At 40.0% G+C, this 72,089-nt stretch overlaps 1 protein-coding gene across 1 annotated transcript; it reads right to left on the bottom strand.

The window, feature by feature from the left end:
* Positions 1-19,674: 19,674 nt before the first annotated feature.
* On the bottom strand, positions 19,675-57,724 carry LOC149168911 (uncharacterized). Its single transcript, XM_089425015.1, has 3 exons — positions 57,175-57,724; positions 56,787-57,088; positions 19,675-19,931 (listed from the first exon to the last, which is right to left on the bottom strand). Exons 1-3 carry the CDS (start codon positions 57,603-57,605, stop codon positions 19,675-19,677), a joined length of 990 nt encoding a protein of 329 aa, XP_089281141.1. The 5' UTR covers positions 57,606-57,724.
* Between the last annotated feature and the right edge of the window lie 14,365 nt (positions 57,725-72,089).

The following is a 72,089-nucleotide window of genomic DNA, read 5'->3' as shown; positions in this document are numbered from 1 at the left end:
ATATTAAGAGACAGATTTATGAGTAAATAGTTACTTAGAAATCAGAATTCAGCTCATAAGAGCAGAGATAAATAACAACATAAAATAGAAGCAAATTACCCATACCGATAGAAGTGCACAAATATGTAAGTAAATTGACACCATTCCTGTTATCATAAGATAAAACCAGCGTTTAAAATAATAGTATTTGAAATACCAATTTATTAAATCCATTTCTCCAGCTCCAGTCTCTAATAGTCCTTTACAATGCCCAAGCTTCTGCTTTCAAAAGCAAAGCTACAATAGTGCAAACTCGGTTCATTATACATAACTCAGGATGTAAAAGAAAAACATCAATAATCTCCAGATCTGAGATTCCACTCCTCACACCTACAACTCTAAATCCCCATTACAAAAGTGCTTTTAGAATTCCAGAATTGCAGAGAAGAGTAGCCCCTATTATATTCTGCAATCTGCTATTTATAATATTTGCATAGGAATTCTTGAGAGGAAAGTTTGTTGAAGAAAAATCTGTCCAATCCAATTTTATTTGCTCAAAACTCCCATCTTTAATTGCTGGAGCATTTTCATTGATTGAGTTCTTTTTCTCCATATATCTTCTATTGTTTTCCTGCAAAAAGAAATCAAAATGAATTAAAATGTAACAATAAAATCAAAATACCATTTTTGGCATTAAAACAAATCCAATCAAATTTAATTTAAATAAATTATTCAAAATAAAATCTAAGCTCCCTATTGATGCCTGAGATAGTTTAACTGGCCAAATATATCATTGATGAGTGAATCTGCAATTAGAAGAGGCTTAGGACAAATGAAAATGTAAAAAATAACTCGGAGAATTGATTTTCTTTTAGAAATTTGGAGCTTGATCTTCTGCATAATTTTTGATTCAATCAATGACCAAATCTATTCGTGAAACCTCCTTAGAAATATTCTCCTTGATTTTATCTTTCCAATGAGCCATCCTGGGCCTCATTTGGCCAAGTATAACTCAATCTATGAGCTTCCAAAGTTGATGAGTCAAATCTGGCATAATTCTGGAAATTCTGTTGCTGGGCTAAAAATCATAATTTTTGATCAGAAATTTAATCCTAAATTAGATCCTAATTATTTAATAATTAATTCTAAATTAATTATTAACTAACTAATATATACAATTAATTCTAATTAGTTATCATCTAATTTAAAAATTAATTAAGTTACAAAATTAAATTAATATACAAATGATTTGAAAAAGTTAATTTAAATATAATTAATATTATATTAAAATTATAACAAACATTATAATTATAATATAATTATTATAATATCAATTAATATAAAACTTAATTTACAAACCATTGGAATCAATCCAAACATAAAACCCGTAAAACAAACAATTGAAATCAATCTAGACCCATTAATACATCCACGTGAGATTATGGAGGCATATGGTGGGTGGAGTGTGAGGTGAGGGTGACGTGAGGGTGAGTGAGGTGGAGATACGAGAGGCATAAGGGGTGAAAAACTTTGTATTAAAATCTTTTAACGCATCGCATTTGGCCTTAACGCATATCGCATTTTGGGTTGTCAAATGTTAAGGCTTTTTAAGAATTTACGAGAAGGAAATTTGCGAGAAATGTTTTAAAGTGTTTTCATGTTCTCGGTCTCGGCAGCTATGAAATTAGAATTTTTTTATTAAAAATCTAATCCTAAATTAGAATTCTAATTAATCCTAATTTAATTGTTAATTATAAACTAAACTAATTATTTAATAACTATTATTAATTAATGTTAATGTAACTAATTAACATAATTAACTATTTATAAACTATTTAATATTAATCTAAATAATATTTAAGTTTTAATTAAATTTAATTAGTTAAATTTTATATTTAAATTAATTAATATAAAATTAATTATATAAATTAATTAATATTAAAAGTAATAAAAAATAAAATAAACTAACCTACTACTATCTATTTTCACTCATACATATGAGTGAGTTCTTTGAAAATCAAAATGAAAGTCAAAGTTTATAAAAACCTTGGTTAATGTCTTAAGCCTTTCAGCCATCGCATATCGCAAGAACGTTGGGTCGGGGTTTTTTTAGATATGCATGTTATAAAAATTGCGATGTATCTGATATTGCGATTATGCGATGTAAATTTTTTTATTTTATTTTTTATATATTTTAATATTAAGTTTTAATTTTAATTAAATTAATAATATTTATTATAATAATTAATTTAATTAATCTTAAAATTTAATGTTAAATATCAGTTTTTTATTTTGGTTTTATTTTAATGATGTTTAGTTTAGTTGTAAAATTTTCTAAACTACAGCCACTCCGAAAATAAATAAAAATAATAAAAATAACATTTTTAATCGGACTAGATAAATGATGGGATTTCAAAGGAGTACCATTTTCAAACGAGTTGACCAAATAAGGCAAAACAATCGTCAATGGGAAGCTTATAAAAAATTGATCCTAACAAAGCAATCAAAAAAAGAATCCAAAGAAAATGGAAGATTAACAAAAGCGTAGTATAATCGATTAAATAAAAATCCTAAAAAGGTGATTAGCCAAAATTTTTAGAGAAAGGGTCCCCATTATTTGAAGTGAACAAGTCAAACATGGGGGGATTGTGTTTTACCACAACAACACCACACTAGAATGTTTAGGTTTAAATATTAGGGAGTGCTTTAGGAAAAAATAAATGCACCAAGAAGTTAATTTTATTAGATACACTGCTATAAAAATTATAATTTTTAAAGTGGTGTATTATAGAATTTAGCGGCCCAGTGCATTTCCATTTACCCAACACAATGAACCACTAATGGTGTGTTAATAGTATACATCGATTTGTGGTGCACCCTTGAAATTTATAGGGTGCACAATGAATAGTGCGAGCTAAATGTTTCGAACGCACCGTGAAGGAAACAAATGAATTTTTAACCTAATTTTCAATTCTACTCCGCTAAAAAATTAAGTTAGGGAGAAACATAGGAATTACCTGGACATTTTCTCATTGGGGAGGCATGGTTGTGAAGTAAATGAAAAAAACAAATCAAGTTTCCCATTTAGGTTTAAATATTGGGCGATGCGTTGGGAAAAAATAAACACACTGAGAAGTTAATTTTACCCGACACACTGTCATAAAAGTTATCATTTTTAAAATGGTGCTCATGGAATTTAACTTCCAGATGCATTTCAATTTACCCAATGCATTGAACCAAAAATGATGCATTAACGTTACACACCGATTTGTGGTGGATCTTGTAAATTTAATGGGTGCATCATGAATGATGTGAGCCGACTGTTTCGAACACACCGTCAAAAAAAAAAAAAAAAAAACCATTTTTAACTTAATTTTCAATTCTACTCTTCTAAAAATTAAGTTAGGGAGAAAAATAGACATTTGCTCGTCAGGGAGGCATCATTTTGAGGTAAATGAAAAAAACAAAATTCACCTCCGTTTCACAAAATTTGGAAGGCATGCAGTGAGGAACGAAAGGAAGGATGCCAAGCAAAGGAAGCACCGATGGAAGGGGGCTTCATAGAGGAAATGGTTGCACTAGTGCTTGAGAGATCTACACGATTTCAAATGGTAAAAATGAATTTTACAACCAATATTGTTTTTATTTAAACCTATTCTAGTGCGCCCGAGTAACCACACCCAGTTAGATTAGTTACCAAGCATACCACAATTTTTTAAATTAAAAACCCTACTGCGGTGCACCATGTTATTTACACACCATGGCATTTCAGAACATAAATAACATCGATGCTTCATGGGAGTATAACACCAAAATGGTGAAAATGAATTTTACAATCAACATTTTTTAAATTAAGCCTTTGTCTTGTGTAATCGAGTAGCATATGCATTGGTTCTCCTGTTTCACCTAGCGCATTGCTATTTTAAAATTAAAAACCCTGCAGTGGTGCAACATGTTGTATATGCACTGATGCATTCCTAAAATGTCTAAGCACCAGGGCTTCATGGGAGTATCACTAGAATGGTGAACATGAATTTTACGACTGACATATTTTTAAATTTATGCTAGGCTGGTGCTATTAAGTAGTATATGCACTGGTGCTTCAGAGTTACTAAGCGCACTTTTATTTAAAAAAAAATAACTGTCGAATGGTGCACCATTTTCTATAAAGCACAGGGATATACAATTCCCTTTAGCACACCGATGCTTATTATATGAGTAATGCCCTAGGATTGTTTTTTAAATTAAAAACCTTGCTTGGTGCACCATGTGTTTACACATGAGGGCTTTTGTAAAATGGGAAAGAACCTCTGCTTTATGTGAGTTTAACACTGAAATGGTGAAAATAAATTTTATGGCCCATTTTGTTTTAAATTTCACCCTTTTCCATTTCTATCAAATAATATATTGAATATTATCTTGAATTGTATATTTTCCCAATTTAGATATTTGATTTTTATTTTGAAAATATAATTTACAATAAAAATATTCCTTTTAGTATAAGTTTAATATATAAAATATTTAGCACCTTTGAAAACACACAAACTATACCCAATTACAATTTAGACAATTTCCTCACAAAAAAAAACATAAAAACAAATGTTCAAATCATCAGAGTATGTGATTCAACATATTTTCAAATTTGGAGGATGTTTTCACTGGCCTCACAATAAGATTCCATTCCAAGTAGAATACGATCATGGTAGAATTCAACAACTTTTTCAAATTTCGAGGACACCGTTGCCAATCTCACAATAATATTCTAGGATTCCAAATTGATTAACCATTTGTACATCAGACCACAAAATATAAAGTGTTCTGAAAATTTAGAAAAGAGTGCAATCAAACTTTTTGAACTTTTGAGTGCCTTATATAAATGTTATTCAATCAATATTTAGTGCAATGCTGACAAGAATATATCATACAAAAGTTTGGTAATAATAAGTGTAAGGCTACATGTGAAGGAATTATTTTAACACTGAATAGATATGGCATCCACGAGGTATAAACTATGAAATTTTGAACCCATATAAATTTTAAATTAAGAATAACCCTGCAACAATGTGCTATTGTTTGATATCAGACATGCAATTCTATTAACTACACTAGTGCTTATTTTATACGAAGTGCACCAAAATTTGTAAATTAAAAATTCTTCCATGTCAACTGTGTTGTTTATGCACTTGGGTTTTGTAAATAGGGATAGCACCAATGCTTCATGACAGTGCAATTTACACGTTGGTGTGCACTATAAGGATATTGCACCATTTTTTTTATTTTTATAAAAAATAACCCTGCAATGGTGCACCATTTTCTATTAAGCACCGGGGACTTCAAGTCAATTAACCGCACTGGTGCGTATAATATAATATGTGCACCTCTATTTTCAAATTAAAAACACCACAATGGTGCACGATATTTTTTATGTACTGAGAAATTCATATACCAGTCTAGCATTGGGGCATCATGAGAGTATAGCACCAGACCGGGCGAAATGAATTTTATGAATGATATTTTTTTAAATTTAATGCTTTTTCGGTGCTATCAAGTAGTATACACACTAGTGCACCACTATTTTTTGTTTCCATAAAACATAAATATGCTACGGTGCACCATATACTATTATGCAGTAGTGAGTCTATTTATAGTAATTCTTTGGTGTGTTAGTATATTATGGATGCACCTTTAAATAGCATCCGCTAAAACATATGCCCACGCAACTTCACCAATGACCTCTTCTACAAAGATAATTTTGGGCTATTTTTATAGGGGCTTCCACAGAAACCTTCACTAGAGGGTATTTTACTTATAGTGCACCCATATAGAGCCTATTACAATGGAAGATAAGGATGTAGGTATAGATCGTAAATGCATGGAAAAAATAAAAATATGAAAAATGGAAAGGAATGATGATATTTTTATGAAGAAGGAGTGATTCCCATAAAGGAGCACTGATAGTTTGTCAAAATACTTAGGGAGAAGTGGGAACAACAATTAGAATCCCACAGAGCCAAATGGGATCATTGAAGGAAGGAAAAGAAGGAAAAAACTAAGAAAACCATCAAAATCCAAAGGAAGGTTGACAAGCTAGAAATTGAAAATATTCATATTGGGTTGTTGGTAGAATATGCACTTATGTTAATTTTTAGGAAAAAATGGTATGTTCTATGCTTTAGAGAAATTTTACATCAATTTATTTATTAGCCTAGTATGAATATTCAGATTAGCAATCATATCAACATGATAGTAAAATGCAGATAAAACATAAACATAAATGGTAGAAGACAAGATAAGACAAGAGGACACAAGATGTGGCACCATCCAGGGACAAAACCCAATGTGGGGAAACCCTCAATCAAATCTTGTTTTAGTCTTCAGTATTTCCACAGAGAGAGGTAATAGAATTTACAAATATGATAATTTATAATAGTAGCAAAAGAGCCCTAACCAGAAAAGTCAACATTGGTCAACACGGCAGATTTGACCCTCAGCACATAAGTCAACTTTAGTCAACTTCAGCCTCCAAACAACAAGATAAAACAACCCTCAAAACAGTCAAAGTCAGCCCAGTCAAAGTATGGTCAAACAACCCACCTGTGGTCCACCCTAACTGCAGTCAAATATAGTCAACAGTCAATGTTTAGCCTTGGTTTATATGTCCAGAAACGTGGCCTACCCAAATAGAGATAGATCTTAGAAAAATGTTGTTAGAGGAGGCCAACACATGATCAAGCTTTCCAGAAATCCGGTCTCCTTAAATTTTGGCCTCCTAAAATTTCGTTCTCTTAAAATTTCGGTCTCCTGAAATTTCACTCTCATGAAATTTCGGCCTCCTGAAATTTCGCTCTCCTAAAATTTTGGCTTCTCAAAATTTCGCTCTCCTGAAATTTCGGAGGTGGAGAGAGAGAGGCCCAAAAACCGTACCCAATCAATGAGGAGGGAGAGAGAGAAGTGTGAAGATGAGTCTGTCCAAATGAGGCTAAGTCACCTTCTATTTATATGAAATGTTGAGGATGAATAGACGTGATTGTTGGGCTTCTGAGCCTACATGAGTTTTCTAGCCGACCTTGACAATTTGACCATAGTGAAAATAAATTCATAACTCCATTTTTACATGTCAGAATCAGATGATTTTTTGATCAATCCTACACCTCTCAGAGAGAGTAATGCAAGAAAAATATCAGTTGTCATAAATAATATGACGCATGTGGAAATTGTCCCTAGTTGCAATTTTAACACTCCCTCTCAACTAAGGAGAACTCCATCTGCTAATCCATCTGCGAATTTGTACTATCTCTGCCATGAATGTACTGATCTGAACTGCTCTTCTCTGCTGAAATATGAAGAAGAAGAAGTGACCGAGAATGTATCATGCCATTCTCTACTAACCTGAAGTCAATCCCAATCAAAGTTGAGTGTGTCATACCACTCTTACTAACCTGAAGTCAGTTCCAATCAAAAGAGAGTATCTCATGCCACTCTTACTAACCCGAAGTAAGTTCCAATTGATCCCAGATCAATATTGGTTATCCTAGCATAGGGAGTATGGTGGTACATGATGCATTCATCAGTAGTACTATGGTCCCTATCCTCATTTCCCTACATATTAACTAGATGAGAGGTACTTCCCATGAGTCCCATACTGTATGGGTAAGATGTCTCAGTAGGAGAAGGATGAACCACTCATCCTGCCTACATGTCGCTAAGGGGTATCATAGGGGAAGGTTGAACCACTCACCTTGTGCATAACAAACCACTAGGGGAAGGTTTAACCACTCACCCTATGGTTTCTCATTGCTCCAAGAAGTATCCCAAGCCCCCCGGAGCTCCCAGAGCTCAATGTCCATCTCATATAGGACCCTCGTAAGAGGGCCTCTCCACGAATCCAAGTCATTCTCGAAAGGCCAAGAACTTGACCTTCCCCAAGGGATTTATCAGAATATTGGCGACCTACTCATTAGTCCCAATGTGATGGATTCTTATTGCTACTCATTGTACCATATCCCAGATAAAGTGGTACCTGATGTCTATATGATTGGAACGATCATGAAACACAAGATTCTTTGATAATCGGATCCCACTCTAGTTGTCACAGAGGATCACGGTGGTATGCAACACATGTCCAAACAACTCAATGAAGAGATTCTTCAACCAGACAGCTTCACAGGACGCCATACTAGCAGTTATGTATTCGGCCTCGATGGTGCTCAAGGGGATCGATTTTTACTTCCTTCTCATCTAGGATATCGAAGTAGAACCCAAAGAAAAACAACATCCAGAAGTGCTCTTGCGATCCAGCACACTGCTAGCCCAATCAACATCAGAATAACCATGCAGCCTCACATCTCCAATAGTGTATCTCAGTCCATGAGTGATTGTGCCCCAAAGATATCCCAGAACATTCTTGGTACCAATCCAATGTATATGATGAGGCTCAACCATTTATTGGCTCAATGTGTTAACTGAAAACATATGTCCAAATGGGAGTTCACTAAGAACATCAGTGCTTGATACTTAGAAGAATTTCCCAATTTAGGCCCAACAACACTACCACATAACTTAAAGTTAAGTTCCATCGAAGTAGTCACAGGCTTGCAGTCCACCATCCTAAATATTTCCAATATCTTCACAACACATTTTCCTTCAGAGAGGAAACTTTCACTCGGATTTTTCCAGACCTCCAACCCTAGGAAACAGTGCATCGGTCCTAGGTCCTTCATCTTAGATTCAGAATCCATCTCCCGCTTACATTTGTGAATGAGAGGGTCTGCACTTCCATCAGCTCCATGCTTGATTTTGTAGAGCCACTTAGAGGTGATAACCCATTTGTCGTGGGGTCTAGGGACCACATCCAAGATATCATTATTCATAATTAACTTGTATTATTCAATCATATCATCCTTCCACAGTTGATGATTCATGTCTTCCTCGAATGATGAAGGCTCATTTTGAATGATAGTGCTCATGGCGGTCAAATGTCCTTGATACATGCTTGGCTTCTTGCTTTCCCGGAAAGTTCCCCTTAGTGTGATGTGTCCCTTATCATCTTCAAGAGTCTCCCTAAGCCATGAGGGTCTCCTCTTGGAGGAGGAAGGATCATGAGGAGGAGGATCTATAGGATCTATAACTTTGTTCGGCGCGGGATCCCCAAGGGTAGTTTTGGGGCTTAAAGCCCATATTTTGGTCCAATTTTGTAATCCAAGTGTAAAGACTGCACATTTTGTGGTCACGAAGCACGTAGTTGTTAAAAAGTCATAGGGTTGTCTACCCTTATTTTAAAAATGTAATGTTGGCTATAGAAGATATACTCATGTTCTGCGGACGATGGATTGTATAAATAGAGCTAAGCTCTAAGTAGTTCAAGGAAATTAGAATGGAATCAATGATCGAACATGTATGAGAGATAGCTCTGAAGTAGAAGTCTAAGTTTTGGGTCGTAGCGTAGGTAGAGGCTCTGCAACTGAGTGCGCAGAGGCTTAGAAGTCCACAGATGAGTGTGTGGAGCCTTGCAACTGAGTGCGCAGGGTGGGTTGAGTCTATAACAATCCAAAATTATTAATAAACAGAAGTATTCTACAATTTGTGTCTTTATTTTCTATTTATGTATCTATTATATTGGGTATAAATTTCACTTATAATTCTTATATGATGCACGAATGTATGTAAATGTATTGGTTAAGTGAACACAAGTAAGAGCATCCATTTACGTGAAGCTAACTAAGATCTGTTAATAAATCAAGTAAGATACTTAGCGTAGTTTGGGAAATATCACAGTTTGCTTCCCTAGCAGTACAGAAGCATATCAGCCCTAGGTTAGGGTTGCGCGAAAGCCAATTGTACTGTTTCGCGGAGGTGCTGAAGGATGAGAAGAGGTTTAAGCAACCTGTGCGTAGGCAAGTATAGCTGGGATAAACTGACATCACATCGATATCAAGGGTGCAAAAACTTGGTTCTAGCATCTCCCCATACTACTTTGGGTGAGACTTTAGTCCATGCTCTATGGGCTGATGCCGAAAGGGCTAGTAGTGTAGGTATTTGTTTGGCTAACTAACGCTGAACCTGGGTCAGGCCCCCATAAGCCAACAAATGGTTCCATTGCCAGGACCAAAATCTACATGATGGATGTGTGATGTTGTATCATTGGAATCCAACTAAGAAAGATATCGAAGGTTAGTTCAACAAAAGGATTCACGAGTTTGCGGCATAGGAGAACAAAAAACTGTGACTATCAAAAGAAGAGTGGTTAGACCAATACCTGTATACGGAGATCGAAGAAATATTTTTCGCCTCTTTCCCTACTGAACTATACAAGTGGATCGCGAAGCTAGCAGACAACCAAGGAAGGTGGAAACTTTACAGTCCTATTGTGTGGACCCTAAAGCTAGTGCGAAGGTTGGAAGCATCCGAGGATAAGATCGCACGCGCTGTCGATCATTGGCTTGATCGCATTATAGGAGGATTTGTTACTGAGTTTGAGTTCAACACCTCAGTCAGCTATAGTGAGGCAGAGCGACTCTTTTTCAAAGGACCGCGAGGTAAGTACGAAAAATCTTTGAATACTTGGGTTAAAATGCTATTGTGAAAAAAATGGGTTATGAAATTACCTTGATGTTTGGGACTATGCAAAGCAGAAAAAGTTACAGAAATGAAGGAAATAATGGTCCAGAGTATAGCCCCTTGATTTCACCATCACGAAGGGATGAAGAAAGGATAGCAAAGGCCTCTCTATGAAGTGCTATTCAGTTGATAAGATAAGAATTTCCATGAATACCACCTCCACCCACACCACCTCCATCTTCACTGCGATCACCTCCAACTTCACCTATACCACCTCCACCACCACTGCGATTTAGTATGGCAAACACAGTCAAGTTGCCTATGTTCAAAGGCTTGGGAAATGAGGACCCAGACCAATTCTGGTTCATTGTGAGGGTTGAATGGGAAGCTCAAGGTGTTACAGATGATAACATGAAGAAGGCAACACTGGTTAGTTCTCTACAAGATCACGCGCTAACTTGGTATATTAAGTACTCCAACGATAACCTGAATGCTAGAGTAGCAGACATCCAAGCAACACTGAATAGGGAATTTAGCAGGCCTAAATCTAAAGTGCAGTCGATTGTGGGATTGAAAGAGATCACGATGCTGCTAGGTGAGATGCCTTGGGAACTAGATCAGAGGCTAAAATGTACAATCCGTGAAGCCAACATGAATTTGACAGATGGAAAACATCGCAAGTGGTTTGTGGCTTTGCTACTACCACATTTAAGGAGTTCATTGTCGCAGTAGAAGATAACAACTCAGGCAGAGGCCTTGGAGATTGCCATGAGGCTACATGACACCCCGATCCAAGATCCTAATCTAGGATTTTAGCAGATCGATGTGCAATGGAAGAATCTGTGCCTTGAGATGAAAAGCTTGAAGCAAGATAGGATGGTTTGGCCAGAGGTACACGAAGAGGTATGGTCCATGAAATGCAAGAGTCAATGTCATGACAAAGAACACTGCCCGGTCTTTAAAAATTACCTTGTAAGGGGAGGACCAATGCCTTTAAGGCCGAAAGCTCAAGTAGGACCTGGTGCAACACCTACTTTGTGGTGTGTTATTTGTCAAATAGCCAAAAAACATGCCACGGATAAGTGCCACTTGTTACAGAAGTATACATAAACTCCACAACAGTTGTTCTGCAACTTCTGTAGATTAGTAGGACATGATGATCGTACTTTCAGGAGCTATGGATTGATGATGGATAGAACTCATTCCTACAGGGCTCAGGCCAAAACACGGCCCCTTGACCAAAATGCAGGGATGGCGCAGATAGGATTTCACCGGTGCGGATGTGGCTGAGGTGGAGGAGGACCTGGTAGAGGTCGTGGACAATTGATTTGCTACAATTGTGGATGGCTGGGACACTATGCTCACGATTGCACTAATCCAACGCACCCACCATGCAAGTATTGCACACTGGTTGATCATGAGATAGAAGATTGTCCTATGTTGATAGCTAGGATATGTAACAAAGGAGCGCTACTACCTCCCCCGATTGAGAACCTGTAGATGATGAGGTCTAAGCCGCGTGAGGATGATCCCAACGTAAATATAGTGCTTTGAAGTGGAATCACGACAGGATATGAGAAGGAGAAACAACCGGAAGAAAGTACATTGGTTCACAAAGCCTTGGCGAAAGAGGCCGAGTTCAATTTGGAGTGCACCTGTGAAACATTCATGGAAGCTAATAAGAGCTTTACTAAGGCCTCCACTTCAGGAAACAAGGATAAAATAGAGTCGTAGATGGACCCCTCTATGCTGACAACTTTCCTCGAAACCTGTATGAAGTTACTACGTGACAGTAAGGCTATGAAAGGGTTACAAGAACTTATCAATAGATGTGCTGGGATTGCGCCAGGTGAACCATGCGTAGTACGCAATATTGGAAAGCATAAGACAAGGATGGGACATGAAATGAGACTCACCACGCAAATCAGAGAATACGAAATGGATCAATTCATTCTAGATTTGGGATTAGATGCGAATGTTCTACTGAAACAGACATGGGAGTGAATGGGGAGACCTGCACTACAATGGTCACCGATTTAGCTAAGGATGGCGAACCAGCAGAAAATCATACCCGTGGGGTGACTGTAGGGAGTGACCATGGATATTGAGGGAGCGAGTGTGCTGGTAGATTCTAAAGTAATAGAGATTGTTGGTGAAAACAATCCCTACCATGTGCTCTTGGGAATTGATGGGATACTAATATTAATAGGGTAATGAATCTAAAGAAGCGAAAGATGATCTTTAAGAAGAAATCACTACATGTAATAATACCCCTGGATCCTGCTGAAGGATCATGCTATATGGAACCAGTCAGTGACTATGAAAGTGATGATGATCTGGATTGCATCTATAAGATAACAACACGAGACCAAGACTGGTTGAATCCCACCGTGGATGGGCGGATTACATGGGAGCATGAGAGTTCCTACACGTCGGATTCCAACAAAGAAATAGAACACTGGCAAAATCGGTTACATGAAGTAACTATGTTGAATTGTAATATGATGACCCAGTCACTACACTGCATGTCAACAAAAGTAAGAAATTTGCCTACTTATGATGGTCTACATGAGGTAAATACCTTATTGGATGCATTTGAAAGGGAGGTGCTGAAAAGAAATGCTTCCAAGCCTTAGACTAGGTACTACGCACTATGCCCGCAAGATGGTGGGGTACGCACAAGGTATGATGATTGGTGCAAATGTAGGAGAATGATGCAAGCATGATTTGGGATGCCTAAGATGCAATTGACAAACAAGTACGATGAGAAGAATGATCCGCGTGCGCAATTGGCCAAAGTGGAGAAGAACTATTCTACCACTAAGCGCGAGGGGCTAGCTATGGTATATGCATTCCAAAAGTATCGACACTACTTGGAAGGAGGCCACTTTAAGATGTATACAGATCACTCTATGCTAAAGTACCTGGTTAATAAGCCTGTGTTGGGGGGGTGAGTTTGCAGGTGGCTCTTATTGTTCTAGGAGTATGATTTTGAAGTTGATGTGAAGCCTAGATGATTAAACGCAGGACTAGATCACCTGTCACGCATCGAGACAGGGGAGGAACCTACTAGTTTGGAGGAAGGATTACCTGACACACAACTCTTTGCTGTGCATGTCACGGATGGACATTTCGAGGATATAATACACTTTCTAACAACTGGAACTGCGTGGGAAGGATACTGTGTCCAACAAAAGAAGGAATTAGTGGTGCGCGCGGCAAACTTCTTTGTCATTGTTAGGCATTTGTACAATATGGGGAATGATGAAATACTGTGAAGGTATGTACTTGAGTTTGAACGAAGTAGCGTCCACTTGGATGCTCATGAGGGTGTGACGGGAGCACATTATGCAGGAAGAGCAGCCATGTAGAAGATTCTATGTGCCTGGTTATGGTGGCCAACCCTTCATTAAGATTCAAAAGCATATTGCAAGGCGTGTGATGTATGTCAAAGGACAGGAAAGCCATCGAGGAGGGATGAAATGCCTTTGAATCCAAAATTAATGTTGCAACCCTTTGAGAAGTGGGCAATAGATTATGTAGGAGCTATTTAGCCCCAAGAAAAGATAGGCTTGAGGTAGATTATCACTGTGACAGAGTATTTGACTTGTTGGGCAGAAATGCAGCGGGTGAAGGATTACACAGGCGCAACTACGGTGAAGTTTCTATTTGAACATGTACTAACATGATTTGGATGTCCAAAGATCTTGATGAGCGATCATGGTATGCACTTCCTGAATGAGACAATCAGCACACTAACAGAGGAATTTTAGGCGTATCACCAGAAGAGCACACCTTATCACCCACAGGCTAACAGGACAATGGAGGCATTCACCAAAGTGCTTGAGACCATGTTGATCAAGGTTGCAATGCTCAACAAAGTGATTGGGACCTATGCATACCTGTAATATTGTGGGCTTACTGGACAACGTGCAAGAAGTTAAGGGGAGAGACACGCTTTAGGATGGTATATAGGGTTGAAACTGTGATGCCTATGGAATACATCGTGCATAGTCTGCACATAGCAGCGCTCACAGGTATGACGGATCGCGGAGCCCTGGAATTGACACTCACGTAGTTGGATGAGCTGGAAGAAGAGAGATTTTTGGCTGGATTACACTAGCAGGTCCAAAAGCAGCATGAAAAGGTGTGGCACGATCAACATATTAAGCTACACACCTTTAAGGTTAATGACTTGGTGTTGTTTTATGATAGTAAGTTTGATAAATTTCTAGGGAAACTCAAAATGCATTAGCCGGGGCAGTATGTTATTAAGGAGATTACTGATGGTGGTGCGGTCCAATTGGTTAAGTTCAATGGAGATCCCTTCCCAGGAAAAGTGAATGGCAATCATTTGAAGCCACACACGGGTGGCCCGACCACCTGACTATCCGATAGAAGCACAGTCTTAGTGCTCCAGGTAGCTGAAAGGAGAAGCGAGACTATAAAATACACTGTCCGGGAACTGTTCGATGTCGAGACTGCATAAAGTAGTGAAGTGTCACAGGGTTTGTGACAACATGAATATAACCGTGCTAGTGCACAGGTGTGCCGGAAAGTGACCATTAAAGTCACTATTCATGATTTGATGGTTGGTTTGAGGCCAAATGGAGCGAGCAGAAGGTATTTAAGGTGAAATTTATGGGTTAGATTCTTGAAAATTTGCTGCCAATCTAGCATTAATGGGCCAAGTGTGGGGGATCAACCGAATTTGAATTCGGAAAGCCCTATAAAATACATGTGGCTATCCAGTGAAAAACACTTGGCATTTTGAAAATTTAGTTCTTGCACTATCAAGTGTGTATGGACCTTACAAAATTTGAGGCTTTGAGAGAGAGTTCAGTGTTTGAAACATTTCCGAAGGAGACGCAGGACCATCTAACTAGACTGATGTCAACACCCAAGGAAGTCGTGTAGAAAATTGTGGAAGTGGAAGCCCCAGAGAGCGCCAGAGCGATAGTTGAGTTCCCTAAATCACCCAGAACATCGCGACCTAAGAAGGATAAGAAAGCCATGATCCCGGTGCGCATCTCACCCAGAAATCCACAAAGGACCAAGCTCACCTTGCAGGAAAAGTGGAAGGCCATTAATCTGGAGACTCATGAGGAGGAATTTGAAGAAATCCTGGAGGATGTGGAGGATGAAGAAATGGAAGTTGAAACCCAAGGTGTGGACCCTATTACCCGGTTACGTGAATATGTTCCTTCGCACAAGAGTAAACCTAAGGTGTTGAAGGACATAGATGAGAGCAAGAGATCTCTGCAAAATCCACTGCTCCGAGATGATATTGTTTTGAGTGACCACACTTGGGGTGGGTTCCTGTGTTGAAGTTTGAAGATTGGGACCTCATAGACCATGAGAAGTTCCCGCATTTAGCGACTGAGAAGCTAATGCACTAGAGGATTGACATGACTACTAGAACAATTCAATTGGAGCTGTGGACATGGCTCAGAGGTGTAGAGAAAGATAGGTTGCTTAACTTGCTCTAGGTGTTGCATTACCACCGCGCCCTAGTGACCATCTTCATCATCAGGCAGCTTCTCTGCTTGGTGCATGATGGGTGTTTGTGGCTAGAGGAGCCCATCCCCATCACATACCATCTGATTCACCGTATTACATGGCTACCTTACTGAGGGGAGGATCCAGCCAATATTTCCAAAGGAAAAGGTGGCGAGTTGGCCCTCACGGAAGCGATGAAGAAGAAGTTCAAGTTAGAGAAGAAGAAGTGAGGATATGCCATCTCCAGCATTAACAACCCTACAGTCAAGGTCGTGACATACTAGTAGGGAAGGTGATGCGGAAGTGCCACGTAGATGAGGTGCCCGTGCCTGTGGTTGCACTAGCAACCCAATGTGTGGAAGGAGTCTAGTTCAACTTGGTGAACTATATATGCGACGAGTTCCTTGCGAACTGTCGTGAGGCACAGGAGCAGGGAAAAACATTTCACTATGCGTGGCTCTTATTTTCAATAGTACTAGTGGCATGGGAGTTGCTTGAAGATAGCCAATTCCCTTTGGTCATGCCAGACCTTCCAGAGACAGTGAAGTACGCTTCACTGTGGGTGACCAAGGATGCGCAACGAATAAAAGAAAGCAATACTTTTTGGGTATTAATGGAGATGAATATCTAGATGGGGATCAATCGCAAGCCACAGTTGTCGCCCACAGTATATGCCAGTCTATAGAGATTTTGAAGTAGATTTCCACCATTTTTTATCGGGGTGCAGAAGGACCCTATGAATACATGGCATAACCTATTGTACCTGGCAACTAATGATGTAATTTTCACAGTCTTGGAGTCTTCGCCGCTGGAGTGGCACGCTCCAGCTGGCTCCGCGGTGGAAACGGGAAAGTATAGCATGCAGTGCAAGAAGGAAGAGATAAATATTTGAATGGTGTATCTAGTAGACAAGTACATAAAAGAAGAAGTAGAGGCTAAGGCCCATGCAGCACGTGACACCTCGAAATTGGAAGAACAACAGAAAACAGGAGGAGAAGAGCGTGAAGGACAGAAGTCACCTTTGCCCAGCACTGAGGCTGAAATAGAGACAGAACAAGGTGGTGCGGACCCAAAGATGATGTCCACCCAACTCAAGCATCAGAGACCGCGAGAGCAGATAGGGCCACAAAAGAAAACAAAGGCATCACAGATGTCCTTCGACCCAATCACCCTCACTGAGGGGGATTTGCATGATATCAGAGAAACGGTGAGGGATGTCACTGTGAAGACCTGTCAACAGTTTGAAGAACAACAATAGTTGGTATTGGGGGCTCTCCAGATAGAGCTGCAAGAGTTACAGGTACGCACTCTACAAGCTGGCGCAGTGTCCACTAGCCTCGCGATCAACACTTCAACTGCCAAGGAGATGTTGCACACAAGGATGACCAACACAGTACTGCTACCTGTTGGGATGTTCACTACAGAAAATGAGGCTGATAGGCCTATGGTTAGCAGTCTGAAAGGCGTAGGATTGAGCATGGCCACGCTCCATCAGGAGATGCTCTACCTCTTACAGGATGGAGTCACCATGGAACTCAGGGTCTGGGAGAGTCGTGCTCTACAGGTGATGAGCGAGCAATGCATCAACATTGAGCAGTTGGGCCTGCAGCGTAATGAGGTAGTGGAGCAGAATAAGCAGATTATGCAAGTGGTAGAGGAAGCCTTCCGAATGGTCCCGAAGTTGGAAATTCAGGAAGAAGAACTAGTGGAGGTGCTTGTTCACAAATTGACCATTGGGGTGCATGACACTCGAGCAGAGATGGCCAGGTTTCAGTTGTAGCTAAACCTACAAATCGTAGAATTGCAGTTGAAGGCTCAGCCTTCAACTCTGGTGTTACAACAGTAATAGCAGCGGTTGACAATGCAATGGAAGACTGCATGCAGCTTTTCAAATAGTCATTCTAGGTCCTAACCACCCTAGAGGAGGACCTGAATGTAGAGTGCCCAGAGACAGAGGTGCACGAGCTCCAAAAAAGGTATGACGAGGTAAAAGGGACCGCGCAGACAGTTGCCCTTACACAGAGGTTTACATGGATGCAGGAGGCAAATGCCCTCAAGGAATAGGTGGATGCCGGTCTGCACAAAGAAACGGTCCTAAATGCATTCATAAAACCATGTATAGACGAGGCTTACACGATCATAGCCTCCATTGAAAGAAAGCTCGCAAAACTACAAGAACCTCAGCAGAACATTCGGAGCATCAGTTCAGTAGCAGGCACCAAACTGTGGATGGAAGAAGTCCAGTAGGCAGCTTCTCAGAGCACTGCCGAAGTTGCAGTGATCCAAACAGAGTTGGGAGGTCTTTGTGCTAAGATATCCGCACCTGCAGAGAGACTCAAGGGCGAGTCACGATGTTTGTGTTGGGGGCCTGTTGGGCACGAGATTCCCCAAGGGTAGTTTTTTGGCTTAAAGCACATACTCGGTCCAATTTTGTAATCCAAGTGTAAAGACTCTACATTTGGTGGTCACGCAGTGCATAGTTGTTAAAGAGTCATAGGGTTTCCCACCCTTATTTTGAAAATGTAATGTCGACTGTAGAATATCTACCCATGGTCCACAGACCATGGATTGTATAAATAGAGCTACGCTCTAAGTATTTAAAGGAAATTAGAATGGAATCAATAATCGAACATGTATGAGAGATAGCTCTGAAGTAGAAGTCTATGTTTTGGGTTGTAGCATAGGTAAAGGGTCTGCAACTGAGTGTGCAGAGGCCTAGAAGCCTATAGCTAAGTACACGGACCCTTGCAGCTGAGTGTGTAGGGAAATTTGAGTTTTTAACAATCCATAATTATCAATAAAGAGAAGTATTCTACAATTTTTGCATCTTTATTTCCTATTTATGCATTTGTTATATTGGGTATAAATTTCACTTATAATGCTTATATGATGTGCGAATGTATGTAAATGTATTGGTTAAGTGAACACAAGTAAGAACATCCATTTACGTGAAGCTAACTAAGATATGTTAATAAATCAAGTAAGATACTTAGCGTAGTCTGGGAAATATCACAGTTCGTTGCCCTAGCAGCACGAAAGCATATTAGCCCTAGGTTAGGGCTGCGTGAAAGTCGATTGTACTGTTTCGCGAAGGTGCTGAAGGATGAGTAGAGGGTTAAGAAACCTAAATATAGGTAGTTATAGCTGGGATAAAATGACATCACATCCATCTCAAGGGTGCAGAAACTTGGTTCTAGCATCCCCCCATTCTGCTTTGGGTGACACTTGAGTCCCCGAAGGCCAAAAGGGCTAGTAGTGTAGGGATTTGTTTGAATAGCTAATGCTAAACCTAGGTCAGGCCTCCACAAGCCAACAAGCTTCATCAACATTAGGGATCATTTCATCTTCTTTTGCACGTTGATTTCTAGTGTTAGCATATTTTTCCTTCCTTTCAATAGGAAGGTTGTTGATATTCTTGAGGGCCATATCTTCATCGAAGGTGAAACCATGACTTATCCTAACTTCCTTTTGACTAGTCACATAAATTGTATATCCCTTGGAATTTTCAGTATAGCCCACAAAGATTCATTTCTTCCTAGATGCACCCAATTTGCTTCTTTTCCCTTTCGGCACATGAAAATATATGGGACTCCAAAAAATTCTAAAATGAGAGACATCGGGTTTCTTATGAGTGAACATTTATTTGGGAGTGTTGGAGTCCAATTCTTGATGAGGGCATTGGTTTTGAGCATACATGATGGTATTTGCGGCTTCAGCCCATAGAAACTTCAAAACACCTTGATCATGACGCATGGCACAAACAACTTCTATAATAGAGTGATTCTTCCTTTCAGCCACACCCTTGTACTCGGGATTGTATGGCATTGTAGTCTCCCTCTTAATGTTACCTTCTCTACAATAACCTTGGAAATTATTGGATTCTAACTTGGGCATACCTGTCACCATCTATCTCACATCAGGTAGGGCCTTATAATGAAGACAGGTGAACCTCTAGTGCCATAGTTCAGATTGTAGAGATGTGTCACAAGACATGGCTCTCAATGGACTTCCTTCAACTTGATACAAACTATCAACCTTGAACCCCAGAGTAAAGGAATCCTTTAAAAATTTTCTCCAAACATGTACCTTTCCATCGATAAAAGCAACCTTGAATCCTCTATCTTCCATTATTGAAATGGACATTGAGTTCTTCTTGAGATCGAGTACATAGAGTACTTCATGCAAATGAATAGTGTTTTGTTGATTCAATTGAAGGGTAACATTCCCTACTCCCTTCACGGGATAGGTGGCATCATCTCCAAGGATGATCTCCTAGTTTGTCTCCTTTTCTATCAGATTAGAGAGGGCTTCATTGTATCTAGTGAAGTTCCTTAAGGAACCACAATCAATTAGCCAATTTCCCAAAGTTTTCGGAGGAGAAGTAGCGGAAAGGGCTAATATAAGATAGTACTCTTTTAGCTTATTTTTAACAAAATTTTATTCTTCATACCTTGAGTTCCTTGATTTCTTGGAGGTTAGACCATTTCCTTGATTTCTCGCATTCCTTTTTCCTTCACCATTGGACCTTCCATTCCTTTGATCGTTGTTGTTGAAGTTTCCCTTAGAATTATTGTGATCATCATCATGCGATGTGTCCCTTCTCTTTGGACACTCCCTTTCATAGTGGTCAAACTTATTGCAAATAAAGCACCTGCACTTCCTTCCTCCTTTAGATGTAGGCTTTCAATGGAAATGACCTTTAGACCATGAATTATTTCTCCTTTTGGCATGAGTGGAGAATGTAGTGGGGTTACTTCTATTAGAAGGCATTTCTTGCTCCACTATTCTTGTTTATTATTAAATGCATCTCGACATCAATTATTCAAAACCTGGAATTCGATCATTGTTGAGGACGATGGTTCTAAATACATACCATTCAGGTGGGAGTCCTCCAAGGGTGGTGAGAGTAAGTTCCCTGTCAGGAATGACTTCTCCATCGAGAGTAGATCATTCTTGATCTCAGTAATACTCAAGAAATAGGATTGAATATCCTCATCCTTTCCCTTCTTAATATCCTTCAACCTATTCTTAAGAAATAGAATTTGATTAGCATTACTAACCTTGAACATTCTGACCAACTTGTCGTAGATCTCCTTGGAGGTCTTTAATTTAGAGATGTAGGCCACCAGATGCTTGTCAATGGAATCCTAATAATCTTCTTTGCCTTGACTTCATCCCTATTGTACTTGTTCTTCACAACAACCGGTGCATTTGAAGGAGGCTCAGGGATTTTACCCTGCACATAACCCATCACTTCCTTCACTTCCAAGGTCAAACAAGAGACATCTTCCATCCATGATAGTCAGATTTATCATGGAGCTTATCTTCAGTCAGGAAGTAGGATGAGGAACCCATTGAGTCTTTTTTCCTTGACCAACTATCTTTAGTGATTTCTCTTTCAATATTTCTTGGGCTTTGTCTTCACCTCAGCTCTGATACCATGTTAATTTTAGGCAACAATGGTATGTTCTATGCTTTAGAGCATTTTTCTTCAATTTCTTTATTAGCCCAATATCAATATTTATATTATAAATCACATCAACATGATATTAAAATGTAGATAAAACATAAACATAAATAGTACAAGACAAGCCAAGACAAGAGGACACAAGATGTGGCACTAGCCAGGGACAAAGCCCAATGTGGGGAAACCCTTAATCAAATATTCTTTTAGTCTTCAATAGCTTAGCAAACATATATAGTACAATTTACAAATATAATAATTTATAACAAAAACAAAAGAGCCCTAACCATAAAATTCAGCCTTGGTCAACAGGGTAGATTTGATCCTCAACAAATCAGTCAACTTCAGTCTCCAAACGTCAAGGTAAAATAACCCTCAAAACAGTAAAAATCAGTGGAGTAAAAGTCTAGTCAAACAACCCACCGACAATCAGCCATAGCTACAGCTAGTGCTGGTCAACAATCAACATTTAGCCTTGATTTTTGTGACTAGAAATGAAGCATGCCCAAATAGAGATAGGTCTTACAAAAACATAGTCAAATGAGGTCAACGCATTCTAGTCAATGCTTGTTCAAACTGTCCAGAAATTTTGTCTCCTAAAATTCTCTATCCTGAAATTTCGTCCTCCTGAAATTTCGACCTCCTGAAATTTTGCTCTCCTGAAATTTCGTCCTCCTGAAATTTCGCTCTCCTGAAATTTTGGATGTGGAGAGAGACAGGCCCAGAAATGCATACCCAATCAATGAGGAAAGAGAGAGAAGTGTGAATATGATTGTGTCCAAATGAGGCTAAGTCACCTTCTATTTATATGCAACCTTGAGGATGAATAGGTGTGACTATTGGTCTTCTGAGCCTACATGAGTTTGTTGGCCAACCTTTGACAATTTGATCAGAATCAAAATAATTCATAACTTCATTTATACATGTAAGAATCAGGTGATATTTGGATAAATCCTACACCTCTTGGAGAGAGGAATCCAAGAAAATATCAACTATCATAAATAAGAGGACCCATGTGGAGTTTTTCCCTAGTTGCCAATTTTAACAACTTAGTTATAGGGATTTGTCTCCTATATACTTATCTAGTGGGATTTGTCCCTCCTTTCAATAGGAAGGTTGTTGACCTTCTTGAGGGCCATATCTTCATCGAAGGTGAAATCATGACTTATCTCAACTTCCTTTTGACTAGTCACATAAATTGTATATCCCTTTGAATTTTCACTATAGCCCACAAAGATTCCTTTCTTCCTAGATGCACCCAATTTGCTTCTTTTCCCTTTCGGCACATGAAAATATATGGGACTCCCAAAAATTCTAAAATGAGAGGCATCGGGTTTCTTATGAGTGAACATTTATTTGGGAGTGTTGGAGTCCAATTCTTGATGAGGGCATTGGTTTTGAACATACATGATGGTATTTGCAGCTTCAGCCCATAGAAACTTCGAAACACCTTGATCATGAAGCATGGCACAAACAACTTCTATAATAAAGTGATTCTTCCTTTCAGCCACACCTTTCTACTCGGGATTTTATGGCATTGTATTCTCCCTCTTAATGTTAGCTTCTCTACAATAACCTTAGAATTTATTGGATTCTAACTTGGGCATACCTGTCACCATCTATCTCACATCAGGTAGGGCCTTATAATGAAGACGGGTGAACCTCTAGTGCCATAGTTCAGATCATGGAAAATTTTAGGGGATAATGTTTGCCCAGTGGGCTAATTTTCCTTGATTTTTCCAAAAAACGATTCGCCAATTACCAATTTTTATAAAAGACAATTCGCCCAAATTTTAGAATATAAAATTATTTTACCTCAAAAATCGCCAACATTATATAGAGACTATATATAAAATCATTATAGATTTGAATAATTTTAAAAATATATCAATACACATTTTATAGTTTGCATATTAGGGATTAGTGAGATTCGCCAATGTTTGAAACTTCAAAAAAAATTTCCATCCTTAAAATTTTCCTTGGTTCAGATTGTAGAGATGTGTCGCAAGACATGGCTCTCAATGGACTTCCTTCAACTTGATACAAACTATCAACCTTGAACCCCAGAGTAAAAGAATCCTTTAAAAAAAATTTCCAAACATGTACCTTTCCATTGATAAAAGCCACCTTTAATCCTCTATCTTCCATTGTTGAAATGGACATTAAGTTCTTCTTGAGATCGAGTACATAGAGTACTTCATGCAAATGAATAGTCTTTTGTTGATTCAATTGAAGGGTAACATTCCCTACTCCCTTCACGGGATAGGTGGCATCATCTCCAAGGATGATCTCCGAGTTTGTCTCCTTTTCTATCAAATTAGAGAGGGCTTCATTGTATCTGGTGAAGTTCCTTGAGGAACCACTATCAATTAGCCAATTTCCCAAAGTGTCTGGAGGAGAGGTAGCGGAAAGGGCTAATATAGGATAGTACTCTTTTAGCTTATTTTTAATAACATTTTATTCTTCATACCTGGAGTTCCTTGATTTCTTGGAGGTTGGACCATTTCCTTGATTTCTCACATTCCTTTTTCCTTCACCATTGGACCTTCCATTCCTTTGATCGTTGTTGTTGAAGTTTCCCCTGGAATTATTGTGATCATCATCATGCGATGTGTCCCTTCTCTTTGGACACTCCCTTTCATAGTGGTCAAACTTATTGCAAATAAAGCACCTGCCCTTCCTTCCTCCTTTAGATGCAGGCTTTCAATGGAAATGACCTTTAGACCATGAATTATTTCTCCTTTTGGCATGAGTGGAGAATGTAGTGGGGTTACTTCTATTAGAAGGCATTTCTTGATCCACTATTCTTGTTTATTATTAAATGCATCTCGACATCAATTATTCAAAACCTGGAATTCGATCATTGTTGAGGATGATGGTTCTAAATACATACCATTCAGGTGGGAGTCCTCCAAGGGTGGTGAGAGTAAGTTTCCTGTCAAGAATGACTTCTCCATTGAGAGTAGATCATTCTTGATCTCAGTAATACTCAAGAAATAGGATTGAATATCCTCATCCTTGCCCTTCTTAATATCCTTCAACCTTTTCTTAAGAAATAGAATTTGATTAGCATTACTAACCTTGAACATTCTGACCAACTTGTCGTAGATCTCCTTGGAGGTCTTTAATTTAGAGATGTAGGCCACCGGATGCTTGTCAATGGAATCCTAATAATCTTCTTTGCCTTGACTTCATCCCTATTGTACTTGGTCTTCACAGCAACTGGTGCATTTGAAGGAGGCTCAGGGATTTTACCCTGCACATAACCCATCACTTCCTTCTCTTCCAAGGTCAAATCAAGAGACATATTCCATCCATGATAGTCAGATTTATCATGGAGCTTATCTTCAGTCAGGAAGTAGGATGAGGAACCCATTGAGTCTTTTTTCCTTGACCAACTATCTTTAGTGATTTCTCTTTCAATATTTCTTGGGCTTTGTCTTCACCTCAACTCTAATACCATGTTAATTTTAGGCAACAATGGTATGTTCTATGCTTTAGAGCATTTTTCTTCAATTTCTTTATTAGCCCAATACCAATATTTATATTATAAATCACATCAACATGATATTAAAATGTAGATAAAGCATAAACATAAATAGTACAATACAAGCCAAGATAAGAGGACACAAGATGTGACACTAGCCAGGGACAAAGCCAAATGTGGGGAAACCCTTAACCAAATATTCTTTTAGTATTCAATAGTTTAGCAAACATAGATAGTACAATTTACAAATATAATAATTTATAACAAAAACAAAAGAGCCCTAACCATAAAAGTCAGCGTTGGTCCACAGGGTAGATTTGATCCTCAACAAATAAGTCAACTTCAGTCTCCAAACATCAAGGTAAAATAACCCTCAAAACGGTCAAATTGAGTGGAGTAAAAGTCTAGTCAAACAACCCAGCGCAATCAGCCCTAGCTGCAGCCAACGCTGGTCAACAATCAACATTTAGCCCTGATTTTTGTGCCTAGAAATGAATCATGCCCAAACAGAGATAGGTCTTACAAAAACATAGTCAAATGAGGTCAACACATTCTAGTCAATGCTTGGTCAAACTGTCCAGAAATTTTGTCTCCTAAAATTCTCTCTCCTAAAATTTCGTTCTTGTGAATTTTCGACCTCCTGAAATTTTGCTCTCCTGAAATTTCGTCCTCCTGAAATTTCGCTCTCCTTAAATTTTGGATGTGGAGAGAGACATGCCCAGAAATGCATACCCAATCAATGAGGAAAGAGAGAGAAGTGCGAATATGATTGTGTCCAAATGAGGCTAAGTCACCTTCTATTTATATGCAACCTTGAGGATGAATAGGTGTGACTGTTGGTCTTCTGAGCCTACATGAGTTTGCTGGCCAACCTTTGACAATTTGATCAGAATCAAAATAATTAATAACTTCATTTATACATGTAAGAATCAAATGATATTTGGATAAATCCTACACCTCTTGGAGAGAGGAATCCAAGAAAATATCAGCTATCATAAATAAGAGGACCCATGTGGAGTTTTTCCCTAGTTGCCAATTTTAGCAACTTAGCTATAGGGATTTGTCTCCTATATACAACATGTCCCTCCTAACAAATTAGCTAGTGGGATTTGTCTTCTAATACCACTTGTTATTCTCTTGACCTACGGGAAGATGCTAGAATACCAAATATGTAAAGAAATACAACCCAGAACACAAAAAAATAGAAAATAATAGCATGTATTTTATTATTCAGAAAGGAAAGCAATCTTCACTTTCCTCTTAGAGGGGGCAACCTCCAATAGAGAAAGGCTCAATTAAAAAATAAGACACGACACTCCTCAATGGGGAGTCTCTATCCTTTATATAGGATTCATACATGCAATACCGTGGGCTAGTACCATGGTTCTTATTAATACCATCTATCTAATACCATGGCCCATTTGCAACTAACTGTGGTCCCTTCTTTAAATGTGTGTCAACCACTTACAATTATTAATATGGGCTTTATTTACTCTTTAACTAACTATAATTATGAATCAACCCTATTACATAAATAAGGGGGTTAGGGTTGGACCCTAACAAGTATTTAAGCAAAATTCATATGTTTATGCTTTGTTTGATGAGATTTTCATGTTTATGTTTAATTTCCTCTGATAAATGAATTCATAACTTATATGCTCATTTTGATCCTTCACTTTTTCAACCCTACACCACCATGACAACTCAAAAATGTCATTGAACATACCTACCTTGCCCCATTATATCTCTGCAGCTGATCTTTTGAAACCCTGACCTAGTTTCCTAGACCTATTGACCCTGCTCCAACAAACCCTAAATTCAGACCTACTGAGCTTTGAATATCTAGCCTAAGATCTATCTTCCTCTCCAGTCACTCATTAGCTATGAGATCATAGAGAGAGCCCTCTCTGATTTGGTAGGGCTAGCTACCAGATCCAAAGTTGGTTTGAGGTTACCTTGGTCAGTTTCCTTTCTTAGCCTTGGGACATTGAGCGGTGCTAACACCACAAAAAATCCCAACTTTGTTGTAGGCTCAATTTTCTTCCTTGAATCCTTACAAACATGGAAATTAAATGAAGCTCGAAAAATTCTGAAATGAGACACATCAAGCGTTCTTCCAAAGAAATCTTCCTCTGGTGTAATTATACCAAGTATCCTATGAGGACTTTGGTTCTACAAATAGACTGTGGTATTTCATGCTTCTACCAATAGATGTAATGACAACCTCTGATCATACAACATGGCCCTTTCTGCTCCCAATTTTCTCCTATTCTTCCTCTCAGCTACCCCATTTTGCTATGGGTTATGGGGTGCTGTCATTTCTCTTTGAATACCTTATTTCACACATAAATCCTTGAAGGCATATGAAATAAATTCACCTCTATTTTCTCTCTTGACAACCTTCATCCTCTTCCTAGTCTCATTCTCAACTAATTCCTTGAACTCAACAAATTTTTAGAAATCTTCATCCTTCTTCCGCATGAAGAAGATCCAACATTTTCTAGAGAAATAATCAATAAAACTAAAATAGTACTCATGTCTTGCTGTGGAGTCTGTAGAAAAGGGTCCAAAAACATTACAGTGGAATCAATCCAGGATTGCATCTTCTCTTCTTTCTCGATCATGGAGAGTAGATTTGACATATTTCCCCAATGTGCAACCCTTATAGACATCTTGCTAGTCAAGGGAGCCTTTAGAGAGAGTAGTGGTGATTTGTTGCATGCTATTTAAGGAACCATGGTGTAGATGACCCAATCTCTTGTGCCAAAGATCTGCAACATCACAACTCAACACTATTTTATCCTTATTGCTCAATTCAGTGCAATCTCCCACCTCAAGTTTGTAAAATTTTTTCACTCGAACCCCGATCTGCTTCACTTGCCCAGTAGATATGTGCCTTAGAAGGGATTTCCCTTTACTAAATATAACATCGTAGCCATGATCCTCCAATATTGCTACAGAGACCAGGTTCTTCTTCAACCCAAGTACAAACCTAACATCTTTGACGTGAAGAGGAGAGGCTTTCTTCCTCACAAAGATAACCATACCAATTCTTGTAGCACTATACCACACATCATCCCCCATTTCAATATACATCTGGAGATCCTTCTCCTCTAGGCTACTGAAAAAATATTTGCACCTTATCATATGGAACAAGGCACTAAAATCAAGGTACCACACACTCTGCATAATAGTGTTGGCCATGCATGCTATTAGGGTGAAGTATAATTCGAATTGTGAGGCTAGTGCTTCACCTATTTCTCATTATGAGGCTTCTTGGTCGACTTCTTATGAATAAATTTTGTTGGATTTTTCCTAAAATCGTGGCAGTGGAAGAATTTATTCTTGCTCATTTATCTATTCTTTCCATTATTTATCCTAAACTCAGTTTTTCTCTATGTATTCTTCCCTTTTCCCTTATTCCCCTTTCCAACCAATGAAAAATTCTCTTCATCCTTAGCTTTTGATGATGTTCCATCCCTATTATTTCCCCTCAACACTTCTTGTACCAAATAAGACCACAATCATTCCTGATTCGGTAATTTTCCCCTTTAATTCATAGAAACATGGTAGCTTTGCAAGGATTTTGGAAGGCCTAGAAGAGCTAGTCTCACCAAGTCATCTTATTATACATTCACAACAATAGCTCCAAGCTCATCTCAAACTTGTGTAGATATGGAGAGATACTACAGAATAGTATCATTCTCTTGCATCTTAATGTTTTAATGTTCGTTATTCAAGGTGAAATTTCTATGGTCATTGTTATTTTTGAATATCTCATTCAATGTCTTCCATATGGTGTCTCTTTTCCATGGATATTTGAGACCACATGGTCTCGCACAATTTCCAGAAGAATTCTCCTCGTATTTGCAACATCTTTCTTCCATTGGGCTAACTGATATGAATCTAACTGTGGAGGTTTTGCAATGTCAATTTTAATATATTTTAACACACCATTATCATCAAGCATTGCTTCCATATGATCCTTCTAGGCTATGAAATTGAGATACCCTCTAGGGCATACTTCAATCTCAATACATAGAAATACATCCTCCTGGTCCTAAAGAAAAATTGTTGCAAGAAAGCTGCAAATTCAAAATTCTTGAGAGACAAGTTCAAAATGTTGGTTCTAATGTGATTTATGAGGCTATGATACCATGTAGAAATTTGGAAGAATTTTAGTTTCTTAACAATTTCAATTTAAAATCTTGAGACACAATTCTACTCTATTGATCCGCGGAATGAATTTCAAAATTTAGAACAACATTCATAGGCATACAATAATAAAAAGAACAAATACATAGTGGTTTATAGGGGAACCCAAGTGGGAAAAACCCCTCAAGCCTCTTTGCATTAATTAGATGAATAGATAATCCATTACAATTGCTAGCTCTAGCTGTGAGCTCAACTTACAAAAGAATAATTGTTCTCTCTACTCAATGAACCACTCTTTAAACACTTAGAAAAATATCAACTCACTTAGCATCCTATTTCCTTGTGCAAATCCTAAGGAAATTAACCCCTAGTTTCTTAGGAATTTTCTTCCAATTTATTACACAATTACCAATGATTAATCATCTGACTGCATGTAATCTGATTGCATGTAACACCTATAAACTCAAACTAGTTTAAAACTGCTTGTTACACTGCCTTGCCATCTCCACTTCAGTTGAGGAACTTGAATTCTCTACATGCACTAGATATTTTAGGATGATTGATCAGTTAACTAATAAATATCTGAGTTAGATTATTTTCCCACTACACAACTGACCTTCAACTGACTCTACGAATAGTTAGAGATCAGTTAATTGAATACAACTAAAAATCACTGAATTGGATTACTAAAATTTAGCATTCACACATGCATAACATAACTCCAATCCTTATAACTCAAATTTATTGAGCTAACTGAATGGAAAGATCCATGTCACAATAGTTAATTTCCTCCAAGTTGTCCTGCTAATGTGGAAATTTGATTTACTCAATTTGACAAAGGTTAAAGTAAAAGTGAGCCTTCCTTGCTACATTTTTTTCAGCAAGAACAACTTGCTATGTCAATTGTACCAACATGGTTTATTCATACACTACTATGGATATTCCACTAGATAGTTTTTCCCAATAGATATTCTAAAATATGTTAGAAAATATGAAAGCTACACTACAAAGGTTTATTTCTCCTTAGATTTGAGGATCTAATAATTATTGTTTATTGCATATGTATGCAAATTATAATTATGTAGAAAATAAAAAACATTGATATAAAACTCACAAACCACAAATTAACACAAGATATAACATTAGAAACCATTTTGGGAGAGAACCCAACTGGAAGGTAAGATTGTTATGCTATATTTCTCTAAATGGAAAATGGATGCAAGTAAAAATAAGTGAGGCATGTGGCTCGTGTGCTACTACAACACAAAAAAAACATCTCTAATTTCACTCTCCCAATCTACTCTCCACTACTCTACTCATATATGGAACACAATACACTCAAATGGAATGGAACCCCTTTTCCTCTTTGTGGTCTAGTTATAACATAGCTTGATAGCCTACTAGTTGTTATGTTTGGCTCCTTCAACTCTTATATAGAGTTACAATATGATCCAAAATATTTTTCTTATAGATGTATTAAATAATTACATGCATAAATTGTAGCGTAACATAGAAATTTAATGTGCCCATGAGAGAAGAGGAGAAACACATAAAGCATGAATGAAGACAACAAAAATTGATAACAGAGCTCGTTCGACTTGGACTACATCTCCGAGCCCTGCTTGATCAATGGGGACGCCTTCATTCATTAAGTGCCATGAGAAAGAAGAATACAAGCATCAATTACAAAAAGGAGTTTTATACCTCCATACTGAAAAAAGGCCAAAAAATGTAGAGCTTTGATGGAGAAACAGACAGTGGCATTGTGTTCATGGCGTCGAGAAATGCTGAAACCATATAAAATTTGTCAAATTCTGACAAAGTGAAAATCTGGCCCTCCTACAAAAATATGCCTCGAACTACGTGTGCTCCCTCCTCTTCCTTGGGCACACTGATGAACTGAGTGTTAAATAGAAAATAGGCTTATGGATTTGTTAAGAATGCTGTTGGCTGAGTTGGTTTGAGATCAGTTCGTTACGGAGGAGGTTAGGTGGTCAAACCCCACCTCCTCCCTTTTTATAAAACAAAGTTCTTTAATTAAAAAATATGTTGGGCTGGGCCCGCCTTGGGCCACCCGCCCACCGTACCTACCTCCAGCTCCGACGGGGTCAATATCTTTTGATGGTGGGTGGAAGGTTGGGTCAGTGCCCCAAGGGCCCGCCCACCAAAACCTCCCGTGTTGTTATGGTGGTTTTGTAGGATGGGGGGAGGGGCTGGGGCTCATGGCATGCCCCTCCATAAATATATGTTGAAGTTTTGGGGTGGTAGGGTTGGTGGCCAGCCACTCTTTTTTTATAATTTTTTTTTGTTATAACAAAACTTGGACATTTTCAAAATTCACATTTTGACAGAAGGAGTCATTTTAACCAGGCGACAATTTCACCCAGAATCTGGATGGAGTTGGTTGAATTTCATCCGCCAGAAAAGTTCAAAATGTGTCTTTGTTGATCCTGCCGAGTTAGCAAAAAGTCAACCCATCTTTGACAGCCTCTATCTTCCTCACCCAGACTTGGATTGGAGTACAGTTCACACCATTGGAATCAAGATGACGAGCACTTCGATCTGATGTCAAGTTAATCGTCTTCTTGCCACTTTGAAGTTTTAGCCTTTTCCATGCCACTGGTGTCTGGAGATCCACTAGGATCAAGCCTCCCCATTGATGAGATTTTGCACCACTAAAAGCTCTATCAATCAATTGGCAAGTGAGGGAATTGTTCCCTCACACTTTCTTTTTCCAGCCATTTTGCCTTGCTAGGGTGCATCCCCTTGAAACCAACTCAAAGGTATTCCACATCTCCCCATCGTGATGTCCTGGTTCTTCTGTCAAGGATGATGTCCTCATGTAACTCATCGAGATATTCTGGTGCAAAGTCATCAACTGTAGGAACTATTCCCACCTCTTCGGTGTCCATAATCAATGGTGGCTAATACAACTTTACGTTTTCCGCATTCACTATGGACTGCATTTGCATATATATATCGGAAAATTGAGACAGAAGGCATTGTTTCCAATCTTCTCTAAGATGGTGAATGGACCATACCAGATTGTTCACAACTTCTTCCCTTCTTCCTTCATCTTTTCCTTGCTAATATGGAACCACACTTTGTCGCCCACTTTAAATTGATGGTCGACTCGGTGTTTTTCATGTCGAGCCTTATACCGTGCTTGAATTTTATCCAACTACTCCAGTAGTGCTTGGTGAATCATCTGGTTCCATTGAATGAATTGCTACGCTTTGTCCCCATCATCACGTCCATTGGAGTCATCTTCCCTTACAAAGACCATATCAAAAGGGTCTTTTGGCAGGTAGCCAAAACATGTCTCAAATGGTGAACGATGCATAGGTGAGTGTACTGCTCGATTGTAGGAATGTTGCACATATGGAATACGCTGATCGAACAACTTGCGATGTTTTCCACAATACCCTCGCAACAAGTGTATCATGGTGTGGTTGACAACCTCTGTCTGTCCATCAGTCTGTGGATGAAATGTTGTGCTTCTTTTCAACTTGGTGTCCATCATCTTCCACAAGTTGGTCCAAAACTCTCCGAGAAAACGAGAGTCCTGATTTGACACAATCGACATGGGCAACCCAAAATGGACCCAAACATGCTGAAAGAAAAGATAAGTAGTCTGCTCTACAGTGATCTACTTTTTACAAGCCATTAAAATACACATCTTACTAAAATGGTCAATGAAGACATACAAATAGTCGTGACTTTTTCTAGACAAAGGCAAACCTCCTACAAAATCCATCAACACACTTTCCCATGGACGACTTGGAATAGGGAGTGGTGTGTAGAGCCAAAGTTTTCTATTAGAGGCCTTTGAAACAGAACACGTCACACACCCCTTTACATAGCGAGTAAAAATGTTCTTCATATGAGGCCCCAAAAAAAATCATTGTACATGATACAAAGTTTTTTCAACACCAAAATGACTAGACACAAGCGAGGTGTGGGCCTCCTAGATTACATGTACCCTCTCTCCTGTGGGTATGGACAATTTTCCAAGGTGACACAATAGTTTCCCCTGCAAGTGATAGTTATCTACCTGTGAACCATGTGTTAGTTTTGAAGAAATCTCCTTAAAGTCATCATCATTAGCATATTGTTCAAAATAAATTTCAAAAGATAGTGAAGCATTATGCAAAATAATATAAATGGAAATAGGAGGGTGAGATAACATATCAGCCACTTTGTTGCTAGTACCCTTCTTATACTTTATTACTAGATGAAACTGTTGAAGAAAACCCATCCATGTGAAATGTTGAGATTACTGCAACTTGGTTTATGACTGAAGATACTGCAAGGGTTGATGATCTGTATGGATGATGGTCTCCTTGCCGATCAGGTAGTGTTTCCACTTTTTCACACTCTGGACCAAGGCATATAACTCCTTGTCATAGGTGGGATAGTTTATCATAGCCTAAGAGAACTTCTTTAAATGGTAACATATCGACTTCTTTTGATGTATCAGTACAGCTCCCATGGCATATCTGCTGGCATTTGTCTCGATCTCGAATGGCTGTTGGTGACCTGGTAAGGATAAGACCAGTGCAGTGCTGATATTTTCTTTCAATATTTCAAAGGACTTCTACTGCTTTCCTCCCCATTGAAAGACTTTATTGACACTTGTCAATGCGTGTAAAGGTGCTGCAATAATACCCAAATTGGCAATAAATCTCCTCCAATAGTGTACTTCACCCAAAAAGCTACAAAACTTGGTTACACAAGTAGGCTTAAGCTAATTTACAATTGCTTCAACTTTAGAAGGATCAATTTCTAGCTGACCATGACCAACAATATGACTTAGGTAAACCAAAGAGGTTTTCCCAAACTCACACTTTGACAATTTTACATAGAGTTTTTCATTTTTCAATACATCAAGAAATTTCTTCACATGGCATACATGTTCATTCCAACTTTTAGTAAAGATAAGAATATCATCTAGATATACAAGAACAAATTCATCAATCAAATGCCTAAAGAGATCATTCATGTCCCTCATGAAAGTGGTTGGAGCATTGCAAAGTCCAAATGGCATCACCATCCATTCGAACAACCCCTGTTTGGTCTTGAAGGTGGTTTTCCACACATCCTGCTCTACAATTCAGACCTGGTGATAACCAATACACAAATCCAGTTCGGTGAAATAGATAGCATTCTTTAATTGATCTAATAAGTCATCAATGTGGGGAAGAGGGTAACGATTTTTCACTGTGATTTTGTTAGATCTAAGACTTTTGTGATCCATAATTTAGAAAGTAGTCATTCATATTAATCACATCATAAGGATTGGGTCAACATTTTGAACCAACTAATGTGGTTCATCCTCAGGACAAGGTGAGAAGGCAGACGATCTGAGAGAATATAAATAGCCTGGATGCATCATTGTCCAATGTTAGCCATTGGTGAGGAAGACTTAGGGATTAGTCGTTATGTAATAAATAATTATTACTCATTGAGAATATCAAAGTATATTAATATAAAAGTATTATAATCTAAGGAAAATAATATTTTATTAAAGGCTAGGGTTAACCTAGTCAATTTGAAATAGGAGGAAAACTAGCCGTTATTTTGATAAAGTACATAATAATGCTAATAATGTTAGTGAATATTGGTAAGGTTTGGCCAAATGGGAGGAAACTAGCCATTAAAATATATGTAATAATATTAGTTGGTAATAATATTAGAACATAATTAGTTAGATATTAAAACAAAATTATTATATTAAACAAATCACATAATACTAGAAACCAATTTGTAATATTAGGTACAAGACCTAGAATTGTAAAATTAGTTAAACTATAAAAATCTAAGGTTGAGAAAGGCGACAAGGGATCAAAAAAATTATGACATAAAATAATTGTCTAGAATTATAGGGGAGATTTTTAAAGAGAGTATGGTCAACATTCAATTTTAAGGGAATATATATCTATATATATATATATATATATATATATATATATATATATATATATATATATATATATATATATATATATATATATATATATATATATATAATTATCATAGAATCATTTTTATATTTTATTTAAAATTTTAAATAATAAAAGAGACAATAAGCTGAAGGATAGTCCACTTCATTGAAAGGAGGAAATCCAAGGAAGGAAAAACCAACCGTAGGGGGAGAGGAGAAAAAACCAAGAAGGAGACCTTCTGAAGCCAAAAAGGATAAGGGGGAGGAGGGGGCGAAGGGGTTAAGAAGCGAGAGATGGAGTCCAACTTTTGCTTAATTTCCAACCATCATCCCTATTAAGGTTTTTGGCGTGCCTTTCGATTTCAATTGCTTCCCTCAGTTTCCTATGGTGGAAATGACTGATCTTAGCAATGACCTTCGATTCTTCAATACAGACATGGTGATTAAATTTCTAAGCATGTTCTACAAGGGCTGAAGTGTGAGAGTGATTATGTTTGATGTCAGTAGCATGTTCCCTGATCCTTTGCTTAATAGACCTTCCTGTTTCTCCAATGTAAGGGATACCACAGGAACAGGGAATGAGGTAGACACCTTTTGAGTCCTTTGGGTCAATAGGGTCCTTAACTGATCTAAGAGAATTTCTAATGGTATTAAGAGGCTTGAAGGAAGAAGAGACATTAGTTTTCTTAAGAATATGGGCAATCCTATCTGTGGTTCCTTGGATATATGGGAGATGAACCATAGAGATAGGATCAGAAAGGGTGGGTTTAACCCTAGGCTCTTTGCTCGCCTCGTGAAAGCCTTAAGGCTGTGGGACCTGCTATACCCATTATTTTGAAAAACCTTAAAAATTTGAGATTTCTCAAAGTGGTCATCATCAGAGATTCTTAGAGCACATGTAGCGAGAGTGCTAAGAACCCTGAATTTTTGAGTAGGGAAATGATGAGAATTTGCATGGAGGTATTGTTCCATGTGAGACTTCTTTCAAAAATCTTGGTGATATAATGAACCATCATCCCTCCTATAGAGGAGGATGTCAGGAAGGGGAAGGCGACCATCCTCCTCTACCTCCATGGTGAACTTGATGGTGTTTGATTGAGAATTCAGGTGCTTAAGAAACAAATCAAGTTTCTAATGCCCATGAGACCAAATGACACAAGTGTCATCGACGAACCTTTTCCATTTTTAGGACAAAATTCAATAGAAGAAAGGGATTTGGTCTCAAAATATTCCATAAACAAGTTCGCGACAATGAGGGATAGAGGGGAGCCCATCGTGACACAACAAGTTTGTTCATAGAACTCACCTTCGAAGCTGAAGAAAGTAGAGGTGGGGCAAAGGCCAACCAACTTGGCAGTGTCTTTATTAGTGATATGATTAATGATATCAATGGATTCTTGGATGGGGATTTTGTACTTTATCAAAATAACGACTAGTCTTCCTCCTATTTCAAATTGACTAGATTAACCCTAGCCATTAATAAAATATTATTTTCCTTAAATTATAACATTTTTATATTAATATACTGTGATTTTGTTTAGTATTCGATAATCCACGCACATCCTCCATGTGCCATCTTTCCTCGGCACTAAGACAATCGGTGAGTTGCATGGAGAAGTGCTTGGTTTGATGACCCCTTGGTTCGATAGTTTCTGCACTTGCTTTTTGATCTCCTCCATTTCATTGGTGAACATCCTATACATGCCAATATTTGGTAAAGAAGCATCATGCTGCAAATGGATCTCATGTTGGATTTCCCTCTTCAGAGGTAATCACCTTGGTTCCTGAAAAATCTCATCATAGTTAGAAATTAATTCACATATTTCCTTTTTATGCGCATGATCAAAACCCTGGAAAGCATTAGATAATTCTACATCTTTTCCCCTTAGAACCATAAGCATGCAACCCTTACTGGAATTCACCAACCGCTTCATTTGTACTGCACTTAGAAGGCTGGCATTGATTTTAGTTTGATGAGCCCTTACAATATATTTTAACCCATCTTTTGTGATTTGGTATTTGTTTTCATGATGGAAGAAGATTCCCTTTCTATCATATAGATATGGAATCCCTAACACCATGCCACAGATATCCAATGGTATCACATCAAGTTTTACCTCATCCACTAACTTAGAAGTGATCACAAATTTAACCTTGCATTACTTAGTTACATTCAGTTTTGCTTTGTCATGTATCCATCCAAGTGGGTAAGGTTTTGGATGTGGTTTGGTTTCTAAGCCTAGGTTCTTTACCAAGGAATCTAAAATCAAGTTTGATTGGGATCCAATATAAAATAGAGTTTCCACTTTTCTATGATTTATGATAACTCTAATATGAAATAGCTCAATTCTCTTTCGTTCATTAGGACGAGACTCATCTATTGAACTAGTGCCTTCATGTGATTCAGAATTAACATGAGTTGTAAGAGTACCTTTTGTTCCCACTACTGTGGTCAATGTTTCATCTCTCGAATTGGATCTGAGGTTTCGCTGAACAGTTGCCACTGCCTTCTGCTTGCATTTTCCTCCATACTTATTTGGTCTCTTTTCCGGGTATAGTTTCCAATAATGATCGTCATCATGGCCTTCCTTTCTGTAGTGAGTGCAATAAGGTCTTTCTCCTTCATCTTTCTTGGTTGATGCCATCCTCTTCTCCTTTACTTTTCCTTTCACTTTGGGTTTGCCATTTGGAGGTTTGAAAGGTGGTTTCTTGATATGACCATCTCTTTCATTTTTTCCCCTGTTCTCAAGATGAATGGCCTTTACATTGTCCGAGTCAATAGTAGTTGGTTCAAACAATAATAATGAATGTCTAAGGTAACTATGTAATGATCCAATATACTGAGTTACTACTTCAGGTGAGTCAAGTGAAATGCCCAAATTAACTGTCTGTTTCTAAATTCCTCTGTAAAGCTTTGAACACCTAAGCTCTGCCTTGCCTTAAGTGTTTCCAATCCATTAAGGCTTTTTGTTTGTAACCCAAGGGATAAAATTGTTCCTTTAATGTAGAAACGAAACTAGGCCATGAGGAAAGAAGATTACCCACACTCTTACTGCTTCTCAATTTTCTCTCCCACAAAACAAGAGCGGTGCTACTCAGTCGAAGAGAGGCCAGCTGAATCTTTGCCTCATCCTCTTTAATCTGTTGAATCCTGCAGCAGATTTCAATTTGCCTAATCTAGTTACTAAGCTTTTCTGCATTACTTTCACTTTTAAACATGGGAAGATCAAATTTGACATATAATTTAAAGAAAGGTTTCTTAGATGCATCCCTTGAATTTCTATGATGATGGTGATGAGAGGAAGAAGAACTTTCACTCGTGGAGGGAGAAGGAGGGGGTTCTTCTCCACCATTTCCATCTAGTGAAACTTGTTCTTCTAGATTTCTGTCTTTTTCTTTCTCCAACCTTGAAAGCAACTGACTGACATTTTCTGCCATTGTAGAGAAGGTTTTGTGGAAATTGTGCTTGTCTTCATGACAAGCCTCTTCATTTTCCATGTTTCTCCTTCGATGTGCATGCCTCGCTTCAGGATCAAAAGACTTTAATTTCCCTTCACCTCTTCGGAGCCTGTTTCTTGTTAGCGTACAAACATGCAATTCACGTCTACAAAGACTTGCTCTGATACCAATTGATCCAAAATATTTTGCTTATGGATGTATTAAAGAATTACATGCATAAATTGTAGCTTAACATAGAAATCTAATGTGCACATGAGAGAAGAGGAGGAACACATAAAGTAGGAAAGAAGACTACAAAACTTTATAATGGAGTTCATACAACTTGGACTACATCTCCGAGCCCTACTCGATTAATGGGGAGGCCTTCATTCATTAAGTGGGATGGGAAAGAAGAGTACAAGCATCAGTTAGAAAAAGGAATTTTATACCTCCATACTGAAAAAAGCTGAAAAATGCAGAACTTTGATGGAGAAATTGATAGCGCCATTGCATTCATGGTGCCGAGAAATGTTGAAACAATATAAAATTTGTCAAATTTTGACAAAGTGAAAATCTGGCCCTCCTGCAAAAGTCTGCCTTGAACTACATGCGCTCCCTCCTCTACCTTGGGCACACTAATGAACTGAGTGTTAAATACAAAATAGGCTGACGAATTTCTCAAGAATTCTGTTGGCGGAGTTGGTTTGATATCAGTTCTTACGGAGGAGGTCGGGTGGTCAAACCCCGCCTCCTCCCTTTTTTATATAACAAAATTCTTTAATTAAAAAATAGGTTGGGTTGGGCTCGTCTTGGGCAGCCCACCAACCGTACTTACCTCCAACTCTGACATGGTCAATATCTTTTAATAATGGGTGGAAGGTTGGGTCCGCGCCCCAAGGGCCGACCCACCTTTATGCTTGTTTGTTTTTTTAATGGGGTTGGGTCCGTGCCGCAAGGGCCAACCCACCCAAAAACTCTTGTGTTATTATGGTGGTTCTGTAGGTTGGGGGGAGGGGCTGGGAATCGTGGCCTGCCCCTCCGTAAGTATATATTGATGTTTTGGGGTGGCGGGGTTGGTGGCCTGCCACCCTTTTTTTATAATTTTTTTTTTCTAACAAAACCTGGCCATTTTTTTAAATTCAGATTTTGACCGAAGGAGTCATTTTAACTAGGTGATAATTTCTCCAAGAATCTAGCCGGAGTTGGCTGGATTCCATCCATTGGAAAAGTTCGAATTGTGTCTTTGTTAATCCTGCCTAATCAGTGAAAATTCAACCCAAATTTGATTGCCTCTAGCTTCCTCATCTGGACTCGGATTGGAGTGCCATTCACACTGTTGGAATCAAGGCGACGAGCACTTCGATCTGATGTCAAGCTAATTGTCTTTTCACCACTTTGAATTTTTAGCCTTTTCCGTGCCACCGACGTCTAGAGATCCACTTGGATCACAATATCCACTATTTTAGAGTCTTCTTCATCATGATCATGTGGCTAGCCCCTCTTTCATGAATAATGGGGGCTGACATGGAATCCTCTCGAATTATGGTGGTCAAAATAGGAAGGTCAACTTTCTAGTGGCACAACATTTGCATATGGACTGTGATGAAGGCATTCTTGTGTCATTGGAAAGGTATCTATGTTTACAATAGCACAAAAGGGTGAAAAACTTAAGTAGCTGTTATAGACATTTTTGGGCACTGCAACCCCAATCATAAATGTCCATAAACCAAGGGCTCTTAATTCCCTAAAAGTGTTGTTCCAACCCCTAAAAGAACAAGGTCAACTAATTACATCATCTCCCAGAATTTCTCCATGAAACAATACTCAGAACTGGTCAAAACTGGACCATCTCACCTGCTCCATGGTCAAAGTGCGCTGCATCCCATCTAAATGCACACGGGAGGTGCGATGCATACTGAAAATCCCTTCTATGGGGTGCGATGGGCAAGAGTGGACAAATGGTAGGGTCAATCTGAGAGGTGGAGGATCATGGAATCTTCTAGAAACTTCTCCTATGACACTTGCCTCTCTGCATTCGCCCATGGATGAGTAAGAGATCATCAATCTCCAAGTGGAATCAAGAACTATCAGAGGGAGGGCACTAATCAAATCTCAAAAGTTGACTCACCCCCCTTGCAAACATCTATATATGGATCCCTCATCCCAGACATCAGGAGGCTAGAATTTTGTATCTTGTAAGGAAGTGTTGCTGGTTTCTTAGTGTAACATCATAGTATTGGGTGATCTAAGCTTTTCATGAGGTGAAGAAGGGCTTTCTTGCTGAGAGGATGACGCTGGGTCAGAACAATTGGTTGTAATCCTCTTTTCTATTCTTGATTATTAATAAATATATTCACGTTTTCCTCCACATTCTTGTATAATTGATGATATATGCATTTGTGTGGTCAATATATATCTGGTCTTATATTGTTTATGATGGTAGATCTATGTTCTTGGATAGTGTTATGCTGCTTTGATTCTACATGTGCTCTTTGAAGTTGGGTAGACGAGGAAGTGAGTAGCAAAGATCTATCAGAAGGGAGAGGAATCAAGCAAGGAGCCAAGTGCAAGAAAGAGGTTGGTCTCCTTCTTTCCCCTCTTATCTACTTCTCATAAAGGAAAACGAAAGTGGTTTTAGTTTGTTTGTTTCTAAGGTAGCTACCAGCCTTAGTGGGACTAGCAGCTCTGCATAGACAGTAGACTTGCCGATAACAAAATGGTGACTCCGCTGGGGAGCGAATAGATTGTTTGTTTGTCTATATTTGTTTTCTTTATAAACTTATAGACAGAGCCTGAAGTCAAGCCAACTAGCCTTCGAACTGCATTTTCTATGCAAGTGCAAAGTAGATCAATGCTGCTTCAGCCTATCTCCTGGTTTTGTTTATGAACTAAACAATCGATTTACAAGCTCTCTAATTGCCCTTGTGGTGGCTCTAGTAACCTCCTTAGATCTACCCCTGTGATTTATTTACTAATTACCACTTGCTCGGCCTAAATCCCTGAACTGTGCTACAAACTGTGATCAAGAACTGGATCAAAAGTCTCGCACTATACCATCGCACCCTCTCTTCAAGGATCTTAGTATGCATTACACTTCCCCTGTGATGTAGGTGGGATGCATACTAAAGTCCATGTGTAATAGGTGCGCTGATCAGAAAGGGCTAATTTTGCCTGCAGACTTTGGTTTTTTCACTTTTTTTAGCTCTATTCAGGAGTTTTTGTTGTCTGTAGTTAGTATATACCTCTGTTGGAAACCCCCTTCTTTTCCATTATTCCACCTCTATTGTGTAAAGAACTGTAAATGTTTTTATGTATTATGATCCATTTTCAGTTCTATTTTACAAAGAAGTAGAGTAATTGAACTGTCGTTTCTTGATTTGGAAGTGTCGCAAGTGTCGTTTTCAGTCATAGAAGAGAATCCGATTGTTCTTGATAGTCGATTACACTGTTACTCTTGTATTTGATTTCAATTAATAGTTTTTCAAGTGTCGAAAGCAAGTTTTCAATTCCAAATCACAAAGTGTCGTCATTGTCTTCATTTTGTCTTGAAAAGAAACTTGTTAGTAATGTCGCTTTGAAAAATAATTCAGATTTGCGTTAGCTTTCTTTTTATCATTCACACATTAAGAAGGCTGAAAAGAAATACATGCATGTGCATTCGCATTTAGACTATTTTTTGGTTTGATTTAGAACAATGAATATAGTGTGTGCTCTCTCCTCTATGTTGAAAGAATATCATCTCTCTTTCCTGAGTAGCTAGGATTTTCATTGAAAAAGGAAGATTAAACGATTGTTTATCATCTTAGATTGCATTTTAGGAATTTCATATCTACATCACACGGTGAACCTGAAAGGAAAATTTCTTAAGCAAGATCAACTGTAAAATAAATTTAATGAATCTAAAAACGCTTTGGAACCTAACGCACAACATTTAGAATTCTAGGCTAGAGACGTATTCCGACGTCGTAAAGCCTGGTAACTGTTGTTTTCATTGCTAGTTGGGTGATTCCTCCAGTTTGAAAAGATAAGTGCCAGTACGGACTTGTGCTCCCACGTACCATTGAGTATATATTGGGAGACCACAATAGGCTTTATCCTTTATCCATAGGAAGTCGTGTTTGCCACCCTATCGATCGCAATGCATTGAAAACAACATTCGGGAAGATTGACTACCGTACCGTAAAAAGTATTCTACAGTTTTTTTGATTGGTTTGGTAATCCCTCTATCTAGATTTCCAGAGTAGTCTCTTTCATTCCTTTTCAGACTCCTTAAAGGAAAAGGTCCATCTGAGCACTTGTCACTTCAAGCTCATTAAAAATCGAAGGTGACTAGAGTCATCTTTTGTTTTTTCTCGACTCTTAAAAATTGAAAAAACAAGTTGTGTCAAAGCGTCTAAAATTTATTTTAATTGGAATAAACATCACCATTCCTATGTTGGTCTTAGGTTGAGAAAAATGGATTCCACCAACCAAGGATTCCCCCTTGGAGGAAATCTTAGTCCTTTCTCCTCTTGGGGAGATGTTGGTGCACCCCATATGGCCACATTGTCGCTTCCAGGATTGACAATCGGCTTGCCTGTATGGCTCTTCTCGACCTCTGTCATTCATAACACCGTGATTCCTGAACAATCAAATCAGCAACTAAACGATACCAGAGTTTCCCCCCAACCTTATATTTCGTCCAATTCTCCCTCTCCACCTTCCTCTTCGCTTGATGAGGCTGGTAAAGCCAAAAATCAAGTAACCGAGAAGAAGAAGGAGAAGAAGAAAAAAGAGAAGAAGAAGAAGGAGCCGAAGGCGAAAAAGGGCAACCAGGCATCGTCTAGCGAAAATCCACACACTGCACCGTCCAGGCCTGAATCGCCATGTGTCATTTACAAAGGAGACCACTATCATCGAGATTTTCCTTGCATCCCTCGGATCTTAAGGGACTGGTCTCCTAGTTTTCACAATCCGGTGTCATCAACCTTTGATGATCATGTTGAAAATACACCGTCAACTAGTGAAAGTGAAGCCCCTGGACAAAAAGGAAAATGTACATTTCCTTGTAAACTGTGTGAGGGTGATCATGCCGTCCACCGTTGTCCCTTCTTAGACGAGGCTAAAAGAGTTTTAGACGACCGTCCGATTTCACTGTTATGACTTCCTACTGGATATAAGAAACCCTTGCCGAGTCCGTCACTAGTTGAAAATCCGGCTAACACGCCATTGTGGTCGGCCGAAGCATCTATCATTGAAGATAAACCATTTGAATCCACACCAAATGAAATTCAAAAGGTCAAGGCAGCAGTTGACCCGATCTTACCTTCAGAGGATCCATCTTCAGATGATACAGTCACCGGAGAGAACAAGAATGACACCGTCCAAATTCCCTTTGTAAGCACAGACTCCGATGAACATGGGGGCAGTCTACCCATTCCTTTACCGTGGGAAGGAGGTTCGTCAAAGTTGTATCCGGCCATCTATTCGGTCCCACCTCCAAGCAACCTAGTTGTTTCCTTCGATTGGAATCTACTAGGTAGAGCCCGCTTACCGGCTAGTGTACCATTTCGAATCATTGCTCAAATATATAGAATGGTCATGGCCGGTACCATCATAGATGAAGGGGCTTCTGTGAGTATCCTTTCCTCAATTTCTTGCAAAGCACTTGATTCGCCATCGCTTTTGCCTGAAATGAGAAACCTAACAGTCCTTGACAAAGGAACCAATCGACCATTAGGGATCCTCCCCAATGTGCCGATAACTTTGAGAAGGAAAACCATTCACATGAACGTAATGGTAGTCCAAGGACCCCTCAATTATAATCTACTCCTTGGACGTGACTATATTTATTGCATGGGAGCCATTGTCTCCTCACTCTTTAGAGTAATGTGTTTTCCGCATGAAGGAAGAGTGGTCAAGCTCGTAGACCAGCTTTCATTCCCTAGTTCACACATAGCAAATAGTCAAACACCATCCTTGAATGGTATTTTCACGCAAGGAATGTCTCATCAATCCCAAGTCTGTCCTCCAGATGAGCGCGAGTGATTCAAAGGACATGACTGAGACCCAGGGGGCATGCACCCTGGTCTGTTTTGACGGGAAAACCTTGGGTATAGGGTAAGTTTCTGTGAAGGATATATGACTAGTTTATGAGATTAGACTAGAATAAGATTCCTTCGTCAAAGTTATGTGAGTGGAGCCAGTTGCGCCACTCACCTTTGTTTATTTTGGTAGACATCGTCGAGGAAGTGTTTTGTCTGAAGTATGGATAGAACAATCTTTGGTAACCCAGAAATTTTTCGCTATACCCAGGGGCATGCAAGCGAAGAGCGACCATTTACCTTTTAAATTTGTAGGTCCTCTAACCCTTTAAACTCATAGGATTGGTCGTTTCCCAACTTGCATAAAGAAAGGATGCGGGGCAAAGCTTTGAAAAAATGCCATTTTAAATGAGACATCCTTATTATATGACTGGATCGAGCAGTTTTAACATGGAATTCAAGATCGTTAAAAAATAAACATAAGAAATGAGAAAATGCTCCCCCAGAGTTTAAGCTCATTAAAAAAGGAACCAATTTCTGGTAAATAACCATCGTGAATGCATTATCATCAGCCTTTTAATCCTTGGTCGTGTTCTCATCATCACCTCTACTCTGTATTGGCTGATCATTCACCTCCATTTGATTGTTTACCCATTTTGAGGAACCGTTGCGAAGAGTGATCTTGTTAGCCATCCTTGTGACACTGCCGTGATTGCAAAATTCCAAACCTTACCTGGAATTAGCTGCTACCCAAATTTATCACTCGTTCCTCAAAAATGGAGTCTCCTTTAAGCTCTTTTCAACTGACTCATAAAATATGAAAAGATTGCCAAGTAATTGGCCTCTCCAGCTCGTTAAAGTGACTAGAAGTGCTATCCCTCCTTTAGATTTTAATCTTTTTGGAATTGAGGGATTATTACACAAAAAGATCGAGTGCTTGTTTTTTTTGGCTCGTTAAAAGTACCAAAAATTCATCCCTTTTGTATTGTTTTATACCTTTTCGGACTCAAGGGATTATATGACGAAAAAGGATTATTGGAGTTTTCTTTACGTCCCTTTTCAGACTCTCTAAAATTGAAAAGGACCAAGTTATCTTTGTCGTTAAACTCGTTAAAACCAAATAGCAACAAACTTGTCCATACAGATAAGAACTAGTTTCACTATTGCTGGGCTCGTTAAAAAATAGCGATGGGTTTGCCTAAAGGGAAAATTATAGAACAAGCATATGTTATCCTCCTCAAGCTTGAAAAAAATAAAGAGGTACTGGTCAGCAATGACTGGGGAAAAATTGGGAAGAAAACTTGAAGAAACTTTATTGGTAGCAAGTCGCTCTTGAACATGACACTTTCACTCCGCATCCGAGTCGGGTTGGGTTGTTCTGTTCACTGGTCATATCACCATGGGTCCATCACACCATCCATATTTGGGGTTAACGCTACCAATCCATCATGTCAGTGTCACTGATATGTTCAAGAGAAGTCGCTCAGAGAATTCACCTGTGTCTCATCCACTGCAATACATTCATGCTCCATTCTTTCATGACCGCCACCCTGAACCCTGTATCATCATACCATTTTCACCTCGAAAATCATTTACTCCATTCCGTGCCATAAATGTGGGATTCATTAAGGCCCTCCTATAGTGGGTCGCTTCTTGTCGACACTAGCGCATTATCCAAGAAGTCTACTTAGGGACAACCCTTTCAGTACTTTGAAGATTTCATGCCTCAATTGCAAGTTTCTCACTTCCGGTGACAGGTTTACATCAATGGCCTTTGACCGAAAGATTTTGCGTGGTGTTCGATGCCAAGTCCCTGATTCACACCACGTGAATTGTAATGTAGTACCTTGAGGGTATCATCATTATCGGTGATTCCTCTCACGCCTGTTAATAGCTTACATCATTGGCTGGTAATCAGGCGATGTCTTTCCATGTTCGACTCCAGAATATCTCTCACATGGATCGACTTGTACTATGAGTGAAGATTGAATGAGATTGAAGACCTCAGATCTAGTTTCATCCATCTGGGCTGCGATATATATTCAGGGAAACAAATACATCAAATGTACATCATTACTGCACAGATAATCATCCAATCCAAGGGATGATGGCTCTACTAGAATCATCAGTCTGCACTTAGATGATTGTCTGTCTTATGTACATGAAAATGAATTTATAAAGCTGAGTATGGGAATGCCCGCCTCAGCTAGATCATGAAAATATTATGAAGATAATGTATTGTATTGTATCTTATTACAGGTCACCTTCCAGCTTGAAAAACTTCAGATCCTCATGATAAAGCATTTCACCTGACATCAAAAGAGTAACGACCTCATGCTTTAGGGGGCAACTGTTATAGATATTTTTGGGCACTGCAACCCCAATCATAAATTTCCATAAACCAAAGGCTCTTAATTCCCTAAAAGTGTTGTTTAAACCCCTAAAAGAACAAGGTCAACTGATTACATCATCTCCCAGAAGTTCTCCATGAAAAACTACTCAGAATTGGTCAAAACTGGACCATCTCACCTGCTCCATGGTCAAAGTGTGCTACATCCCACCTAAATGCACATGGGAGGTGTGATTCATACTGAAAAACACTTCTATGGGGTGCGATGGGCGAGAGTGGACAAATGGCAGGGTCAATCTGTGAGGTGGAGGATCATGGAATCTTCCAGAAACTTCTCCTGTGACACTTCCCTCTCTGCATTCGCCCAGGGATAGTAAGAGATCATCAATCTCCAAGTGGAATCAAGAACTATCAGAGAGAGGACACTAATCAAATCTCAAAGCTGACTCACCCCCCTTGCAAACATCTATATATGGATCCCTCATCCCAGAGATCCGGAGGCTGGAATTTTGTATCTTGTAAGGAAGTGCTGCTGGTTTCTTGGTGTAACATCATAGTGTTGGGTGATCTAAGATTTTCATGAGGTGAAGAAGAGCTTTCTTGCTAAGAGGATGACGCTGGGTCAGAAAAATTGGTTGTAATCCTCTTTGCTATTCTTGATTATTAATAAAGCTATTCAAGTTTTCATCCACATTCTTGTATGATTGATGATATATGCATTTGTGTGGTCAATATATATCTGGTCCTATATTGTTTATGATGGTAGATCTATGTTCTTGGATATTGTTATGCTGCTTTGATTCTACATGTGCTCTTTGAAGCTGGTTAGACGAGGAAGCGAGTAGAAAAGATCTATCATAAGGGAGAGGAATCAAGCAAGGAGCCAAGCACAAGACAGAGGTTGGTCTCCTCCTTTCCCCTCTTATCTACTTCTCATAAAGGAAAACGAAAGTTGTTTTAGTTTGTTTGTTTCTAAGGTAGCTACCAGCCTGTTACAAGGAAAAGTGTCTATGCAGAACTGCTAATCCCACTAAGGCTGGTAGCTACCTTAGAAACAAACAAAGTAAAACTACTTTCATTTTCCTTTATGAAAGATAGATGAGAGAAGAATAAAGGAGACCAACCTCTGTCTTGCGCTTGGTTCCTTGTTCGATTCCTCTCTCTTCTGATAGTCCTTTGCTACTTGCTTTCTTGTATACCCAGCTTCATAGAGTACCTGTAGAATCAAAGAAGCATAACACTATATGAGAACATGGATCTATTATCATAAATAATATAGGATCAGATGTAAATTGACCATACAAATGAATAAAACATAAATTACACAAGAGTATGGAGGAAAACTTGAATAGATTTATTGATAATCAAGAAAGAGCCAAGAGAGTTACAACCAGTTGTTCTGACCCAGCATCATCCTCTCAAAAAGTAAGCCCTTCTTCACCTCATGAAAATCTTAGATCACCCAACACTATGATGTTACCTCAAGAAACCAATAGCAATTCCTTACAAGATGAAAAATTCCAGCCTCTGGATCTCTGGGATGAGGGATCCATATATAGATGTCTGCAAGGGAGATGAGTCAGCTTGTGATTTGATTAGTGTCTTCCCTCTGATAGTTCTTGCTTCCACTTGGAGATTGATGATCTCTTACTCATCCTTGGTAGAATTCAGAGAGGCAAGTGTCACAGGAGAAGTTTCTGGAAGATTCCATGCTTCTCCACCTCACAGATTGACATTGCCATTTGTCCCTTCTCACCCATCGCACCCCATAGAAGGGATTTTTGAAATGCAACGCACCCAGTGTGTGTATTTAGGTGAGATGCAATGCACTTTGCCTATGGAGAAGGTGAAATTGTCTAGTTTTGACTAGTTCTGAGTAGTTTTTCATGGAGAAATTCTGGGAGAAGATGTAATCAGTTGACCTTGTTCTTTTAGGGGTTGGAACAACACTTTTAGGGACTTAGGAGCCCTTGGTTTATGGACATTTTATGCTTGGGGTTGCAGTGCCCAAAAATGTCTATAACAGTTGCCCCCTAAAGGATGAGGTCGTTAATCTTTTTGATGTTGGGTGAAATGCTTTATCATGAGGATCCGAAGTTCTTTCAAGCTGGAAGGAGACCTGTAATAAGATACAATACAATCCATTATCTTCATAATATTTTCGTGATCTAGATGAGGCGGGCATTCCCATGCTCAGCTTTATAAATTCATTTTCATGTACATAGGACAGACAATCGTCTTAGTGTAGACTCATGATTCTGGTAGAGCCATCATCCCTTAGATTGGATGATTATCTGTGTAGCAATGATGTACATTTGATGTCTTTATTTCCTGAATATATATCGCAGCCTGGATGGATGAAACTAGATCCGGGGTCTTCAATCTCGTTCGATCTTCACTCAAAGTACAAGTCGATCCATGTGAGAGATGCTCTGGAGTCGAACATGGAAAGACATCGCCTGATTACCAGCCAATGATGTAAGCTGTTAACATGCGTGAGAGGAATCACCGATAATGATAATGATCCTCAAGGTACTACAGTACAATTCACGTGGTGTGAATAAGGGACTTGGCGTCGAACACCACGAAAAATCTTTCGGTCGAAGGCCATTGATGTAAACCTGTCGCCAGAAGTGAGAAACTTGCCATTGAGGCATGCAAGCTTCAAAGTACTGAAATGGGTGTTCCTAGATCGACTTCTTGGATAATGAGCTGATGTCGACAAGAAGCAATCTGTCATAGGAGGGCCTTAATGAATCCCACATCAATGACACGGAACAAAGCAAATGATTTTAATGGAGGTGAAAACAGTTTGGTGATATAAGGTTCAGGGTGGTGGTCATGAAAGAATGGAGCGTAAATGTATTGCAGCGGGTGAGACACAGGTGAATTCTCTGAGTGACTTCTCTTGAGCATATCGGCGACATTGACATGATGGATTGGTAGCATTAACCCCAAATGTGGATGGTGTGATGTGACCATGGTGATGTGACCGGTGAATGAGACAACCCAACCCGACTTGGATGCAGAGTGAAAGTGTCATGTTCAAGACGACTTGCTACCAACAACGTTTTTCAAGTTTTCTTCCCAATTTTTCCCCAGTCATTGCTGACCAGTACTTCTTTATTTTTGTCAAGCTTGAGGAGGATAACATATGCTTGTTCTATAATTTTCCCTTCGGGAAAACCCATCGCTATGTTTTAATGAGCCTGGCGATAGTGAAACTCTTTCTTGTTAGTTATGGACAAGTTTGTCGCTATTAGGTTTTAACGAGTTTAACGACAAAGACAACTCGGTCCTTTTCAATTTTAGAGAGTCTGAAAAGGGACGTAAAGGAAACTCCGAAAAACCTTTTTCGTCATCTAATCCCTTAAGTTCGAAAAAGTATAAAACAATACAGAAGGGATGAATTTTCGATACTTTTAATGAGCCGGACAAAACAAGCGCTCGATATTTTTGTGTAATAATCCTTCCGGTCCAAAAATATTAAAATCTAATGGAGGGATAGCACTTCCGGTCACTTTAACGAGCTGGAGAGGCCAATAGCTCGGCAATATTTTCATATTTTACGAGTCAGTTGAAAAGAGCTTAAAGGAGACTCATCTTTGAGGAACGAGTGATAAATTTGGGTAGCAGCTGATTCCATGTAAGGTTTGGAATTTCCCAATCACGGCAGTGTTACAAGGATGGCTAACAGGATCACTCTTCGCAGCTGTTCCTCAAAAAGGGGTAAACAATCAAATGGAGGTAAATGATCGGCCAGTACAGAGTGGAGGTGATGATGAGAACACGACCAAGGCTTTAAAGGCTGAAGTACTACATTCACGACAGTTATTTACCGGAAATTGGTTCATTTTTTATTGAGCTTAAACGCTAGGGGAAACATTTGCTCATTGCTTATGTTTATTTTTTAATGAGCATGAAGTCCGTGTTAAAACTGCTCGATATATCCAGTCGTATGATAAGGATGTCTCATATATAAAAACGGCAATTTTTCAAATTTTTTCCCCACATCCTTTCTTTATGCAAGTTAGGGAACGACCAATCCTACGAGTTTAAAGGGTTAGAGGACCTACAAATTTAAAAAAATAAATGGTCGCTCTTCGCTTGCATGCCAAAAGGTTTGCATGCCCCCTGGTATAAAATAGAGTTTGAAGGTCACCTCTCAACCTACCGACAAAACATTTGTTTCATCGGGAAAGGTTTACCTCTTTCAGGTTACCAAAGATTGTTGTATCTGCACCACAAACAAAACACTTCTTCGGCGATGCCTACCGAAATAGACAAAGGTGAGTGGTGCAGACACCTCCACCCACATAACTTTGACAAGGGAATATTATTCCAGTCTAACCCCCTTTTCCAATTACGGATGGGAGTGTCAGACTAGTCATATATCTCTCGCGGAAACCTATCCTATACCTGAAGTTTTCCTGCCAAAGCAGACCAGGGTGCATGCCCCATGGGTTTCAGTCATGTCGTCCGAATCACTTGCACTCATCAGGTAGACGGGCTAGGGATTGATGAGACATTCCTTGCGTCAAAAGACCATTTAGGGATGGTATGTGACTATTTGCCATGTGTGAACTAGGAAATGAAAGATGGTCTACGAGCTTGACCACTCTTCCTTCGTGCGGAAAACACATTACTCTAAAGAGTGATGAGACAATGGCTCCCATGCAATAAATATAGTCTCGTCCAAGGAGTAGATTATAATCCAGGGGTCCTTGGACTACCATTATGTTCATTTGAATAGTTTTCCCTCTCAATGTTATGGGCACATTGGGAAGGATCCCTAACGGTCGACTGGTTCCTTTGTTGAAGCCTGTTAGATTTCTCATCTCATGCAAAAGCGATGGCGAACCAAGCGGTTTCCAAGCAGTCGAGGAAAGGATACTCACAGAAGCCCCTTCATCTATGATGGTACCAGCCATAACCATTCTATATACTTGAGAAATGGTTCGGAATGGTACACTATCTGGTAAACGGGGTCTGCCCAACTGATTCCAGTCAAAGGAAACAACTAGGTTTCTTGGTGTTATAGACATTTTTGTGCCTTATAGAATGAAGCATGAAATGTCAATAATATAAGGGATCCAAAGTCCCTAAACATGTTGTTCCTTCCCCTAGAGGAACAAGGTCAGCAAACCACAGCACTAAATATCAGTTCTCCACCTGAAAACACTCAAAAACAAGCTAATTTTGGATCATGTCAACTGCTCCACTGAGCATCTGCGCTGAATGTCAACTGCTCCACTCTGTACCTACACTGAATTTCAACTGTAAAGAAGGCTACCTGCGCTGGGCGAGTTTGGCCAAGTGGCACAGTCATTCCTCAAGGTGTCAATGCCCAGGAAGCTTCCAAAATGACACTTGGATAAGGGAATTCGCCTAGTGATGAGTAAGAGGGTCTAGATCTCCAAGTGGAAGCAAGAACCTCCAAGTGGACTCAAGAACTGAAGAATAACTAAAGTGGGAGAGGACACTAGTCAGCTTCATGCCAGCCTCAAGCTGACTCATCCTTTCTCCAAAACTCCTATATATAGAGCTCTCTCATGAGGTCTAGGGAGGCTGGAATCTTGTGAATGTAAGGAAGTGTTGTTGGTTTGAGTATAGAACTATTGGGTGATTTGCTTGAAGGAGGTGAAGAGGAGATTTGTTTTTGCTGGGAGGTGATGCTGGATTGGGCCTTTTATGGTTGTATCACTTCCTGAACTTTACTTCTTCCATTAATAAAGCATTTGAAGTTCTTCTATATGCATGTGTCTCAATGGCGTATTGATACTTGTATATTTGATTTATTCTAATCCTTGAATCAATTATGAATGTATGCTTCTTGTAGTTTCCCTCTCTTTCCATTTTGCAGGATCTTGGTGTAGCTGGGCCAGTGAAAGAGCAAGGAGCTGGGAGCAAGCAGCAAAGAGAGAAGATTGGATCAATCATTAGCGGAAGACAACGGTTAGTGGATCTCTTTCTCCCCTCTCTTACATCTCATAAAGAAGTAATCTCGAATAGCTTTGCTTTGATTGTTGCTGAGGTACTATCACCCTTAGAGTGGGATAGGGTCATTCCGTATTGGATACTTTTCCCAACAACACTTGGAGGTGGGACCGAATAGACGGCGGGGTACAACTCTGACGAACTTCCTTCCTGCGGTAAAGGAATGGGTAAATTACCCCCATGTTCATCGAAGTCTGTGTTTACGAAAAGAATTTGGACGGTGTCATCCTTGTTCTCTTCGGTGACTGTATCATCTGAAGATGGAACCTCTGAAGGCAAGACCGGGTCAACTGCCATCTCGACCTTTTGACTTTCTTCTGGTATCGGTTCAGATGGTTTATCTTCAATGATAGATGCTTCAGCTGACAACCTGGGTGGGTCAGCCGGATTTTCAACTAGTGATGGACTCGGCAAGAGTTTCTTATATCCAGGAGGAATTCATAACGGTGAAACTGGACGATCGTCCAAAACTCTTTTAGCCTCATCTAAGAAGGGACAACGGTGGACGGCGTGATCGCCTTCACATAGTTTACAAGGAAATTTGCACTTTCCTTTTTGTCTAGGGGCTTCACTTTCACTAGTCGACGGTGTGTTTTCAACATGATCATCAGAGGTTGACGACACCGGGTTGTGCAAACGAGGAGACCAGTCCCTTAAGATCTGTGGGATGCAAGGGCAATTTCTATGATAGTGGTCTCCTTTGCAAATGACACATGGTGGCTTAGGCCTGGTCGGTGCAGTGTGTGGATTTTTGCTAGACGACGCTTGGTTGCCCCTTTTTTCCTTTGGCTCCTTCTTCTTCTTCTCTTTCTTCTTCTTTTCCTTCTTCTTCTCAGGTACTTGATTTTTGGCTTTACCAGCCTCATCAAGCGAAAAGGAAGGAGGAGAGGAAGAATTTGATGAAGTAGAGGGTTCGGGGGTAACTCTGGAATTCTCTAGTTGCTGACTCGATTGTCCAGGAATTGTGGTGTTCTAAACGACAGAAGTTGAGAAAAGCCATATGGGCAAGCCGATTGTCAATCCTGGAAGCGACAATGCGGCCATATGGGCTGCAACAACATCTCCCCAAGAGGAGAAGGGACTAGGATTTCCTCCAAGGGGAACTCCTTGGTTGGTGGACTCCATCTTCTCAACCTAAGACCAATGTAGGAAAGGTGATCATTATTCCGTTTAACATAAATTTTAGACGCTTTGACACAACTTGTCAAGGATAATTTTAGGGGCGAATGTTCGCCCTTTAGCGAAATTAAGGGGTTTTAAATTTTTAGTGGGCGAATATTTTGTATCATAGTACATTTTTACAAATCACCTCAAATAGCCCACCTTATTTTAAGGGAGAGGGTAGAAAAGGTAAATTTAGCCCTTGAAATTAGGACTTACAACCTTCCATTCGCCCATTTTCAAGAATAGGTTTTATTTAAGTGAATCCATTCGCCTATTTTCAAGAATAGTTTTTATTTAAGTGAATCCTATGGGCCAAATACCATATTTATAAAAGAGGTATGGTAAATTAATAAAAATATAAATAAATGAGAGCTATGGTAAATAAATAAAACATTTTTTATATTTACTCCATAAGTCACCTTATATACATGTAAGGGTGTAAACAAATAAAACTATAAGTAAAGTGTAGGTATGGTAAATAAATAAAACGTCTTTTTATACTTACTCAAAAGGTATGGTAAATAAATAAAACTATAAATAAACTAGACGTATCGTAAATAAATAAAACTTCTTTTTATATTTAGTCCATAACCCTCGTTCTATTTATGAAGGCTCAAGAAAGAGGTTTTATTTAAGTGAATCTTATGGGTCAAATACCATATTTGTAAAAGAGGTATGGTAAATTAATAAAAAATATAAATAAACGAGAGGTATGGTAAACAAATAAAACATTTTTTTATATTTACTCCATAAGTCACCTTATATTTACGAACACTCAAAAAATGGTTTATATTTAGGTGAAACCTATGGCCAAAATACTATGGGACAAATACCATGGACTAGATTGTTATTAATACCATGCAAAAAACCATTATTAACCCTACTATTAGAATTAATTAAAATAAAAATGGCACATGGTATTCACCAAAATGGCACATGGTATTGACCCATGGTATTCACGTGGAATGTAGCCTATTTAAATGGGGGAACTAAACCAGCATGTAGCCTATGCTAAGATTCACTAGGACTTTACAAAGTTTTATTATTTAGTGAAAGACTCGCCAAGATCTTACAAGATTTTATAATTGAGTAAAATATTCTAATAAAAATAAAAATGGCGCATGGTATTGACCCATGGTATTCACCAAAATCGCACATGGTATTGACCCATAATATTCATTGGAATGTAGCCTATTTAAATGGGGGAATTAAACTAGCATATAGCCTATTCTAAGATTCACTAGGACTTTACAAAGTTTTATTATTTAGTGAAAGACTCGCCAAGATCTTACAAGATTTTATAATTGAGTAAAATATTCGCCATGCCTGGTGAGAGATTCGCCAAAAAATTATATATACATATTATATTATTGATAAAATCGCCTTCCATTTTTCCTATATACCATGGAGAACAATGTAAACTTTGAAACGGGAACTGATACTGTTACCCGTTTTGTAGAGGTGGCAAAAAAATGACCCGATTTTCAAAAGTGTTGATGCAGAATACACATGTTTTTTTAAGAACATGCTTTTTGGAACTTTAATTTTTTTCATGTGCATTAAATGGGTGAGGCTCAGTGAATGGTAGTGATTTTCATCCTGATTTTAAAAAGTGTGTATTCTGCATCACACCCTTTTTTTAAAAGACCTATTTTTTGACTTTAAATTTTCTAGTGTGTGAAATGTAAAAAATTATTTTCTAAATTTGATAGTTTTTGAAGTCGTCATTGTATTCATATTTTCTTGTTCTCTATCTTAATTTTTTTTTTTTTTTAGTGGGCTTTTTATTGTTTTGCGTTTTTAAATTATAAAGTCGATAGTTTGAATTTTAGATAATCTACATATTTAGACATCTTTTCAACCCCCTTAATTAATTTTTCAATCGACATGAAATAATTGTTTCTAAAAAACAACATTTTTTAACAATGGACATAAAAAATAACCATTTTTAACATAAATATAACAAAAAAACTAAACGTTTTGATAATTTTTTGCTAGAATTAACATGTCAAAATCACAATTTTTATACAAAAATATTAACTAAAAATGGTCAAATAATAGGTTTTTTTATGAATTTCATGTCAAAAGGATAATAATAACTACTTTTTTTTCAAAAAAAAATGATTAACTTAAAAATCAATGCAAAAATCACATATTACCAATATTGAACGTATAACAACCCTAATTGAGTGTTTATTCTTCTCATAAAATGTCAAAGTCAAAACATTGCAAAGCTTGAGTTACAAGCATAACTTAAATTTAATCAAGAATGTCACGTAATCCAAACTCTTCGTCCTCTAGAGTTTCATCATTGTCCTCTTCCACAATATTTTCTGTTTCATTTTGCTCATTTTGCTCATTTTCCTCTTCTAATGGGTCTTTCATGTCTGCAAATCCCCCAATATGTGTCTTTCCATACATTCCATGTAATGGTGGTTGGGGTTCCTTTGCCTTTTTTGCCACACGTGATTCACTAAAGTCCCCTTTCTTCAACCCAATTTCTTGCATTGCATCTGGAAGAAATTGAAGAGCATTAATTCTTTGCTGAATGAAATTGCATTGTAATGGATCTTTCTCAATTGCAATGCAATTTCTTCCTTTTTGAAGGCAGCATGCTAGTGTTGTACCTAATTATCAAGCACAAAAAAATAATGAAGTAAATTAGTACAATGACATATTAATTAAAAAAAAGAACATATTGAAATTCAATTCCATGTGGCAAAACGTACCTGAGCCAGAAAATAAATCCAGAACCCAATCTCCTTCATTTGAACATATGTCTATAAGATAGTTAATCAATAATTGTGGTTTCTGATAAATGTTAACTATCTCTCCTTTCATTTCTTTGTCTTCATATGTTAGTTTTCTCACAACAGCATCATAAGTCAGTATTTGGCTATGACTCTTTTTGTCCACCCGATTAAAAATCATAGACATATGGCTATCATCTTTTGCCCAACTATCAATATGAATGAACTCACAGTCATTTATAAATTGTTGATCTTCATTGTCAAGAAGATTTGACTTTTGCCTGTAACATAAAATAGTAAAATTTCAATTAACTTGTACATAAATTAATTTTTCAACATTAATCAAATATACCTTTAAACATCTTACCATGTAAGCTGCATCCTTGAATTTGTTTTCCCCTTGAAGCTTGACAATAACATTGCCAACTGTGTGTCTGAATGAAATGTCACAAATCTCCATAATGGTGATGACGTCACTTCCTTAAATCCCGCCACCACTTTATTAAAAGCTTGATAAGTATAAGGGTCATTATCATAGCAAATGTTTGGAATATTGAAACCATGGGGAATATCTGCAATAACGAGGGCATAATCCCTTTTTGGTATGAGTTTCGCAATGTCTTCACAGTCGCCTTGTATTACTTGATATTGAATAGTGTCTAGCCCATTCCAAATGAAATGATTAAGAGTTGGATCAAGTTCAACATTCTTAATACGTTGCTTTCTCAGTCTTTCAATCTTTATTTTTTCAATAAAAGTCTTGAAACTGTCTGGTGCTCCATTATCTTCTTTCTTCATCTTTTACCAAACAAACAAATGTATGTGTAAGTTTTAATTTAAATTAAAAATAGTACACAGATGATTAAAACTGAATGTATAAATCAAGTTACCTTTTTAAATGCAAGATAAAAAGCTTTCAATGTTGATGTAGAACTTGAATCTGGATAGTTGCGTACAACATCATCCCAACTATCTTCATTCAACAATTTAACCATTTGTTCCTGAATTTTCATGTAAACTTTGTGACTGCATAGATAAAGTAAGAAAAAGTTAATATACTGATATGTATAACAAATACTACCAATAACAACATGTTTTAGTTAAAAGATAACTATAATCCTGGAAATAAGTAAAAATAATTCAGCAAACTTACTTTTGAAATTCTTCAGACATTTCTTCCAATGATAATTCCCCCGACTTCACACGAGATAATATTGTTTTGACAATTTTTCATCTTTCACTCCTTGCATCGCCCTCCAAGGCGTGATGGTCATATCGTCTGGAAGTTGCTTCAGTTCAGGCGCTGATTTATTGTTGCTACATATCAATGGCTTAGACTTTCTGACCTTCTGGTTTTTAATGCCAATGTCTTCCCACATGCTAAAAATGTCATCAATCAAATTCCAAATATCTCCAGTTCTAAATGCCAATTGGAAAATGTTATCAACACCTCTGAATAAATCGCTAGATCTGTTGTCTTTTCCATTTTTTGAATTGCCTTTATCTTCAATTTGATAGCCTATTTCCATACAACATTCCTTTCGGAAATCTGTAGTAATATTGATCTTATCCCCACCACATTTTTCTAGGAATTCACTATGAATAAATCTAACCTTTTGGACCAAAGTCATAGACATCCTATATTCATTATCTGAATTATGATCCCATGCCACTAGCTTTGCTTCTGTTTCATTTAAACCAGCATAAATGATACATTTCATCGTTTCAAAACATGGGTTATTAGGATATTCCTCCATCAATTGTCTTTGAGCTTCAACAGAATGGTTCCCCCCAAGCACATAATAATTGTATTCAAAACATTTTGACTTATCAAATGCTTCTTTGTTGGGAACTTGAAGTGGATCAACAAGAAGCACATAACTAACCACATGAGCATATGGATTGTACCTCATCAATGTCTTCAAGTTGTGAACATGCAGATGGTGCGGCTTTTTGACTTGATATTGGCATTGTCCTTCACTTGCCTTATAGGTTTGTGTCACATTTAACTGAAATGTACGACCACCGTCAACTAGGTTTCTCTTTGTCAAATTCTGTCGAATGGCATTTTGTTTTGTTTTGATAATGCCATCACCTAAATCAGCTCCTGGTGTAATGATTTCTCTGCTTTCTTTTGAAGTTTCACTAGGTTCTTGACTGCTGGTAATGACTACTTCAAGATCTTCAACTCTACTTTTTTTCGTCTTAACATTCTGAAGAGATCTATTCTTGGCCATTGTTACTTTTGGTCTTTTACGACCTTCCACAATTTCAATGTCATCTTCAGTAATGGCAACATATGCTTCATTGTCAACTTCATCGTCCTCAAAAGTAACTTGTTTACCCTTGCTAGATTTATCCACCAAAGGCCTTTTTTTCTGATTCTTTGGATGTAGTTTTGTAGCATCATCAATTACTACATTTTCCATGTTTTGCATATCTTCCTCTGACACTGAGTAAAAATGGCTGACAACGTTCATGATATCATTCTCTATGTAATGAATGCCTCCCACCATAATTGAACAGCTTTCAACAAAATTCTGCCAAACAAAATATCATATGTTAATATAATCAAAGTTAAAAAATATAGCGAGACATTTTCAAAACGCAAAATAAAAATACAAATAACAATACTTACCATGTTTTGTGTCATATCATTTACGATTTGTTTACACAACTTTGTAGATACCTCTCTCCTATCATATAATGAATATGATAGTCGGTATTTAATCCTTTCATGTGACTTGGCAGTTTTTGTAAGTACGTAAACAACTTCAGTGTTTGGTACTGAACACATATCTATGACTTTTCCCATCACCTCCAAATTTTCAGTATTATTGCGTGTATCAATGTATAGATATATATTCACAGTTGTGCTCTCTCTTTCTTTCACATACCAGGCTCTTGATGGAAATTTCACCTCTTTTGAACTTTTCCAATCTGAGATTAGCTTCTTATCACTTAAAACAGTTGACATATTTGTAGGTATGAGCTCAGGTGGAGTTCGTTCACCAACGTTTTTTGTAGGTATGAGCTCAGGTGGAGTTCGTTCACCAACGCTTTTTGAAGATACACCTTTAAGACTCCTTGCTCCAGAAAGATTCACAGAAATTTTTCTTGATGCCATTTTCCTAAAAAAAAAACACATAAATTAGTAAATAAAAAAATTGCTGGGCGGGGCTGGGCGGGGTGGGCTGGGCGGGGCGGGCCGGGTGGGCGGGGCGGGGTGGGCCGGCGGGCCGGGTGGGCTGGGCGGGGCGGGCGTGGCTGGGCGGGGCGGGCGAGGTGGCTGGGCGGGGTGGGCGGGTTGGCTGGGCGGGGTGGGCTGGGAGGGGCGGGCGGGCGGGGTGGGCCGGTGGGCTGGGCGGGGCGGGCGGGCCGGGTGGGCTGGGCGGGGCGGGCGGGGCGGGCCGGGTGGGGCGGGCGGGGTGGGCGGGCCGGGTGGGCCGGGCGGGGTGGGCGGGCCGGGTGGGCCGGGCGGGACGGGCGGGTGGGATGGGCGGGGCGGGCGGGCAGGGCGGGGTGGGCTGGGCGGGGCGGGCGGGCCGGGTGGGCTGGGCGGGGCGGGCGGGCCGAGTGGGCTGGGCGGGCGGGGTGGGCCGGGTGGGCTGGGCAGTGCGGGCGGGCCGGGCCGGGCGGGCCGGGCGGGGTGGGCGAGCCGAGTGGGGCGGGGGGGGTGGGCGGGGTGGGCTGGGAGGGGCGGGCGGGCGGGGTGGGCCGGGTGGGCTGGGCGGGGCGGGCGGGCCGGGTGGGCTGGGCGGGGCGGGCGGGGCGGGGCGGGCGGGCCGGGTGGGGCGGGCGGGGTGGGCGGGCCGGGTGGGGTGGGCGGGCCGGGCGGGAAGGGCGGGTGGGATGGGCGGGGCGGGCGGGCAGGGCGGGGTGGGCTGGGCGGGGCGGGCGGGCCGGGTGGGCTGGGCGGGGCGGGCGGGCCGAGTGGGCTGGGCGGGCGGGGTGGGCCGGGTGGGCTGGGCAGTGCGGGCGGGCCGGGCCGGGCGGGCCGGGCGGGGTGGGCGGGCCGGGTGGGGCAGGGGGGGTGGGCGGGCCGGGTGGGCCGGGCGAGACGGGCGGGTGGGATGGGCGGGGCGGGCGGGCGGGTGGGATGGGCGGGGCGGGGTGGGCGGGTGGGATGGGCGGGGCGGGACGGGCGGGTGGGATGGGCGGGGCGGGTGGGGTGGGCGGGGCGGGCGAGTGGGATGGGCGGGGCGGGGTGGGCGGGCGGGCGGGCGGGGTGCGTTGGGCGGGTGGAATGGGCGGGGCGGGCGGGCGGGTGGGATGGGCGGGGCGGGCGGGCGGGTGGGCTGGGCGGGGCGGGCGGGGTGGGGGCGGGCGGGGTGGGATGGGCGGGGCGGGCGGGCGGGTGGGCTGGGCAGGGCGGGCGGGGTGGTCTGGACCACCCCGCCCGCCCCGCCCATCCCACCCGCCCACCCCGCCCAGCCCACCCGCCCGACCACCCCGCCCGCACCGCCCATCGCACCCGCCCACCCCGCCCAGCCCACCCGCCCGCCCGCCCCGCCCATCCCACCTGCCCATCCCACCCCGCCCGCCCCGCCCATCCCACCTGCCCGCCCGCCCGCCCACCCAGCCCCGCCCATCCCACCCGCCCGCCCCGCCCATCCCACCAGCCCATCCCACCCGGCCCGCCCGCCCCGCCCATCGCACCCGCCCGCCCGCCCCGCCCATCCCACCCCACCCGGCCCGCCCACCCTGCCCAGCCCACCCGCCCACCTCGCCCGCCCCGCCGAGCCCACCCGCCCGCCCCGTCCAGCCTACCCCGCCCGCCCCCCCACCCCGCCCCGCCCAGCCCACCCGCCCAGCCCACCCCGCCCGCACAGCGCCACCCACGGGCCGCCCCGCCCCGCCCGAGGGCGGAGCGTCGATTCCGGGAATCGACGCTCCGCGCTCGGGCGCGGCGGGGCGGCCCGGGGGTGGCCCTGTGCGGGCGGGTGGGCTGGGCGGGGCGGGCGGACCGGGTGGGCTGGGCGGGGCGGGCGGGCGGGGTGGGCTGGGCGGGCGGGGTGGGGCGGGCCGGGTGGGCGGGTGGGTGGGGGGGGGGGGGTGGGCGGGGCGGGGTGGGCTGGGCCGGGTGGGCGGGGTGGGCGGGTGGGATGGGCGGGGCGGGGCGGGTGGGCGGGATGGGCCGGTGGGATGGGCGGGGTGGGCGGGGCGGGTGGGCGGGCGGGCGGGATGGGCTAGGTGGGCGGGCGGGTGGGATGGGCGGGGTGGGCAGGGCGGGCGGGTGGGCGGGCGGGCGGGATGGGCGGGTGGGATGGGCGGGGTGGGCGGGCCGGGTGGGCGGGGCGGGCCGGGTGGGCGGGGTGGGCGGGGTGGGCGGGCCCGGTGGGCAGGCCGGGCGGGTGGGATGGGCGGGGCGGGGCGGGCGGGTGGGCTGGGCGGGGCGGGCAGGTGGGATGGGCGGGGCGGGCGGGGTGGGCGGGTGGGCTGGGCGGGGCGGGCGGGGTGGTCCAGACCACCCCGCCCGCCCCGCCCATCCCACCCGCCCGCCCCGCCCAGCCCACCCGCCCACCCCGCCCATCCCACCCGCCCGCCCCGCCCCGCCCACCCGCCCACCGGGTCTGGACCACCCCGCCCGCCCCGCCCATCCCACCCGCCCGCCCCGCCCAGCCCACCCGCACACCCCGCCCATCCCACCCGCCCGCCCCGCCCCGCCACCCGCCCCAGACCACCCCGCCCGCCCCGCCCATCCCACTCGCCCGCCCCGCCCAGCCCACCCGCCCACCCCGCCCATCCCACCCGCCCGCCCCGCCCCCGCCCACCCGCCCACCCCGCCCGCCCGCCCAGCCCACCCGCCCGCCCCGCCCAGCCCACCCGCCCATCCCACCCGCCCGCCCGCCCATCCCACCCCACCCGCCCCGCCGCCCATCCCACCCGCCCACCCGCCCGCCCCGCCCATCCCACCCGGCCCGCCCGCCCGCCCGGCCCAGCCCACTCGGCCCGCCTGCCCGGCTCGCCCAGCCCACCCGGCCCGCCCAGCCCACCCTGCCCACCCAGCCCACCCGGCCCGCCCGGCCGGCCCGCCCCGCCCAGCCCGATTCACAGTTACCGATTCACCATGTGGTATAAAAAAAAAAAATTGGCTTGGAAAATTTTTTAATTTAAAAAAAAATATATTTTTCATTAACGTAATTTAATATGAAAATTTCGAAAAAATAATTGTACTTGCCTTTCAATTGCGACAATTCTTCGTTGTATATATTGTTGATAGCAATATCGCTGCTCCACAAATTCACGAGTCTTTCAAGGAATTTCAGAAAACCTAGATGTGAGGCGAGTAATAGTGATAGCGAAATTTATTATATAAGTGAAATTACGAAGATGTTTTTCCATACGATTAATGTGGGATAATTTGTTTTACATTATTATAGAGAGAATATTGTAGAGTTGTTTTACAACGGATTGAATGTGGGATTAATATGTTTGAGAATATATTATAAAAATTAGAAAAAAAAGAAATTGTTAAGTAAATATGATATACTTTAACTATTAGAATAATTAATGTACAAGTTGTGATTTACAATTTGAATTTTAGTGATTTATTTCATAAAAATAAATTAGTTTATGTTTTTCAATCAATTGTAGAATAAAATAATAAAGGTAAATAAATCTAACAAACTTTTGGAGGGAAATATTTTCGCGAAAATTTTTGGAGGGAAATATTTTCGCGAAAATTTTTGGAGGGAATAACTTTGGAGGGAATATTTCATTCTTTAAGCTATATAATACTCTCAGGAGACTCCATTTGTGTCATTCAACATTTTCTATTTGAAAGTGATGGATTGCTCTGATGGTGAAGTTTCGGTTTATACACCATCAACATCTTCATCACGTAACAACTCTATTCATATTGATGAATATAGTGGGAATCCTTCCACTATGAATAGAAAGTCAATTCTTCCACTTAGTCCCGATTCTAAGGACTACGAGAGCAACACTGATGAAAGAGGGGATGGAGAATTTAAAGAGTCACAGATTCCACTTAGTCCAAATTCTAAGGACTATGAAAGCAGCGGTGATGAGGAGCATGATGGTGAAGTTCAAAAGAATGGGGTGTCACAATGTCCACTTAGTCCTAATTTTGAGGACTATGAGAGTAGCAGTTTTGAAGAATGTGATGGTGAAGCTCAAAAGAATGGAGGGTCACGATGTCCACTTAGTCCTAATTCTGAAGACTATGAGAGCAGCAGTTTTGAGGTGCATGATGGAAAATTTCAAAATAATGGAGTGTCAAAGTGTCCACTTAGTCCTAATTCTAAGGACTATGAGAGCAGCAGTGATGATGAGCATGATGATGAATTTCAAAAGTATGGATTGTCACAGTGTCCAGTTAGTCCTGATTCTAAGGACTATGAGAGCAGCGGTGATGAAGCGCGGGATGATAATTTTCAAAAGATTGGACTATCACAATGTCCTCTTAGTCCTAATTCTATGGACTATGAGAGCAGCGGTGATGAAGCGCGGGATGATGATTTTCAAAAGATTGGAGTATCACAATGTCCTCTTACTCCTAATTCTAAGGACTATGAGAGCAGCGGTGATGAAGCGCGGGATGATAATTTTCAAAAGATTGGAGTATCACAATGTCCTCTTAGTCCTAATTCTATGGACTATGAGAGCAGCGGTGATGAAGCGCGGGATGATGATTTTCAAAAGATTGGAGTATCACAATGTCCTCTTACTCCTAATTCTAAGGACTATGAGAGCAGCGGTGATGAAGCGCGGGATGATGATTTTCAAAAGATTGGAGTATCACAATGTCCTCTTAGTCCTAATTCTAAGGACTATGAGAGCAGCAGTGATGAAGCACGGGATGATGATTTTCAAAAGATTGGATTATCACAATGTCCTCTTAGTCCTAATTCTAAGGACTATGAGAGCAGCGGTGATGAAGCACGGGATGATGATTTTCAAAAGATTGGAGTATCACAATGTCCTCTTAGTCCTGATTCTAAGGACTATGAGAGCAGCGGTGATGAAGCGCAGGATGATGATTCTCAAAACATTGGAGTATCACAATGTCCTCTTAGTCCTGATTCTAAGGACTATGAGAGCAACAGTGATGAAGAACAGGATGATGCAGTTTGTCCTAATTCTAATCAGTATAAAGGTAGCAGTGACAAAGGACAGGATGTAGCATCTTCAATAAGTAAACAGCCACATTTTCAACATAGTCCTAATTCTATGGACTATGAGAGCAGCACTGACAATGTACATGAGGAAGAATATCCATTAAACATCGAGTCAGATTTTCCATTTAGTCTGAATTCTAAGGACTATGATAGTAGCACTGAAGAAGGGGAAGATGAAGGGTATCCTCTCAGTCAAAATTTGAAAATCAGAGCAGATCATAGTGTGGATAACGTTCCTCTTAATGATGAAAGTCCTTATAAAAATGAAGATCCAATGATGGAGATGTTGCCAAGAAATATTGTATCAAGGAGTAGGAGTAGACCTTTTCGTATCAATGCAAGCTATTCTAGTTATACAAGGGGTAGAGCAGAATATCTGACGAGAAGAAGTTCTATCAGCGCTCTCATTTCAAGTGAATGTTGCCAAAAAAATTGCTTGAAACGTATGGATTTCACATTTGCATTAGAAAGCAGGAAGAGATATTTGTCAATGAATAAAAGCATGCAAAACTCATATTTAGTTGGCTGCATGCAATCTACATTGTCAGGTTATGATTATCATATTAGGAATTGTTTATTGTGTAGAAAAGCTTTCAAAATGTTTCATTCACTTGGGAATTTTCGTCTCTCGAGAATTCAAGAAAATTTGGAAAAGGATCCCACATTTTATTCAGAAGTACGTTATAAAAGATAGTTTGGGCCATTATCAAATACTGCAATGTCATGGATGAAAGATTTCTTTTCAAAGCATGGAGAGTGTATGCCAAATAGAGAGACAATACATATTCCAGATAATTTTTCAAGACGAGAAATCTACAACTTATACAAAGAATATGCAGAAAGTGCTGAGGGACAGGGCCACTTTATTACATATCAATATTTTGTGAAGCTATGGAAGAAAGAATTCAATAATGTTCGTATTCCTAAGAAGACAAGGATGGGGATTTGCAGTACATGTGCTTCTCTTAAATCAAAAAGGGACAAATGTGAAGGCTCAGAAAGAGGTAAGTGTTCATAACTTTTACTTTTAAAATTGTATAGTCATCAACTATGAAAACATATTTCTTAATGAATTTCTTTTATGTTGTGTAGATTTAATTGTCAAAGAACTTGAGGAGCATCGCGAACAACAAACAAATGAAAGGAAGAAGTTGTACAAGCATCGAAAGAAGTGTTATGATAATCCAAATAAATATTTGGGTTTGATAATTGATGGTATGGACCAGAAGAAAACACTTTTACCACATTTTGTTCGCACACCCAAAAATCTACAAGAGGAAAATTTTATTCAGTTTCACTTGGTCGGTTGTATGGTCTTCAATGGGAAAATGTTGCCAAGGGTGTACTTCACAGCTCCAAATATTCATAATGATGCAAATCTGACCATAACCATAATTCATGATGTCATTTCTCATTGGTCTGGTAATCTTCCTGAAGTTTTGTATCTACAATTGGACAACACTTGCCGTGAAAACAAAAATCAGATTGTTTTTGGGTATCTGAACATGCTTGTTGAATTGAGAATTTTCAAAAGGTAAAGGTTGGTTTCCTTCTTGTTGGGCACACTCATGACCATATTGATCAGATGTTCAGTCGTTTTTCAGTCACATTGAGGAGGAAGGAAGTTGGGAGCTTGCCATCACTAATTGAATGTATTAAGAAATCATACATGCCAGAGCCTGCTTTTAAAGTGTTGGAAGAAACTGTTGACATGCGAAGGTTTATTCTGGGATCATATGGTGAGGGGAAATGCATTGAACAACTTAATGACATTAGCTTCCAACATCAATTTCGTATCAAAAAAATTGATGGGAAAACACTAATATGGGGCAAGAAGTATTCAACTACTACAGAGTGGGCACCGTCATCAGGATTGCAATTTTTGAAGTTCATTCCAGATCATCCAATATTTGCATCAAAAATATTGTCATTACAATCAGTTGGTGAAGTTCAGAATGCACGTAGACAGAACAGGGCTATAAATTATTCTGATTGCCTGGAAGAAATTAAAAAATGTATTAGATATACATATGAGTACTTTGACATTGCTGATTCAGTTTGGTGGGAGTCGTTTTTCAATAATCAAAGTTATCTCATTTCGACAACAATAAATGAAGATATACCTTTGAAAAATCCATTTATTTGGCCACAAAATGTGTCGAATGAACATGAGGAAGTAAACATTGTTGAACAACAACAATCTCAGGGTATTATTAATTCTTCACAGGCAGAGGAAAGAGAGATGTATATAGGTTCCAGAAGATCTCGTGCACAACGTGAAGCCATGGAAGACCTTTATAGGGGTTCAGTACAGGATATTAAGGAGGGTTGCATGATTGCAGTGCTAGCAGATGGAAATCCTAATGGCTATCCATTTTGGGTTGCTAAAGTTTTAAAGGTCTTTACAGAAAATGAGGATGTTACAGGTGTTGAAGTACATTGGTATGCCACAAATACACACCCATTCAATGGTGTGTATAAGCCAGAGATGGTAGTTGACAAAAAAAATGGTGGAAAAAGAAAAAGAAAGGGTACAAATATAAATCGCCGCCGCACAGACATATTACAATTGAAGGATGTTGACATACTTGTTTATGACTTCAATTTAACAAAGAGAGGAACTCTTCGCTTCAAGACGACAGAGATTCTGAAAAGGTTGTTACCAGAAGGAACAGTGTTGACATGGGACTCTGCTGAAACCAGTCGTAGATCTAGAAGACTTTTGAAACCTGGAATCTTGGGCATGCATGTGGACTCAGATGGGGCACTAGTTGATGACAGAGAAGAATATGGAACATCTTCGTCAGCATCCAGTCACTCATCTGAAGATGTGAATTCTGATGGTGTGCAAGAAAATATGAGTGATTTTGAATAATTGTTTAAGACAGTTTATATAACTGATGTATGCATCGTATCTTCAAATAAAATGGATGTTTTCCATATTTTGTTAAATGAGAAGTTATGAAGCATTTTTATGTTGTTGGATTATGTCTTAAGTATGATAAATCTTATTGTTTAAATATCTACAATGCAATATCAAATTAGAGATATAATGTCTCTTTTATTCAGTGTACAAATAAAGACTTTTGAATTCATTCAGTGAAATAATTTGTTCATAATGTCATGTTTTTTTAGTTTTGTGGTTGAAAACATGTTAAATTTATACTTAAGAAAGAAAAATGATATTCTACCAGAAACATTAATGTGTTTTTCCTTAAAAGTTAACTTTGTTTGAGACATAAAAAATTGGTTTTATTAGCATTGTTTAAAAAGTATGAAAATTGACCCCTAAAAAAAAAATCATTATTCCAGTATCAACACTTTTTTTCTGAAGCTATATTTTGCAGGAAAATTTCGTAGAAAATTTCGTAGTCGCTGCCATTTTTAAAACAACCGCAAAATTGACACCTAAAAAAAAAAAACATCGTTCCAGTATACACACTTTTCGTTTTGAGCACTGTTTTTGTGGTTTTTTTGGGGTTTTTGGGCCAGAGTTCTCGTTTTGAGTTTATAGTTCCCGTTTCAAAGTTTACATTGTTGGAGATTCGCCCATTTATTATATTTATAAATTTAGGGGGGGTTCTTAAAATTTTCCCTGCAACTTGTTTTTTCAATTTTAAAGAGTCGAGAAAAAACAAAAGATGACTCTAGTCGCCTTCGATTTTTAATGAGCCTGAAGTGACAAGTGCTCAGATGGACCTTTTTCGTTAAGGAGTCTGAAAAGGAACGAAAGGGACTGTTCTGGAAATCTAGGCAGAGGGATTACCAAACCGATCGCAAAATTGCAGAATACTTTTTACGGTATGGCAGTCAATCTTCCCAAATGTTGTGTTCAGTGCATTGCGATCGATAGGGCAACAGACACGGCTTCCTATGGATAAAGGATTAAGCCTATTGGGGTCTTCTAAAATATACTCGATGGTACATGGGAGCACAAGTCCGTACCGACACTTATCGTCTCAAAGTGGAGGAATCACCCAACCAACAGTGAGAACAACAATTACCAGGCTTTACGACGCCGAAATACGTCTCTAACCTAGACTTCTAGATGTTGTGCGTTAGGTTCCAAAGCGTTGTTAGATTCATTAAATTTATTTTATAGTTGATCTTGGTTAAGAAATTTTCCTTTCAAGTTCACTGCGTGATGTAGATGTACAATTCCTAAAATGCAATCTAAGATGATTAACAGTCATTTTATCTTCTTTGTGCAATGAAAATCCTAGCTACTAAGGAAAGAGAAATGGCATTCTTTCAGCAAAGAGCATAGAGCACACACTATATGCACCGTCCTAAATCAAACCAATAAAACAGTCTAAATGCAAATGCACATGCATGTATTTGTCTTCAGCCTTCTTAATATGTGAATGATAAAAAGAAAGCTAATGCGCAAATCTGAATTATTTTTCAAAGCGACAATTACTAACGAGTTTCTTTTCAAAATCAAAATGAAGACAATGACAACACTTTGCGATTTGGAAATGAAAACTTGCTTTCGACACTAGAAAAACTACCAATTTAGATCAAATACAATAGTAACAGGGTAATCGACTATCAAGAACAATCAGGTCCTCTTCTATGACTGAAAACGACACTTGCGACACTTTCAAATCAAGAAACGACAGTACAATTACGTTACTTCTTTGTAAAGGAGAACTCAAAATGACTCAACAAATACATAAAAACATTTACAATTCTTTGCACAATGGAAGCGGAATAACAACAAGGAAAGGGGTTTCAAACAGAGGTGTACTGACTACAGGCAACAAAACTCTTGATAGATCTAAAAAGAGTGAACATAGAAACCAAAATTTAGGAACAATGCCTAGTCTGATCAGTGCACCTGTAACACAGTGAATTTGAAATGCAGCGCACCTACTACACTCGGGAAGTGTGCTGAATTTGAGATTCACAGATCAGACAGTGCGCTGGACCAGGGATGAGACTTTGATTGGGTTCTGGGTCACAGTTTGCAGTTCAGTTCAGGGATTTTGGCCGAGCAAGTGGTAATCAGTAAATCAATCACAGGGCTAGATCTAAGGAGGTTACTAGAGCCACCACGACGACAATTAGAAAGTTTGTAAATCAATTGTTTAATTGATAACCGAAACCTGGAGATTCACTGAAGCAACGTTGACCTACTTTGCATTTGCATAGCAAATGCAGTTCGAAGGCTAGCTGGCTTGACTTCAGGCTCCGTCTGTAAGTTTACAAAGTAAACAAATGTAGATAAATAATCAATCTAGTCGCTCCCCAATGGAGTCGCCTTTTTGTTACAGGGAAAAGTGTCTATGCAGAACTGCTAATCCCACTAAGGCTGGTAGCTACCTTAGAAACAAACGAAGTAAAACTAATTTCGTTTTCCTTTATGAAAGATAGATGAGAGAAGAATAAAGGAGACCAACCTCTGTCTTGCGCTTCGTTCCTTGTTCGATTCCTATGTCTTCTGATAGTCCTTTGCTACTTGCTTTCTTGTATACCCAGCTTCACATAGTACTTGTAGAATCAAAGCAACATAACACTATATGAGAACATGGATCTATTATCATAAACAATCTAGGATCAGATGTAAATTGACCATACAAATGCATAAAAGATAAATTACACAAGAGTATGGAGGAAAACTTGAAAAGCTTTATTGATAATCAAGAAAGAGCCAAGAGAGTTACAACCAGTTGTTCTGACCCAGCATCATCCTCTCAGCAAGTAAGCCCTTCTTCACCTAATGAAAAGCTTAGATCACCCAACACTATGATGTTACCTCAAGAAACCAACAACAATTCCTTACAAGATGCAAAATTCCAGCCTTTGGATCTCTGGGATGAGGGATCCATATATAGATGTCTGTAAGGGAGATGAGTCAACTTGTGATTTGATTAGTGTCTTCCCTCTGATAGTTCTTGCTTCCACTTGGAGATTGATGATCTCTTACTCATCCCTGGTCGAATTCAGAGAGGCAAGTGTCACAGGAGAAGTTTCTGGAAGATTCCATGCTTCTCCACCTCACAGATTGACACTGCCATTTGTCCCTTCTCGCCCATCGCACCCCATAGAAGGGCTTTTTTAAATGCAACGCACCCACTGTGTGTATTTAGGTGAGATGCAACGCACTTTGCCTATGGAGCAGATGAAATGGTCTATTTTTGACTAGTTCTGAGTAGTTTTTCATGGAGAACTTCTGGGAGAAGCTGTAATCAGTTGACCTTGTTCTTTTAGGGGTTGGAACAACACTTTTAGGGACTTAGGAGCCCTTGGTTATGGAAATTTTATGCTTGGGGTTGCAGTGCCCAAAAATGTCTATAAAACAGCCTTAGTGGGACTAGCAGCTCTGCACAGACACTAGATTTCCCGATAACAGTAGCACTGTATTATCCTCCAAAAAGATCCATTTGATGCTTCAAATTTCTTCCAGAAGGTTTCATACCCTAATTTTTCAGATTGGGTCCTGTCATTAAAAATGGTCATATGAGTTGATTCCTCCACTTTTTCTAGTTCAAAAGCATCTAGATGGATAATGTAATGATCGAATGTTGAACACACCTCCCCATTTTAGGACGATTTTTGTCCCCAAAAGCTTCCACTAAATTCAGCGAGGGAAATTTTCCTCCACCTTTTCTTGGGTACACCATTTAGCATTTCCTAGAAGTTTTCCTTTCAACCCAATACACCAAAGGCCATGCTACCAATATCTTATAGTTTTTTATCTCTTATATAAAACTATATCTTGTATCAAATCTACCTAAGAATCTGGTGAAAAATCCTCTATGAAAGGTAGGACCTATTCCTCTTTCTAATTTAGGATGGAAGTCTTCTGGAGTTTCATATTCTATACATTCACCATTGAGTAAATGTACATGTATGTGTAGAATGATTCTATAGGAGTTATCTCCCACCTTTTCTAGTATCTTAAAGGGACCATATCATAAGGAATTTATTTCCTTATCAAGACCCTATAGGCTCTCCTTATTCAACAATAACCATACTTTGTCTCCCACCTGGAATGACTTCTCTATTTTGTGTTTATCATTCATGGCCTTATAATTTTCCTGTGACATTTTGCAATGTATCATATACTTGGATATGGATTTGCTTGATTTCTTAACAATTTTTATTTCCCTTAAGGAATACACTATAAAATCCA

This window comes from Pinus tabuliformis, chromosome 4_2 (assembly GCF_031772625.1).
Source record: "Pinus tabuliformis cultivar Carrire ecotype Pingquan chromosome 4_2, CPIR1, whole genome shotgun sequence".
Classification (NCBI taxonomy): Eukaryota; Viridiplantae; Streptophyta; class Pinopsida; order Pinales; family Pinaceae; genus Pinus; species Pinus tabuliformis.
This window is presented reverse-complemented; position numbering and strand designations above follow the sequence as displayed.

What these genes read in the sequence shown, in the direction of transcription:
- LOC149168911 (XM_089425015.1), bottom strand. Translation starts at nt 57,605, where the DNA reads ATGAAGAAAGAAGATAATGGAGCACCAGACAGTTTCAAGACTTTTATT. An exon ending in TCAAGGATGCAGCTTACATG is followed by an intron (nt 57,089 to 57,174) that starts GTAAGATGTTTA and finishes TTTATGTTACAG; the next exon opens with GCAAAAGTCAAATCTTCTTG. An exon ending in GGATTTATTTTCTGGCTCAG is followed by an intron (nt 19,932 to 56,786) that starts GTACGTTTTGCC and finishes AGATGGTGACAG; the next exon opens with GTATGCCCAAGTTAGAATCC.